Raw genomic sequence first — 62,064 nt, 5'->3', positions numbered from 1 at the left:
TGCTTCATAAGTTGATATCTGTCTGAAATCATGTTCAAATAAAAGGTAATGACCGTTATTGTTCACTGCTTAAACTTTACGTCGAGTGCTACCGGATTGGGAAAATAACACAACTTAAGACCGGCGTTAGAAAAGTTGGAGAGAAATCACTCAGCGATTTATTGCATTCAGTTCAGTAAAGCTGAATAATCCTAGCCACTCTCCGGTCACCTCCAAAAATTTTTAGGTTGTATCAGTTTACTGACTACGTGACAGGCGATTGATGACCGGTTGATGCAAAGAGAATTGTTCAGGAGCAGAAATCAAGTGACAGCCGAGATATAACTGCTGCGCTGTAACTGATCTATAATAAAAACTTTAACCTCCCTCCTTGTTTCCCAGACTCTCGAAATTTAATGAGAAGATCTGTGGTTTGGTAACTGACTTGTTTGGACCACCTGTGTTGTTCATCTTCCACTAGGGGTTTGCATTCGACAGTTGTTTTCAAACGTTACTTCCGATGATTTTTGGAAATATAGGAAATCTGGTTCTCACGTTTCGGGTATCTATATTAAATGTTATGTCCCACTTTTGTCTGAATTCTACAATTGGATTTTCTCGGTATATTTTACACTCAATAAGTCAGATCAGCTGTATATTTTTCGCTAGACCAAAGCTGCTCTTAAAACAATTATGCGCGTAACAGGATCGAAATACTCAGATGAACAATGTCAACTTGATTTCATGACAACAACATCAAATGGGGTGAAATTTGCCGGTCAAATGTTTTGTAAGATACGTTACAAGAATCCCTTCTGTCTATTTTCCTTTTTGGCTGAGAGAGAAGTTTAAACAGACCTTTCATTTTTATCCCTTCTCGGAAACTAAGTTGGTGTTCCTACGTGATCTGTTATTTTTGAGGAATTGCTGTTTAATTAACAAATATAGAGAAGCCTTGACTGTGCTCTGTTCCGTTGTAAAGCACGCAGGAAGCGGCTAGAGTGCGAAAGAAGTGTAGGGAGAAACACGAGACGTAGTGTGGTAACACCAGCTCTTCTCTTTTTCAAGCATACCGTAATCTAGTATGCAGGAATGTGATTTCTGGGTTGCATTTTAAAATTCCACTCTAGATGCCGTGGGACAAAGAAGCAACTGCTATCAAAATATCGCGAGTTCAACCAATGTTAAGTGCCACTCTCGCTAAGAGCGGTCCTCTCGACTTCCCGTCGGAAAAAAGTTTTCTTTTATTTTTTGCCCATGAAAAGGGTTTAGGACACATGTTTCAAAAAAAGTTTAATTGTTCTCCAATTCTCTTTTTTTGCTTCGCCACAAGCCAAAAATCATTTTTGGCCAGACCACCCCTGTGAACAGCGATCGAAAGTGTCAATTTCAAAAATTTCGTCCAGCGCGCAGCGACTGCAACAATGTAGCTCAAGGAATTCTATCTTGCTACAAGTTACAAGGTGTATTCAGTTAGTTCACAGACAAAATATGGAAACTTCAGCTGAAATATTTTTCATACCGGCGTGATCAGAGGAGACTCTGCTCTTCGACCTTTATTTGCATATCAAAATTTCACTACTTTGTACGAAAGAATTCTCAAAATGCAGGCGTTAATCGGGCTGAAAAACCATATCAGTGCATAGTTTATACACCAATGAGGTCACGGATTGCCTCAAACCCGCGGGTATATCTCTAGCTTCCATCCACCAACTTCTTAAAAACAACGCAAATCCATGTGTTTGCTCAATTGCGCTCGTGTCAAAGATCATTTGCATGATTCTTGGAATTGACCAAGATCTCCTTTTGACAGTTCAAACTTCGTTCGTTTATCTTCTACGTTGAGGATTTTAGGTCTTCACAGCAAGTGAATGGAGATTAGATGCCGAGTTGTCCTAAAACGTTGCGTAAACGTGATCGGTAGTAACGCTTGCGCGCTTGCGTGACTTACAAAGTAGACAAAGGTGATCGGAAGGCGCCTTCTCGATAATTTACGTTGAAATATCAGGTCATGAATTATGCACAGTGTGGAGAAAATCAAAATTAAAGAATAAAATTTGGCACTCTGGTCATAACAGACATATCGCGTTGCTTGAAAGGACACAAAAACAAGTTAAAATAGGTTGCAGTGTTCATATTTACAAAACAACACACATACACTCTGAAATAATTCTTGCAGTTTCTCCCGAGATTTAGTATACGGAACCCGATGAACTAACCCTCCTTTCTGCAAATTTGTTTCCATCACTAATGATGTTACGCTCTTATGGACCACAACGGTTTTGAGCGACAAACTCGACATTTCCCTGCGACCATCAAAATCAATTGGACAAACTCAGCTTGATATATTGCGTGACGTGATTGTGCAAATTTTTCCCCTTGCCATATGGCCTGTTTCGCGGGTTCTACAAATTGAAACCAAAATTAGTTAGTGTAACAAATTAGAATCGAAAGTTATTAAAATGGACTGAAGAATTTTACATTTTAACGAGAATTTTATCGTTTAAATGTTTACTTGATTCACGGAAAGCAAAGATTGGAGTGGCTTTGGGTATTTCAGCCCTGATTTGGAAAAAATAAAACAGTTAGTGGTATGTAGGAAATGTCTCGCACTAGAAGTAGTTCTGCAAGAATTTCAGGGAACACACTCAGACCAGCTTTAGCCGGTCTTTAGCTTTTGCTTGATTTGAGGGCACCATCTACATTTGTCACACAAGGGTAGCCTTGTTCGCGATGAAATCTTCGCAAAAAAAAAACTATCAAACTCGATACCTTTCCGGTGAGATGTCTAAAGGACACCTCGTGGAAGGTAGCAACTGATGAAATAACATATTTACTTCAATCTCATCTGCAATTTCTTGGGATGAATTTCCTCTGAGTCCTGATCGATATTATTTTAAATTAAACCGAAAGCTCACTTTTGAATAGGCTTTTGTAAGGCCGTCTTACTCGACAGTTTTTTAGGGGAAATTACAGTTTTATGAAAAATCTGAAAGCCAAAACACGGCAAAAGATAGGCCCTGCAAGGTTTGCTTTGAGACATACACGGTCTGCAGCGCACAGGTAGGTTTAGTTTTTAAGTGAAAATCTTTTAGTGAGAATTTTTTAGTGAAAATTTTTTAATAAAGAATGTCTTGTAGAGGACATCATAGTAATGCAGAAATTACCTTGAAAAACACTTACTGTGCATTTTGTTGCCCATGTCAGTGCTGAATTTTTTCTTTCTTTTGCTTTATTGAGGGGAGACGATAAAGACCAAATCAAAACTTGGCCGTTCCTTTTCCATTTCCTTAACATTTGTACTTGAATTTTTTTTTTTTTGCGATTTTTACGCAAATTGTGCCGTGAAACACAAAGTGTGACGCCACGACCGTGTGTCGTACCTCCATCTGAACACATTAATCGACCGATAAGAGAGCCCGCTTTATCGCTTCACGGGTTTTTCAGAACCAACATAGTGACCAGCTTCCAGTTGGCTTGCTAGCTCAACTGGTAGAGCACTGCACTGGTATTGCAGAGGTCCTGGATTCAAATCCCGTACAGGCCTGAGTTTTTTCTGGCCTTATTTTCATTACTGCTCAAGTAGTTATCATTCTGCGAAGATCGCTTTCATATTCACGTCTTCATCCGCAGTTCACATATATGACATATATGATTTTCATGTATTCACAGATATTTAAAATGTTTTATAAAGCAAAATAAGTTTTCCACTGTTGGATGAAAATTGCTTTTACTAAATGATCTTTCCCTGTAATTTAACTGTTCTGATAACTCATCATAAATGCGCGTGCTACGATGGCTTCGTGATACTTACTGATCATGAACAATGCACGAACCGCACGCAGCGTTAGCTCCCTTAAATCACGGATGCACAGCCTTAGTTAAATCAATCTTTTCTTTTAGGAGGAAGTTGCGGCTAGCTAAAATTTATTGCTCTTGAAATGAACAAACAAATGATTCACAGTCTCGCAAAAACGAGATAACTATTTGAATACATATTTATCATTACTTTTGAGTAAATGTAATAATATGTATGTAGAAATTTTAGCATACTCATCGTCTGACTGGAGATAAATTAGTCCTAAGTCGCATTGTAAAGGTAGAAACTCAGTGGAAAAGCTTTAAAGTTAGCTGATTATTTTCACTATTAATCAATTCATTTCTCGAAAAGTTTACTCTTGCTTCCATATTCCTAATTGCACTTGATTGATTATCCTCTTAAAACTGAAGCAGTGTACTTCCTCAGTCAAGGAAGATCACGTAGGAACGTGCACAAAGTTCCTGACATGTTGAAATATGCCAAGTCTCAGAACTTTGCCATACAAATCCTTAGAAGCTTCGGACATTTTTAAAGGGCATTAGGAAAACTCTGCGCATGCTTGGCCGCCATGATGTCCTTCATTTCTGCCCATGACTCCGACTTTCACATGTAAAGGAAGTTGAACTGAAGGGAATCTCGCAAAGAATCTTAGTAATAATTCCACGGGCACGTTTTATGCGATGTAGTCACGTTTTCGCTAAATGTTTATCAGTATATATTTATCTCCCGTAACGCTCGTTGTTTTCACAGCAGCAAAGGTCAACTGAAAATGATACACGTGAGCTAACTTTAATCTTATCGACTTCACATAGTACTACGAAATGTACCAAGAAAATCTGGGGGTCAAATGTACAACATTATCAATTGAAGAAAGTTTCGATTGAGGAAATATTCAAGATTGGTAGAACTATATTCATTCAATTCCGCATCAGAAACTTGCTAACCGTGATTGACAACTCATTTGCAAGTCGAGAAGAAAACGCACTGTTACATGCATGCTCAAGAAACAAGTAATTAAATAATTATAGTACACCGACTTTGGTGATAATTGGAAAGCTTGAATGAAATTTTTCATGACCGTACCATGAACTGTGCTTCATAAGTTGATATCTGTCTGAAATCATGGTCAAATAAGAGATCGTTTTGTCCTCTGCCTTAACCTCGCGTCAAGATTGCTTCCGAGTTAGGAAAGTAACACAACTTGAGACCGAATTTAGAAAAGTTGGAGGGAAGTTAATCAGCGATTCATTTGCATTCAGTTTAGGAGAGTCGATCAATGTTAGCCACTCACCCGTCAGCTCCGAGATATTTTAGTTTGGATCAGTTCACTGACTGCGTGACAGACGATCAGTGAACGGTTGAGCTGTAAATCACAATCAGGTGCGTATTTCACCGCAATAGGATCGTGCATTTCAAAAATTAGACATAACACTGCGTTAAATAATGCTTGATATCCCTTCGGCTGACTAATCGTCTCTTCAACTTAATATATGGCTCGAAAGAATTATATCAACACTCACATAGAGGTGCTAGGAAAATTGTTCAGGAACTGAAATCAAGTGACAGCCGAGGTATGACTGCTGCGCTGTAGCTAATCCATGTTACAAAACTTTAATTCCCTCCTCGTTCCTTTATCTTCGTTCCATGTGTCAGACTCTCGTTATTTAATGAGAAGATCTGTAAGTTCGATAACTAACCCTTTTGGACTACCTGTGTTGTTAATCTCCCACTAGTGGTTTGCATTCGACCGTTGTTTAAAAACGTTACTTCCAATGATTTTTGGAAATATGAGGAAATCTGGGTCTCACGTTCTGGGAATCTATATTCAATGTTATGTCCCACTTTTGTCTTCATTCCACAATTGGATTTTCTCAGCACATTTTACGCACTTATAAAGATTTGAAGTCAGATCAGCTGTGTATTTTTCGTTTGACCCAAGCTGCTCCTAAAACAATTATGCGCGTAACAGGACATGGAATCGAAATAGACAGATGAACAATGTAAACTTGATGTCATAACAAAAACATCAAATGGGGTGAAATTTGCAGGTCAAATGTTTTGTAAGATACGTTACAAGAATCCCTTCTGTCTATTTTCCTTTTTGGCTGAGAGGGAAGTTTAAACAGACCTTTTATTCTTACACCTGCTCAAAAACTGAGTTCGTGTTCCTAAGTGATCTAGTATTGTTCGAGGAAATGCTGTTTTAGGAAATGCTGTTTTAGTATTTATAGACTCCATAGAGTGTGATGACATCGTCAATGCAGAACGAGTTACTTACGAAGAGAGAATAATTCAAATATACTGTCTGATGTCTCCGAAAAAATGGTAATACCAGCTATTCTCCGTTTCAAGCAAACCGTAATCTAGTATGCTGGAAAATGAATTCTGGGTTGAATTTAAAAATTCCACTTTATATGCCGTGGGACAAAGAAGCAAATGCTATCAAAATATCGCGAGCTCAACCAATGTTAAGTGATGTTTGGTAAGGGCGTTGTAAAAACGAGGTAGCTCTTGCTATATATATTTATCATTACTGTAGAATAAATGTGATAATAATTTTAACAAACTTGTCGTCCGACTGGCGGTCAATTAGTCCTAAAATAGACAGAGGGCAAGCTCACGCTCAATGGAGATCAGAGCTATTGGCAGCGAACGAAAATCATCTTCCCTCTCAGTTTACCTATGTTTTTCCCCTTCTCACCTCGCCTTTTTTCTCGCCCCACTAATTGAGATCTTAGAGGAGCTACTGCTGCTAGAGAGCAGGCTTTAATTAGCAATACAGCAAAAGCAGCGAGGCCCACAAGATTCGAGTCGGTGATCGAATTGCCAGAAGTCTGAGAGGGGTCCGTGCCAGATTCCTCGAAAAAGTCTCGTTGAGTCGGACCAAGTTGAAATGTAAAAGCAGAAACTCAGCGGAAAACTTTAAGATGAACTGTATATTTTCACTAGTAATCGATTGACTTCTCGAAAAGTTTACTCTTGCTTCCTTAATCCTAACGCCTGCACTTGACTGATCATCCTCTCAAAACTGAAGCAGAATATTTCCTCAGTCACTGAAGGTCACGTAGGAACGTGCACAAAGTTCCTGACATGTTGAGGTATGCCATTCTTTCTCATCTATACCAAGTTGCAAAATCTCGCAGAGAAGGAACAATTCGCAATGTAAAAGCGGAAACTCAGCGGAAAACTGTAAGGTTAACTTTATATTTTCACGAGTAATCGATTGATTTCTCGAAAAATTGACTCTTGCTTCATCTGTTCTTAACTGCACTTGAAAGATAATCCTCTTAATACTGAAACAGTATACTTCCTCAATCATTGAAGGTCACGTAAGAACGTGCGCAAAGTTCTTGTCATGTTGAAATATGTTGTAAGTCTACTCCGACTTTCATATGTAAAGGAAAGTGAACTGAACGGAATCTTGCAACAGCGGAATATTAGCAATAATTCCACGTGCAAGTTTTATGATGTATTGACGATTTCGCTGAATGTTTATCGGTGTCAAAGTAATACTTTCCGTTTACACTTTTCTTTCCGGTTGAGGGGATAGTACAAACGAACGTACACTTACTCAGAAACACAGAACACAAAATGCAGTACGTTAAACATTTCCATTTTAATTACTTTTCAAATCGATGTTGTGGATAGCCGAAATTGGACACCTGAAATCAAAGAAAATCGTGCACAAAACAGCATACTAAAATTCTCCGCGCTACAGTTCGCTTTCCTTTAAGGCTAAAGGCAAAGTAACAGTTAATTTTAGATTGCCTAACGTCATTGGGAATGCAGTACGTGCTTGAACTATCGAGGAAGAACTTCTTGATTATTTAAAGCCTCCAGGAGTTTTCAAAACTACAGTTGAATCGAACTACTAAGAAAGGAAACTTCGATCACTTGCCTGGTGCAGAAAGTTTTGAGAAAATTAACCTAGAAATCATGGTAACTTGATGAGTGTTGATGCACCGTTAAATTTTAGATGCCTTTATTCTGATCCGTTTGGTTAATTTTTCTTATTTTTCAGGCCTTTCGTTATCTTTTAGTATTAGTACTTGCTGTTTTCACTATCCTGAATATTGAGGAAGCTCAAGGTAAGTCAATTTTCAACGAGTAAAGCTATTTTTTTTTTCTTTTTTTTTTCTCAGTGATTTGATTTAATAATTCAGAAACTCAAGGTGTAAATTCATTTTTATGACAAAAGATTTCATGTTGGTGTTTATAATTTAGAATATAGTTATGCATTGTGTGACTTGGACCGAAGCTAAGCTTGCAATCAATGTTTTGAAAGCTGTCTTAGGTGAACACATAGAGTCATGATTGTGAATGTTTCGCGATTTAATTTTAGGTAACTGCTATAAAACATGGAGCAGGTGCTCGGGATGGAGTAGCTGGGGCACTGGAAGATTGTGGAAGTCCTGCAATGATAGGTAAATATTGATTCACGAATTCTTCGTTTGTAACTTGATGTCATTGTGAGCAGGCTTGACTAGACCTGGCCGGAAATATAAACAACAAGCTATTCAGAAAAAGAAAATTAGCCACAAGTATTGAAAAGTAAAATCATGATCCGAGGAAATGGTCAAAGCTGAACAAATAAAACTAAATATATAGACAACTTGAAGCCAGGTTCAACTACGCGAGGATACAAAAAGGTGTAATAAACCAAGTCTAGTCATACAGAGCACAGCTAGCTGGTGTAACTGAGCTATTCGGGCGGTGTGCATTTCCAATTGACGTAGTCCTAAAATTAGGTTGTATTACAAGATTTAAGATTGTCACGAAGGGTTTCATTTTAATCCGCAGATGCAGAGAGCTGGGTTACTCTGGTGGAAGTTGTCAGCTCTGTCCCAGCACTTGTTGGATGAGCGACAAAGCTTACCAGTGCAGGTGTTTTGGAACCGGATCCTGTTGAAAACGCATCATGGTTGTTTGGAAAAACAACGACATGAATTTCAAAATATTGCAGCTTTTATAAAACAAGATAGATGATTATTTTTTCCTGTTTAATTTATAAAGCTCTGATTACGTAGAGTGGAGCATAGTGTATGCATAGCCATGTGAATCTTGTTTATGAATAAAATGCTTTATCATATCGCTGGTTCAGTGTTACTCATGATTTGTTCCTAATTCCTCACGGAATAACGTGTTACAGCCTGACACCGGTATTGAATTTCTCCATACTGTTCTCTGTACTTTCGTATGGTTCTTACAAGGAGAATTTCTCCATACTGTTCTCTGTACTTTCGTATGGTTCTTACGAGGAGAATTTCTCTAACAATGAATATCTTCTTTCGTTCTCGAGAATTTCCTTTATTCTAATGATCCTAATGGGAGAGTAATACTGTGGGGAGAAATTAGATGCTTATCACTCTTAGAGGCTAAGGGGTCCAGTTGCATTCCTTGGCGTTCTTTCCAGTCTTTCTTTTCATGTAGTTATTTGAATTTTATTCTGGATTCCCGAAAGGAAACACGATCGTCAGCAAGCGATCTAAGATTTTAGGGCTCAGTTACCTTTTGTAATTGAGCGTAGCTTTAAGCAACGTAAGGGCTTTTCTTTGATACATTTCCTAAACCATGTATGAAAACTCTAAGAACGGGTGCTGTTAATTTTATCGTGAATTAATTCATCAATAAATTAAACTTTCTTCATGTTGAAGTTTATCAAAATGAAACAACACGAAGGTTACCTGCTATATTATTCAGTGTTATTTGTTGTCGTTGTCGTTTTAACCGTGATTAAGTGGTGTTCTGCGAATTGAAGTCAGAGATAAAAAAATTTGAGAATAGCTCGGGTTTGCACTTTTTTATGTCTTTAGTTTTTGATCAGCGCCGGTGAAAACTAAGACAAGAAAGTCATCTACGAAAGAAAATAACAATCAACTTGATTTGGGTACGGCTTTCTAAATCTATTAATTTGATTCAGTCTTGAACGACGTTATTCGTTAAAAAAATTAAATTAAAGAAAAACAAAATAAAACAAGAACAAAGTCTGATTCCTCAGTCTAACCGTTTCGTTGGTGACTAGTTTGAGTGCATTTCATTGGTTCATGGTTAAATGGGAACTCATTGTAAACAACTCCATCGTTGGGTCGCTTGATCTCTACATGTTTTCGCTATAACTCCTGATAACTCCGTTCAAAATGCATTGCAACTCTAAGAAGGTGCTTAAAAGAGGTGTACTGTCATGAATGAGAAAAATATTCAGTAAACAAGGGAAAAAACGGCGACGATTTCAATTCCAAATTATACTTTACAAAATTATGAAGAAAAACGAGTAGTGCTGACATCTAGAAGCACGAAACGAAATGACAGCGATAAAAATCATCGAAAAAAAATATTTAGTGGGCTTCAAAATTTAATAGATGAATCTGCAGACTCGAGACTTAACTGGAATGGAATAATTTCAAAGCTTAATCGCCCATGTGGATTCATATTAACAACTCACTTGTAGTAAACTATCCTCGGTTTGTGCTTGTTACACTCTCAAAGAGGATAATTTCGTTGTCCTTCCAGTGGTCTATGAAACCGAAAATTCAAAGCTGATAATGATCCTAAAGAGCCAAGGTTAGGATATTCAAGAACAAATATAACGTGGACGGTTCGTTGAAAGGACTGCTAAGTCACTTCTCAACACAACGCGACAGCGTTCTCGACCCAGTTTTTTCTCGGCATTTTTGCCGCGCGCGCCGTTCTGAAATGACGTTCCCGTCCTCCTGCTAAACCACTCTAATGCACCAACAGCACGCAGTGTTAGCTCCCTTAAATCACGAATGCACAGCCTTAGTTAAATCAATCTTTTCTTTTAGGAGGAAGTTGTGGCTAGCTAAAATTTATCGCTCTTGAAATGAACAAACAAATGATTCACAGTCTTGCAAAAACGAGATAACTATTTGAATACATATTTATCATTACTTTTGAATAAATGTGATGATATGCATATAGAAAATTTAGCATACTCGTCGTCTGACTGGAGATCAATTAGTCCTAAAGAGCCATTGTGCAAGCTCACGCTCAATAGAGACCAGAGCTATTGGCAGCGAGCCAAAATCATCTGCCTCCTCAGTTCACCTATGGTTTTCCCCTGCTTGCCCCGTTTTTTTTTTTTTTTTTTTCGCCCCACTAACTCAGTTCTGAGAAGAAGCTACTCCTGCTAAAGAGCAGGTTTTCATTAGCGCTGTACCAAAAGCAGCAAGGCCCGCGAGATTCGAGTCGGTGATCGAATTGCGAGAAGTTTGTGGGGGGTTCGTGCGAGTCTCCTCGACTGGGAAAAATTTCGCTGAGTCGGACAAAGTCGCATTGTAAAGGCAGAAACTTAGTGGAAAAGCTTTAATTTTCTCAGCACATTTTACGCACTTATAAAGAGTTGAATTCAGATAAGCTGTATATTTTTCGTTTGACCCAAGCTGCTCCTGAAACAATTATGCGCGTAACAGGACACGGAATCGAAATACACAGATGAACAATGTAAACTTGATGTCATAACAAAAACATCAAATGGGGTGAAATTTGCAGGTCAAATGTTTTGTAAGATACGTTACAAGAATCCCTTCTGTCTATTTTCCTTTCTGGCTGAGAGGGAAGTTTAAACAGACCTTTTATTTTTACACCTTCTCAGAAACTGAGCTCGTGTTCCTACGTGATCTGGTATTGTTCGAGGAAGTGCATAATTTTCTCTTTAACCTTTGAATTTTCTTCGCAGGTTTTCCGCCTTGGATGTTACCTACTTCTTCTCCTCCTTCCTCATTTTAACGCCCTGGGATTATCAGTTGTTGAAGGTAATGTTTGCATCGTAGTAAATGTACCATCAACATTCAAAGATATTATATGCTGCTGTCAAAATGCAGCGTAAAACCAACATGATTTAAGTGACACTCTCGCTAAGAGCGGTCCTCTCGAGTTCCCGTCAGAAAAAAAGTTTTCTTTTCTTTTTTGCCCATGGAAAGGATTTAGGACACATGTTTCAAAAATAGTTTAGTTGTTCTCCAATTCTATTTTTTTGCGTCGCCACAAGCCAAAAAATGATTTTTGGCCAGACCACCCCTGTGAACAGCGATCGAAAGTGTGAATTTCAAAGATTTTTTCCAGTGCACAGCGACTGCAACAATGTAGCTCTTTCTTTGTACGAAAGAATTCTCAAAATGCAGGCGTTAATCGGGCTGAAAAAGCATATCTGTGCATAGTTTATACACCAATGAGGTCACGGATTGCCTCAAACCCGCGGGTATATCTCCAGCTTCCATCCACCAACTTCTTAAAAACAACGCAAACCATGTGTTTGCTCAATTGCACTCGTGTCAAAGATAATTTGCAAGATTCTTGGAATAGACCAAGATCTCCTTTTGACATTTCAAACTTCGTTCGTTTATCTTCTACGTTGAGAATTTTAGGTTTTCGCAGCAACTGAGTGGAGATTAGATGCCGAGTTGTCCTGAAACGTTGCGTAAACGTGATCTGTCGTAACGCTTGCGCGCTTGCGTGACTTACAAAGTAGACAAATGTGATCGGAAGGCGCCTTCTCGATAATTTACGTTGAAATATCAGGTCATGAACTATGCACAGTGTTGAGAAGATCAAAATTAAAAGATAACATTTGGCACTCTAGTCATAACAGACATATCGCGCTGCTTAAAAGGACACAAAAACAAGTTAAAATAGGTTGCTGTGTTTATATTTACAAAACAACACGCATACACTCCGAAACAATTCTTGCAGTTTCTCCCGAGATTTAGTATACGGAACCTGATGAACTAACCCTCCTTTCTGCAAATTTGTTTCCGTCATTAATGATGTTACGCTCTCATGGACCACAACGGTTTTGAGCGACAAACTCGACATTTCCCTGCAACCATCAAAATCAACTGGACAAACCCAGCTTGATGTATTGCGTGACGTAATTGTGCAAACTTTTCTCTTTCTCATAGGACCTGTTTTGCAGGTTCTACGAGTTGGAATCAAAAATAGTTAATGTAACGAATTAAAATCGAGAGTTGTTCAAATGGACTGAAGAATTTTACATTGTAATGACAATTTTTTCGTTCAAATGTTTACTTGATTCACGGAAAGCAAAGATTGGAGTAGCTTTGGGTATTTCAGCCCTGATTTGGAAAAAATAAAACAGTTAGTGGTATGTTCTAAACACCAGAACACCTGAAAGGACGCTGGAAATGTAGTAAAAGTATTTTTTAGCATCAAGAGCAAAAAGAAGAATGTGAGGCAGTGAAAGGAGACTGAGTTTTCAACGCCATTTGTCGTAAAAGCTGCCACCAGCTTGTTATTGAACTCACTAGAATTTACCTGGAAGGCATTAACTTTCTTTTGTCGCGAAACTCGTGGATTTTAAATCTTTGAAACGACGTCCGATGAATCCTGAAACTGGAGTTTGAGTCCATTGGTAAACTATGCTAGCTGGTCTCATGAGCAGATCAAGCTCTAACGAAATTTGACAGTTTTGAAGTTTTAAGCGGATGCAAAAATCGAGACAAAAATTCGTCACAACACAATTTGTCCTTTGATTTTGTCAAGAGAATTCTGGTTTTGTCTGCTATTGCATATAGCCCAGATAGGCACTTACGAACCAATTTTTAGTTAAATAATAGCCTTCACTCTCGAGAAATTGCAAATATATTACCCATGTGATCCGACTACAACTTAAATTCCGAAAACTTCAAAAACATCTCCAGTCAGTCTGGCTTTCTTTTATTGCCTCACATTTTCCCTTGTGCTGTGGCTAGACAAGTACCTCCACCACATTTCTAATGTTCCTTAAAGTGTTCAGATGTTTCGGAACATACCAATAACTGTTACATTTTTTTTCCATATCGTGCCGGTCAAACTGACCGGAACGAAACAAAATTAACTTGTAATCGAGGATTTCGCTGGATAGCTGATAGTACTTCAAATAACTCGATACGTCGTCCCGGGGTGTCCAAGCGGATTTGGACCCCCCTAGATTTGGACCCCCCGGTCCAAATCTGCTAGGGGATATGGACTCCCCCGGTCCAAATCCGCTAGCGGATTTGGACCCCCAAACAAAACTGAGTGAAAACATCATCCTTAACGTTCTAGTAAAAATGGATGATAATTTACGTTCCAGTGCTTACTAAAGTATATTTTTAATTCAAAACATGCGTATCGTTAATCCATACGAACTGGCATCCCGTCGGATGTTTCTTTTGACCAAGGGAAAATGGGCAAGAATTTAGTTTAATGTCTGGAGAGAGGTCGTTTTTGAACCTTTTCCGCGCTAGTCGAACACTGCTAGATTCAATAAGAGACAAACTTGTGACACTAATTTTATTTTGTCATTGTTCAATGCCCGAGTGTTGGGACGACATGGTACAGTGCGAGTTGTGAGAGGAAAGGTTACACATGAGCTGCGAGGGATTTAGGACTGCCCCGGAGGGCGAGTGGCTCTGCATTGTCTGCAGATTGCCCGACTCTAGACGTCTTCGTAATTGTTAAGGTGTTATTTTGGACAACAGTTAATAATTGTTAAAATTAGAAAATAAGATTGAGTTCGATGTAATTGTCTCCACTTTTGTTAAGACGTTGACATTAATGTTGATTTGCATCTGAAAATAAGCTGAGAGTTCCAATAGTTCAGAATAGAAACATCTTTACTTATCATAGGCTTTACGAACGACTTGTAATACGAGTAGTTTCTTCGTTCTTGTTCAAAAACTGTTTAATGTTATTATTTTAGAAAATCAGACTGAGTTATTTTTGTGACTGGACGCAATAGACTCCACTATTGTTATGACGTTTCGTACCAATGTTGATTCGCATCAGAAGAAGCAAAGATTTATTGTAACAATTTCAATAGTTCGAATGCAGTAGTTTGTTCACATCTAATTCTTGCGTATACTGTACGACTCGCTATAATGAATGCGGTAGAATTGCAACGAAATGGCTGGTCTTTTTAACTCGTGAATTGCGCGCATGCTTAAGAGCGAGTTGTAGATATGATGTGGAGAATGGCACTCGCTCGCTCGCTCGTTCGATTGTTTGATTCCTGTAAACTTTTTTTCGGTTTTAGGCTTTTGAGTGCATTTGATAGTTTTTGGCGAGCAATAAACAAACGAAATGGCGACCTTTGTTGCTAAGAATAGTGGTGGGATGAAAAAGAAGCCAATGATAATCTTAAAAGAGTTTTTTTTTCGTTTTAGTTTCAACAAGCGGCGCCAGCGACTAGCATGCATGCAAGGATTCACACTGAAATAACAGAACAACCTTCGTTTTTCATAAAATTATAATTTACAATTCTTGAACTTGAAAACAATCCGAAGATTCATTGAAAATATCACTTACTGCGAAGTGCTCGGAGTTTACAGATGTTCAAAAGCTTTTTCTGTTATGGCGTGAGATTGAGGACAAAATCGATCATTACGTTTCATATCGTGTGTTTTTCCTGTGTGAGGCAACAAAAGATGCCGGCGACTGACGAAATTACAAGTAAACACGAAAATCAAATAACCCCTAAACAAACAATTTTAGCTACCGATTTCAGTGAATTTTTAGAGAACTGTAAGTGCCCCTAAGGCACGGGTTTATCCCTTGTTTTGATTTAGTAATCGTTTAATTAATAATCTGTAAAAGTCACACTAGGTGCCTCGTCACGCGTTCCGTAAGTGGTATCGCATTTCCAAACAGAACGGATCTATTGTGCAATTCAATAATTCGATCGATTTCGCAAGCACTCGTGGTTTAATAGAAAGAAATTGTCTGTCGTTTTTATCGAAGGAAGGAAAGGTCCTTTTTGTGTCAACTCTCGCCAGATCCGGCAACAATGTAAGTTTAATTTACCTCGAGTGTTTCTATAGCTAATTTCTTGTCCCTAATTTTGTGAATCAATTATTTTTAGCTTCACGGTCAAATACGACATTTAATAAAGGAGGCGTTCCATGAAAGAAATTGGGGCGATATTTGTTGTGTCGATCAGTGAGATTCGTACGGTCCAGCTAGCGGCGATCAAGCGTCGCTATAAGAACAATTTTCTTTTAAGTTTCAAGACAATTTGGAGTTTCAAAATAAATATTACGTACTAAAATGCGAAAGTTATACACCACAAAATTGATAAATAAGCCTCAAATGAAATTCTATCTTGTTCTTGATTACACGTTGCCTAGCACGTGACTAAAATCTACCCAGGCGGAGATCCAGGATGACGGTAGCAGTCTTGGCTTAGTTATATCACTCAAAACTCGTTCCCGTTTGTCTCGTTTGATAAAGAGGGAATCGTTAATGTTTTCATTAAGACAGTATTGCCTTGATTTTCTAATATTTACAATGATAGACAGTAAATTTCACTTTTCACCCACATTTACTTCCAACCTTTTCTTTTGAACCCGAAACAAAAATGATACACGTTTAAAACACATGACATCATCTACCCTTGTCAAATGTAATAGCATGATCATTTCAATTGTAATGCCTTCTTATCTCAACGTTACTTTGTCTCTTTGCTACATTAGCGAACACTGAACTACTGCTCGTACTCTAGATATGACAATCAACCACAAAATTCCCTAAACCAGATAACATTAAACATAATCCAAAAAATCATGTGTCAATTCACGAGTTTGCTCAAAGAGCACTTTGATTTTTTTACCTTTATTGAAGAAATGTTGTGTTGTGATTGAAAAGAACATCGATAAAAAAGCTTGCAAATAGAATTAGTTACCAAATATGATACAAAGGATGCTTAGGGGTCCAAGTAGGGGGGTCCAAATCTGCGAAGTGGGGTCCATATCCGCTAGCAGATTTGGACCGGAGGTCCGAATCCGCTGTGACACCGGCATTCCAGGAGAGAAATCAGGGCTGAAATACCCAAAGTCATTCCAATCTTTGCTTCCCATGAATGAAGTAAACCTTTTTAAAAGTTAAAATTCTCATTAAAATGTAATTCAGTCCGTTTTAATAACTTTCGATTCTAATTCGTTACATTAACTAATTTTGGTTTCAATTGTAGAACCCGCGAAACAGGCCATATAGCAAGGGGAAAATTTGCACAATCACGTCACGCAATATATCAAACTGGGTTTGTCGAGTTTGTCGCCCAAAACCGTTGTGGTCCATGAGAGCGTAACATCATAAGCGATGGAAACAAATCTGCGGAAAGGAGGGTTAGTTCATCGGGTTCCGTATACTAAATCTCGGGAGAACTGCAAGAATTATTTCAGAGTGTATGCGTGTTGTTTTGTAAATATAAACACAGCAACCTATTTTAACTTGTTTTTGTGTCCTTTTAAGCAGCGCGATATGTCTGTTATGACCAGAGTGCCAAATTTTATTTTTTAATTTTGATTTTCTCCACACTGTGCATAGTTCATGACCTGATATTTCAACGTAAATTATCGAGAAGGCGCCTTCCGATCACCTTTGTCTACTTCGTAAGTCACGCAAGCGCGCAAGCGTTACGACCGATCACGTTTACGCAACGTTTTAGGATAACTCGGCATCTAATCTCCACTCAGTTTCTGTGAAAACCTAAAATCCTCAACGTAGAAGATAAACGAACGAAGTTTGAACTGTCAAAAGGGGATCTTGGTCTATTCCAAGAATCATGCAAATGATCTTTGACACGAGCGCAATTGAGCAGACACACGGATTTGCGTTGTTTTTAAGAAGTTGGTGGATGGAAGCTAGAGATATACCCGCGGGTTTGAGGCAATCCGTGACCTCATTGGTGTATAAACTATGCACAGATATGCTTTTTCAGCCCGATTAACGCCTGCATTTTGAGAATTCTTTCGTACAAAGTAGTGAATTTTTGATATGCAAATTAAGGTCGAAGAGAAGGGTCTCCTATGATCGCGCTGGTATGAAAAATATTTCAGCTGAAGTTTCCATATTTTGTCTGTGAACTAACTGAATACACCTTGTAACTTGTAGCAAGATAGAATTCCGTGAGCTACATTGTTGCAGTCGCTGTGCGCTGGACAAAATCTTTGAAACTCACACTTTCGATCGCTGTTCACAGGGGTGGTCTGGCCAAAAATCATTTTTGGCTTGTGGCGACGCAAAAAAAGAGAATTGGAGAACAACTAAACTATTTTTGAAACATGTGTCCTAAACCCTTTTCATGGGCAAAAAATGAAAGAAAACGTTTTTCCGACGGGAAGTCGAGAGGACCGCTCTTAGCGAGAGTGGCACTTAACTGTTCTAAATCAGCAAAAACGAAAGCAAATTACCCCAATTTTAGGAATTCATTTCCTTAAGGTTCAAACAACTACTGGACAAAATAAGATTAAAATCCATGAAATTCTATTAGCGTGAGAGATATTTGTCGGAAGTGCATTTTTCGAGCTAATTTCAGCCTTTTAGCCTAGGGACTTGCTGTGGGGGCTCTAATACCCCAAGGATAAGCCGGGAGCCCAAACTACTCAGGATTCTTGAATAACTTAATGACCCCAATGAACTGTGATAAACTATGAAGGTTTGAAAGAAATCGGTGAGATGGCATGTATCACGCCTGTCCGGTCCTCTCGTGGACAGACTCTTAAATATATTTTGAGGGCTAAATTGTCGTGGAAGCCTTCTGAGATTATCAGTTATTTATTCTGGGTAGCTATGTAGTGGTTTTTCGAAATTTTCTTTGGGCTTAAAGCGACGGAGCAGACTAAATATTTCAACCTGTAGAATGACAGGAAGGATAGTCCTAGCATCAGAGATCTAACTAATAGCCAATTTGCAGAGATTTTTCTGCATCAAAGCGTCGACAAGCTTCGTGCAGGATACATATCACATGAGGCAAGTGACCAGTTAAAACTTGAAGTATTGACGAGCCTGCGTGACACTCCTGGCATCCGCAAGCGATTTTAAACTTCTCTCTTCATAGATTAGTATGTTAACAAAAACAGAACTGTGGTTGGCAAGGATTCTTTGAGATGCTTCATCAAAATCATTCCTCAAATATTTAAGGTTTTGTCAACTAAATCTTATAAAAGCCTTTAAAAAAATCAAACCAGATTTTAGTGGTTCGTCTTATACCTAACTAATTTACTGATTTCGTTTATATAAAAGCCTTACGTACCCTAATTTGGGATAGCTCTTTTTTTTAACTTCAATGAAATACCGGATAGAGTATTGTCTCTACTTGTTTCTATTTAATTCATCCATCTAAAAGTCTTTTAGCTCTGTTTCCTTCGAGTAACTCTTATTATTTACTCTGTCGGGGTCTGTTTTCCTGTAAAAAAACGAAAAACAACAATTTATTATTAACTCGATTAATATTAAGGATATAAAGCAAATACAACTGGACCAAGCACAATATGTAAAACTAGATGGCTAACACTTGTATCTGATTGGCAGTCTATAGTAACTTTTCGAAAAAAAAAAATATATATATATAAGTGAAAGAATCAAAGAGGACGCATCGATTCTCTGTTACTCAGAGTTTCGCGCCTAAACGCTCGTCAGATACAACTATATATATATATATATATCGTCTTATACCTAACTAATTTACTGATTTCGCTTTATATAAAAGCCTTACGTATGCATGCTCACTAGTTTATCTAGTTTGAGCACTCTGGCATGGCTTAGATGATACCACACGTGTGAGATCACTTGGGGTGGCTATATAGCCTTACCTCCATCCTAGCATCAGCACTGCACTGATGAGGCCCAGAAGGCCGAAACAGTACTGTCTGCAGTTAGTTAAATATATATATATATATATATATATATATGTTTGACTAGTCAAGGTAACAAAGGATCCCCGCCGGGACAGTCGGCGACCAGTAAGTCATAGCCACCTTTACATCTAACTTAACTTTAATTTATGAAATACCTGTTCTCACCGAGTCTTACCTCTGTTTGTGAACTCGAGCCTAACATCATCTCCAATCAGCGTAAACGAAGCCCACTCAGACACTTTGGTCAAGCCGTTTTTTCTCATCCACTTCAAGGCCTGATGAAGGGATTCACTGGCACTTTCTCCTTTAACAAGGTGTTCGTAGAACCGACTCATCAGCTTCTCTGTTGCTGAGTCTGAAATGGCCCACAGCGCAACCAACACCGAGCGAGCACCGGATCCTAAGAACGCACGGGCAATTCCTATAACTCCTTCGGCTGTTATCTCTCCACTTCCACTGTGACAGCAGCTAAGTACCACCAGTTTGGCTTTGACTTTCACTCGTGAGACATCAGCCATCGTCAACATGTAAGCTTCCTTAGGTAGGATAGCGTTTCGACTGTTGGCAGAAGGAATGGGGGAGAGGGCAATTTCTCCCCTTTCGGCGTTACCATGGGCAGCAAAATGTATTAGGCTCACTGAACTTATCCGCTCTATTACTGCCTGCTTCGTTGCTTCCTCTTCAACCAGGGGGGGAACGCCCAGCAGTCTTCCGACCATCTCCGCTTCCTTTCTTGCACCTGGCAATGGCGACAGCCCATCAACCGTGGGATTGCCTATTATCAAGGCACCAGTGTTGCTGTGATAGTCCTCTGGACTATCTTGAATCATCTTGAGTGTTGTCAAAGAAGGAATGATACGGATCCTACGAGTCTCTGACAGGTATTCGGCTCCCTCCTTTTCACTCAGGGCAGCAAAGGGAACTTTGTACAAACTGCGGTCAGGAACAATAATCACTTCAGGCTCCTCAAGCAAATCATAAACAGGGGCAATAAACATTTTGTAACACAAGGATAGATTTGAAATGACTTCCTCGTCCTCGCTCTCCTCCACGAGTCGCAACCTTGCTGAGCTTTTTTGTTCGGGAGAGAGAGGTTGCGATTCAACCACATTTAAAGACCGATCTTCACAATCTTCAATGGGCAAAATACCAAGACTCCGGAAATTTTTAGCCAAAAATTTACTCAGAGGCAAGTCTTTGGGCAACCCGGCCTGAACTAGATTCTCTTCAGGTGATATTCTTCTATAATGAAGGACTCCACTTGTTTTCAAGATCCACAAATGCAGATGATTGTGAAAATAAGAAATGTACAGACAAGTACAGTTGTTTTTCTTTCTAAAAATGTTTTCAATGCCAAACCAAGATTGTGGATTAGCAGAGATGTGCGTATCAACCGAGTACTTCTCTGCCATCAAGTCTGATAGGCCTCTAGCTCGACCCAACTCCTCAACATAAAGAGCATCACGAGTTTTTCCGGTGTCACAAAGCAGAGTGCAAAGCAGCTTGTAGGGGAATATACCTGAGTGCTCCAGAAATGATGTTTTGAACTGATCATTGGCGCCCAAGAAAGATCTCAGCTCCTCATACTTTTCAATACAAAGTTGAAGACACGAAAGGGAGTCTTCGACTTTATTTTGAAATAAATACAAAATGGCGTATTCTTGAAGAATTTGGAACACTGTTCTTCTATCTCCAATATCTCTGGATATGGATAAAGCTTTCTCCAAGCATACTTCCGAAGCTTCATAATCTCCAACAGTTCTGGACATATTTCCAAGATTTGCAAGATCTACTGCCTCCCCTCCCTTATCACCGATTTCAGTTCTGATATTAAGCGCCTTTTGGAGATACTTTCTAGCCTTGCCGTATTGCCCGAGTAAATGAAACACAGTACCTAGGTTTCCGTAGTCAGTTGCTTCTCCTTTTCTGTCGCCAATCTCAGTTCTGATGACAAGCGCCTTTTGGAGATACTTTATAGCCTTGCCGTATTGCCCGAGTAAATGAAACACAGTACCTAGGTTTCCGTAGTCAGTTGCTTCTCCTTCTCTGTCGCCAATCTCAGTTCTGATGACAAGAGCTTTTTTATGATACTCTTTAGCCTTGTCGTATCGCCCGAGCGAATGAAACACAGTACCTAGGTTTCCGTAGTCAGCTGCTACTCCTTTTCTGTCGCCAATCTCAGTTCTGATGACAAGGGCTTTTTGAAGATACTCTTTAGCCTTGTCGTATTGCCCGAGCGAATGAAACACAATACCTAGGTTTCCGTAGTCAGGTGCTACTCCTTTTCTGTCGCCAATCTCAATTCTGATGACAAGCGCTTTTTGATGATACTCTTTAGCCTTGTCGTATTGCCCGAGCGAATGAAACACAATACCTAGGTTTCCGTAGTCAGCTGCTACTCCTTGTCTGTCGCCAATCTCAATTCTGATGACAAGCGCTTTTTGATGATACTCTTTAGCCTTGTCGTATTGCCCGAGCGAATGAAACACAGTGCCTAGGTTTCCGTAGGCAGCTGCTTCTCCTTCTCTGTCGCCAATCTCAGTTCTGATGACAAGCGCTTTTTGATGATACTCTTTAGCCTTGTCGTATTGCCCGAGCGAATGAAACACAGTGCCTAGGTTTCCGTAGTCAGTTGCTACTCTTTCTCTGTCGCCAATCTCAGTTCTGATGACAAGCGCTTTTTGATGATACTCTTTAGCCTTGTGGTATTGCCCGAGCGAATGAAACACAGTGCCTAGGTTTCCGTAGTCAGTTGCTACTCCTTCTCTGTCGCCAATCTCAGTTCTGATGACAAGCGCTTTTTGATGATACTCTTTAGCCTTGTCGTATTGTCCGAGCGAATGAAACACAGTGCCTAGGTTTCCGTAGGTAGTTGCTACTCCTTTTCTGTCGCCAATCTCAGTTCTGATGACAAGCGCTTTTTGATGATACTCTTTAGCCTTCTCGTATTGCCCGAGCGAATGAAACACAGTACCTAGGTTTCCGTAGCATGATGCCTCTCCTTTTCGGTCGCCAATGTCAGTTCTAATGACAAGCGCTTTTTGGAGATACTCTTCAGCCTTGTCGTATTGCCCGAGCGAATGAAACACAGTGCCTAGGTTTCCGTAGGCAGCTGCTATTCCTTTTCTGTCGCCAATCTCAGTTCCGATGACAAGCGCTTTTTGATGATACTCTTTAGCCTTGTCGTATTGCCCGAGCGAATGAAACACAGTACCTAGGTTTCCGTAGTCAGCTGCTACTCCTTTTCTGTCGCCAATCTCAGTTCTGATGACAAGCGCTTTTTGATGATACTCTTTAGCCTTGTCGTATTGCCCGAGCGAATGAAACACAGTACCTAGGTTTCCGTAGACAGTTGCTTCTCCTTCTCTGTCGCCAATCTCAGTTCTGATGACAAGCGCTTTTTTATGATACTCTTTAGCCTTGTCGTTTCGCCCGAGCGAATGAAAAACAATACCTAGGTTTCCGTAGTCAGCTGCTACTCCTTTTCTGTCGCCAATCTCAGTTCTGATGACAAGCGCTTTTTGATGATACTCTTTAGCCTTGTCGTATTGCCCGAGCGAATGAAACACAGTACCAAGGTTTCCGTAGTCAGCTGCTACTCCTTTTCTGTCGCCAATCTCAGTTCTGATGACAAGCGCTTTTTGAAGATACTCTTTAGCCTTGTGGTATTGCCCAAGCGAATGAAACACAGTGCCTAGGTTTCCGTAGTCAGTTGCTACTCCTTCTCTGTCGCCAATCTCAGTTCTGATGACAAGCGCTTTTTGATGATACTCTTTAGCCTTGTCGTATTGCCCGAGCGAATGAAACACAGTGCCTAGGTTTCCGTAGTCAGCTGCTACTCCTTTTCTGTCGCCAATCTCAGTTCTGATGACAAGCGCTTTTTGAAGATACTCTTTAGCCTTGTCGTATTGCCCGAGCGAATGAAACACAGTACCTAGGTTTCCGTAGTCAGTTGCTACTCTTTCTCTGTCGCCAATCTCAGTTCTGATGACAAGCGCTTTTTGAAGATACTCTTTAGCCTTGTCGCATTGCCCGAGCGAATGAAACACAGTGCCTAGGCTTCCGTAGGCAGCTGCTACTCCTTCTCTGTCGCCAATCTCAGTTCTGATGACAAGCGCTTTTTGATGATACTCTTTAGCCTTGTCGTATTGTCCGAGCGAATGAAACACAGTGCCTAGGTTTCCGTAGGTAGCTGCTACTCCTTTTCTGTCGCCAATCTCAATTCTGATGACAAGCGCTTTTTGATGATACTCTTTAGCCTTGTCGTATTGCCTGAGCGAATGAAACACAGTACCTAGGTTTCCGTAGCATGATGCCTCTCCTTTTCGGTCGCCAATGTCAGTTCTAATGACAAGCGCTTTTTGGAGATACTCTTCAGCCTTGTCGTATTGCCCGAGCGAATGAAACACAGTGCCTAGGTTTCCGTAGGCAGCTGCTACTCCTTTTCTGTCGCCAATCTCAGTTCCGATGACAAGCGCTTTTTGATGATACTCTTTAGCCTTGTCGTATTGCCCGAGCGAATGAAACACAGTACCTAGGTTTCCGTAGTCAGCTGCTACTCCTTTTCTGTCGCCAATCTCAGTTCTGATGACAAGCGCTTTTTGAAGATACTCTTTAGCCTTGTCGTATTGCCCGAGCGAATTAAACACAGTGCCTAGGTTTCCGTAGGCAGCTGCTACTCCTTCTCTGTCGCCAATCTCAGATCTGATGACAAGCGCTTTTTTAAGATACTCTTTAGCCTTGTGGTATTGCCCGAGCGAATGAAAAACAATACCTAGGTTTCCGTAGTCAGCTGCTACTCCTTTTCTGTCGCCAATCTCAGTTCTGATGACAAGCGCTTTTTGATGATACTCTTTAGCCTTGTCGTATTGCCCGAGCGAATGAAACACAGTACCAAGGTTTCCGTAGTCAGCTGCTACTCCTTTTCTGCCGCCAATCTCAGTTCTGATGACAAGCGCTTTTTGAAGATACTCTTTAGCCTTGTGGTATTGCCCGAGCGAATGAAACACAGTGCCTAGGTTTCCGTAGTCAGTTGCTACTCCTTCTCTGTCGCCAATCTCAGTTCTGATGACAAGCGCTTTTTGATAATACTCTTTAGCCTTGTCGTATTGCCCGAGCGAATGAAACACAGTGCCTAGGTTTCCGTAGTCAGCTGCTACTCCTTTTCTGTCGCCAATCTCAGTTCTGATGACAAGCGCTTTTTGAAGATACTCTTTAGCCTTGTCGTATTGCCCGAGCGAATGAAACACAGTACCTAGGTTTCCGTAGTCAGCTGCTACTCCTTTTCTGTCGCCAATCTCAGTTCTGATGACAAGCGCTTTTTCAAGATACTCTTTAGCCTTGTCGCATTGCCCGAGCGAATGAAACACAGTGCCTAGGCTTCCGTAGGCAGCTGCTACTCCTTCTCTGTCGCCAATCTCAGATCTGATGACAAGCGCTTTTTTAAGATACTCTTTAGCCTTGTGGTATTGCCCGAGCGAATGAAACACAATACCTAGGTTTCCGTAGTCAGCTGCTACTCCTTTTCTGTCGCCAATCTCAATTCTGATGACAAGCGCTTTTTGATGATACTCTTTAGCCTTGTCGTATTGCCTGAGCGAATGAAACACAGTACCTAGGTTTCCGTAGTCAGCTGCTACTCCTTTTCTGTCGCCAATCTCAGTTCTGATGACAAGCGCTTTTTGAAGATACTCTTTAGCCTTGTCGCATTGCCCGAGCGAATGAAACACAGTAGCTAGGCTTCCGTAGTCAGCTGCTACTCCTTTTCTGTCGCCAATCTCAGTTCTGATGACAAGCGCTTTTTGATGATACTCTTTAGCCTTGTCGTATTGCCCGAGCGAATGAAACACAGTACCTAGGTTTCCGTAGCATAATGCCTCTCCTTTTCGGTCGCCAATCTCAGTTCTAATGACAAGCGCTTTTTGGAGATACTCTTTAGCCTTGTCGTAATGCCCGAGCGACTGAAGCACTGCTCCTAGGTTTCCGTGACAGGATGCTTCTCCTCTTTTGTCGCCAATTTCGGTTGTTATGGCAAGGGCCCTCTGAAGATACTTCTTCGCTTTAAGGTTGTCGCCAAGTTTATGAAACATATTTCCGAGTCTTATGCAGGCACTTGCTTCTCCATTTTTTTCACCCGTTTGTCTCTTTATATTAACTGCTTTTTCATAAAGCTTTTTGGCATCTGTAAACCTGTTTTGACTCTCAATTATCTCTGCTAGAGCTATGCTTACATCTCCTTCTGTTACTAAGTCACCAGTCTCGCTGAGTAAGACAAGCAGTTTCATGCCGTATCTTTCCGCACTGATGTAGTCAGAGATACTACGATAAGCGCCGAAAAGAGCAGAATAAATGGCCTTGTATATTAGTGGGAGTCGTGAAATGAATTGGTCTTTGCTGTTTTGATCGGTGTTATTTAGCAAAATCAAACATTCGTTCCATATCTCAATGGCTTTCTGAATGCGATCTGAGTTGAGCAGGAACAGGCCAACTACTAAGGCGATGTACATGAAAGCTATCATGGCTTCCGTCTGCTGTTTGGTTTCCATTGCGATCCTCTCCTGTTATTAAGGAAACATTACCTTTAGTAACACAAGTTAACCAAGTGATTCGCTAATCTGGATTCATAATGAGTCACTACAAACAGGGACCCACATGTGAAGTTACAAAAACGGGCTGAGTCGATTACAACTGGAAACTTCTTGTAACGAGCTGAAAGTGTTAGAATTCAAAATATCGACTTAACACAAAAATATTAGTGAAGAAGAGGCGTGGATAAGTACAACTGAAGTACATCAACGGATCACATTCGGTAAAACTTGTCAAATCAGTTTGACCTGCACAGTTTTTTTTAAAACGGACTGTGTGACTGTCACACTGTGAGAGTCAACTTTTATCCGAGTGATTTTTGATCTAGCTGTTTTGCTTGTTCATCTTATCAAGTAAAAAAAATAAAAGACGCGCGCTTGAGTTGACTAATGATCGTGCGTCGAGGGCTCGCGCGATCAATTAGGAGCTTTTTAAAGGTCGCGGGTTTCTTAAAAAGAGAAAGGGTATCACGACCATGACACGCTTGTGTACATAGAGATTACTTCAAAAAAAATGCGCGTGTACGATTTTTATTCACGAGTTGTGCAGTATCAGAAAACGAACGAGTGAGCGCAGCGAACGAGTGAGTTTTCTTATACGTATCAACGAGTGAATGAAAACCGTACAAAGCATTTTTCATGCTGTAATGTGTTTATTTCATAGGTGCTGAGATTTTTTCGTGTTGTCTTTGGTAGACAAATAGCACAAATGGGGCGATGAAAAGCGTAAAAAGTAGTCTAAAAATTTCTCAACAACAAGTTAATAAAAGTGCATAAAGTTCATAACACTTAAGCTTTCCTGTGTTCATCAGATATCAATCAAGTTCAATGTCTATTAATATTATAATAAAGGAAGCCATGCCAACAAACTACTTAGTGTCATGTAAAGAAAGTCAATATTCAGTTATCATCAGAGTCACTTTCCAGTTCTCGTACTCGTTGCCATCTTTAGTGCGTACGGAGATAATAAATTCGCTAATGAATTCATTCAACTCAGCCGCTGGAATATCTTCAATTTTCCTGTCTTCGTCCTTCGTTTTCAAAAATCTTTCAAGCAATCTTACATCTCTTTCAGTTTTTTGAGCGGTATTTTTGTTTTCGTGTTCTAAAATGAATTCTTTAACTGAGTAAACAGAAGCGAACCTTCCCTCGGCCATTTTTCAAAGCGCGCGGGTTTTGTGCAACGGCTCTCGCATGACGTTCTCTTCAGTACGTTCATTCATCATAAGTGAAATTTCGTCGTTCGCGTTGCTGATTGGACGAACGATAATTTTTCACGGTGAAATTTTGTCGTTCGTACTCCTGATTGGCTACATTTAGAATCAGTACGAATTTTGTTCACTACGATTTTTGTGGGTAAATCTCAGTACCTATATAATAAAAGTCGAATCTGCCGCGATCTCTGAATCGTTCGTTGATCTCATAAAATCAAGTCAAATTAAAAGCTAATGCAGGTCAAAGCCACTGGCAAACCACGTAATGAACCACCACGGATTTCCATCAGCGAGGAACAGTCCACAACATAGATAGATGTCTGATTTTATTTTTATAATCATCAATTTCTCAAATTGAACGATACTCAATAACCTTAGTTAACGAGGATAAATTATACGGTATAAGCCACAGAGATTTGAAAAAGTCGCCGTAGAACGAGTCTATTTCATTGTGGCGGCGATTTAATTGCGCCATTAACCGCTTTAACGAAGGGCTAACGCTCGAAACGGGTCAACTACATATTGCAAACACAAGGATCCAAAAAGCATTTACTGGGCTTTGCCATAAGAGCCTTACCTCTCTACAGCTACTAAATAACGATAGCTGATAAAAAGCAAGTGACTAGAAAAGATTTCCAATCGCACTTACCAAGATGTTGACAACGTGGCTGATGCTTTGAAAATGAACCAACAAAAATAACGAATTACAGTCGGGACTTTTCTCAACCTTCCAAACTTCTGCTGTCGCAGTGTTTTGGGTATCCAGATCACTTGTGTTTTAGGTTATTCCCTTCCCCCCTCTAGGCTAATCGAAATAAAAAGGAAAGTTTTAATTGTATAATTTTTTTGTGTGTTCCTATACCTATTTATTGCGTCCTATTTTGGTTGAAATTTTCAGCAGATAGTGCTCATATGATAAAGTGCTTATTGATGTGAATTTGGTTTAACTCTCGTTCATGAAGCAAGGACCTCGCTGCGCTTGGTCCGTAGGTTAGGACCCCGAGCCAAATATTAGTTCCTGTCCGACCCTACCACTCAAGCAATGAGTACACAATATTTGGGTTTTGTACGTCACACTATTATCACTAATGATGTAATTGAACATGAGAAATGAAAAGTGTTATTCTTTTTTATTCTTTTTTAATAGGGAGTGTGAGGCTTTAGTGTGGGCCTCTTTGAAAGGTTTGATTTTCATCACAAGATCGACCACAGTACAACCTAAGTTTCTTTCTTTAAACGGTTAATTATTTGTGCGTGACAATCGACTCCTGGTCTTCGTAAACTTTTCACTTTCTAACGAGTGTGATTTGCATGATCGAAGCCAGAAATGCTAAAAAAACTACGTGACTGTATTTCGGTTTGGCACGTTACACTTTTATAACTAAGGATGAGAAATGAAACATTTTACCCTGTTTATGATGGGAAACGTCAGGCTTCAGTGTTTATCCCTTTAGGAACGGTTGGATTTGCATCACGAGATCGATCAGATCGAGAGTACAAATTAAGTTTCTGCCTTCAAACTGTAGGCTATCTGTGCGTGAAAACTGACCCGTTGTACTCATGAACTTTTCATTTTCTTGCGAGTGTGATTTGCATGATCGAAGACAAAAATAGTAACTTTTGTAATACATAAAAAAACGGACGGAATGGATCGGTAATTTGCTCGAAAATAACTTCATCACTTGTCTTAACTTTGAAGGTATTTAATACAGTGACTGAAATATGGCAACAAGCAAAAACCAAATGACAGAGAAAGGAGGTAGCTTGACTTTCAGTGATAAACAATAGTTATAGTTAATAGTTTAACATATTTCTTTTAGGAAGAGGAGAGACGTGGAGAAAATGGACTGGACCACAGTTAAGTTGTAGGATCCGCGCATCCGGAAGGCACTCTCTTGAAAACTCCCAGCGGAATTTCGCGCTACTTTAACCTTTTTATTCCCTCTTTTCCTCAGACAATTGCAAGAAACTTGCAACTAGAGGGCACTAACACCGAGCGATTATTTGAATGATAAAAATTATATATGGCTTGGGTTCTTCCCTGTCTTCGAAAAATAACAAACAATTGCAAGCTTGACAGGCTTGCTTCCCGTTTAATTTTAGTATTGATGTCAACATTACCTGATTTCTCCAAATACGGGGAAACTTCGTGTTCCAAGGCTACACGGTCAAAGCCAAACAAGCCACATTTGAGAATTATGGGCTCACTGTAGTAGAGGGAGGGTCTCAATGGGGTGATGGCTTATACGGCTGAAGGTTCCAACTCAAACGAATGAATTTCGGTTTCGTACGTCACGCTTTTATAACCAATGATGGAATTGAAAATGTAAAAATAACTTATTTCATTAATTTTTAACGGGGAACGTTCAAACGTCAAAACAAAGCCATGAGGATTATTCTGGGGGCCAACAGAACCACCTGCACACAATATGCGAGGAACAGTCTAGGGCTGTTAACCACCTGCACACAATATTATTGTATAGTTATTAACACTATACAAAAGAGACGATTCCTCAGATTTGTTTTTATTTTTAGGATTGTACACGACTAAAACTTCCCCAAGCAACAAGAGGTTTACCTAACCAGTGGGGCTGAGCTCCAAAACAGAAATCTACGGAACCAAGGCACTCTCGACGTACTACAATCTAAGACTTCTTCAGGAAGAAAGACTTTTCCAAATTGCTGGTGCAAGTGACTGGAACTCACTTCCCTCAGAACTTAGGAAAACAACTAGTATAGACTCTTTTTAAATTAAAATTGATGCATCTTTGAATTTATGTGTCACGCTTGTCATGCAAATGATATAATACAATTGAGAGGATTTTAAAACTGGAACTCAAATCTGGCCAGAAAGTGATAGAGCATAACGCGATCATCGAAACAGCTCATGAAATCATAAATAAACAAGGTAAGAGTGTTTTGTTAGATTTTTTTACGAAATTGTACTGATTTATGCCAGTAAATAAATATTTCTTTGCCAGCTTCAATAATGACAGAGGATTAAGTTTAGATGATAAAACAACGGATTAGGTTGACAGAAATACCGGAGGTCAAGTATATTCGCTACATGAGGTCACACAACTCGGGTAATGTTCACGGTGAAAATTTACATATTTGAGCGGTCGAACGAAAAAAAAATTTCTCGAAAACTGAAATATATTTTCACAAAAAAACTACACCACAATTATTAGGACATATTGGGCTACAAAATATGAAAGTGGGGGTGAAAGCAAATTTTGGGTGACTTCCCCCTGTTTGTCTGATGCTTGCTGACATTAGCTCTTAAAGCGGCCGGGAAGCCCCAGTTAATGGGCAGTCAATTATCTACAGGCTGCCCTCTATACTCTGTAGGCAATAACGGATTTCCCCACCGTTCCCCCTGAAAACCATGAGATTTACCCCAAACTTCCAGTTGAACTAAAATAAATTTCCATGCTGTTTATGAAGAATAGCAAATTATTTTAGACATCGTAAGAAGGTCAAAGGATTAATTTTTAATAGCCCAGCCTCACTTCCATGCTCATTTAGTCACGTGAGTTACCGTATGAGCGTTTAAGACATCAACGAGAACATAGATTTACATGAGGGTCTTATATCTTTGGTTCTATTTTGGTGCTATTTTCCTATAATAAACGAAGTTACAAGATGTTTTATTTAGTAGCCTTGTTTTCATACACGGTCTACAGGGGCATTTCTAAAAGCGTTTGAGCATGTTTTATTACCTTAAGCCTTTACACCCTAACATCAGTATGCATATTCTCTACACTGATCTCTAGACATTTCCTAAGGTGTTGACAAGAAGAATTTGTCTGACAACCAAGAGCTTCTTTGGAAGGTGATCAGTTTCTTTATTCTGCTGACTTCAATGTTTGATTCAGGGGGATATGGTGAGGAGAAAATAGATATAAGTCACCCACAGGGGACAAAGGGTTAAACACCTACTAAGTTTATGTTAATGTTTTAAAATCCCATGAAGGCGCTGAAAATGGAAAAAAAATTTCTTATTGGGGAAACGGAAGAGGTCACGTAAATAAAGGTGCAATCGCGTGACAATTGATCCTGGGACACCTCTTGGACGTTTTTAAGTAAATGTACATCACACACTGAATTGAGTTATTTTTTCATCAACTAAGAGATCTTTCGATAAGAGTTGTTTAGACAATGTTGTGACGAAAAGTAAATACAGACTAATGAATTCACGTTGTCCTCTCTTACATAGTCTCAGTCTGCACGGATTCTTTTACCGGAGGAGTTCGACTTATGTTTTTTAAGTTCAACTTGTTTCGGCTATCACGAACAGAGGCTTTAAGAATGTCTTTCCAATTGTCGTGTTCGTTCGCATCATATTCCGACGCAAGGTGCGATATATCAGCGAGGTATTCAGGAGGAAATGAATTTTTTACCTTGTCTTCCTGTGAGAAAGACGTAAAATCTGACCTGCGACAGCTGAAGGTGCCTCAGACATCTGTTCGGTCAGAAAAGGAACTTATTTCGGCCGGGGCAGGATTATTCGATCGGGACGAGGCTGTTGTAACCGTTTGTCCAAAGCATAGTGCAGCGCTAGGTGCTTAGTGGAGTACAAATCTGAAACGCCACCATCCGTTGCACGGAAGTGAACGAAGAAAACCGGAGAGAGGAGCGGATGTCCAGAGAAGTAATGGTAAAAAGGAATGTACTTGTTCCCGTCGGTGGAGGTATGTTTTTAATCTATTATCTGATTTTGTTCTTGCATTTGCTTGTTCTTCGCCTTCTGATGCATTACATTTCCAGTCAAGAAAAATAACGTAAACTTTGTTTTCTATAATTAGTCGAAGATGACACCAGACCAATAGAATTATTTCGCTAATCTGGCTGGTTAATGTATGACGCTATCTGAATCTGAATATTTTTGTGACGGAAAAGTTGCCCGATGGCGAATTTTGGAATGGGCTGAAAAAGCAATTGGATACGGACAAACGAAACTTGTAGACTGGCCAGTCACATCGTAGGAAGGTCAAAGGAATATTTTTTAATAGCCCAGCCTCACTTCCATACTCATTTAGTCGCGTGACTAATCTTATGACGCCCAGTTACTAAATGAGCGTTTAAGACATCAACGAGAACATAGATTTACATGAGGGTCTTATATCTTTGGTTCTATTTTGGTGCTATCTTCCTATAATAAACGAAGTTACAAGATGATGTAGTAGCCTCGTTTTCATACACGGTCTACAGGGACATTTCTAAAAGCGTTTGAGCATGTTTTATTACCTTAAGCCTTTACACCCTAACATCAGTATGCATATTCTCTACACTGATCTCTAGACATTTCCTAAGGTGTTGACAAGGAGAATTTGTCTGACAACCAAGAGCTTCTTTGGAAGGTGATCAGTTTCTTTATTCTGCTGACTTCAATGTTTGATTCAGGGGGATATGGTGAGGAGAAAATAGATATAAGTCACCTACAGGGGATAAAGGGTTAAACACCTATTAACTTTATGTTAATGTTTTAAAAAACCCATGAAGGCGCTTAAAAATGGCAAAAAAATTTCTTTCACGGGAAACGGAAGAGGTCACGTGAACTCACTAAAATTTACCTGGAAGGGGGTGGTCTGCCCAAAAATCATTTTTGGCTTGTGGCGACGCAAAAAGAGAGAATTGGAGAACAACTAAACTCTTTTTGAAACATGTGTCCTACACCCTTTTTATGGGCAAAAAATAAAAGAAAACGTTTTTCCGACGGGAAGTCGAGAGGACCGCTCTTAGAGGGAGTGGCACTTAATAGCTGAAGTCACATTCCCTTTGCTTTTCTCCTAATCCAGTTTTAAGATAGAGGAATTGTTACTTTACGTTTCTCTTCTCTCGACTGTTTTGTTTTAATAATTTTGACAAGACGCTTACTATGCTTACACATGGGAAATAATAGATTTAGCGCTGACTCTTCAAAGTACAGGAATGAAATCTAAATATTAAGGCAAGAAGCACCGGACTAATTTTCATATATGACTACGACGACACTCAAGTGAATTTTTAATAAGGTCTACCACACATTTGGTTCGGTGCTGATCTGCAATCAGGATCACCTTACTTTCCGCAGTCGATCGGCGATGCATCAGTGGCCCAATCCCCCGAGATGAATTCTATATATTTACCTTTTATCTTTTTTGAAAAATAATTACACAACTAAATACCCCTCAATTGGGAACAGAAATTCCATAACTAATGAAATGAGAGTTGATATTTCAAAAGTAAAATTATCTTCGCCTGTAATAGACACTTAGATTTTGCTTAAGTGTATCATTTCAAATATAGAACCAGCAGGCAAGTTCCCGTTACGGGCGAAGAGGCATGTGTTGCAGTTTGGCAGTATGATCAGATGTGAAACTGGCAGATCAGCTCTTAATTATCTTTTTTATGGTTGTTACTGCGGTTTGGGTGGAAAAGGAACACCTGTAGACGGGGTTGACAGGTAAGTTAACTTTCGATATGTAAAAAGCTGATAAAGTAGAAACTTTCTTGGCAGCTCTCGTGAGTGGTTAGCTACACTAATAACCTCCTTTGCAATGCCTGTCGGAACTGCCATATTACCTACTAACTGCACATTTCCTTAAGCTGTTGCAGACACTTTTTTAGTTACGATCTAGAACTTTCCTTTCTCTTTAAGCCCCTGTAAGAAGAAGCCCTAAAGCAAGTCCCTTCATTTTCTCGCGCTTACTTAATTCCAAGGAACATGATCAATTTCCGAACTTTATTGATTCTTAGTGTTGTTAACTTCTATGAAGTCCAACAAATAAACATAGTGAGATACAAGGGTAGAAAAGTGTTTGAGATCAATGTTTGTAAAAAAAATTTCTCTCTTGCAGGTGCTGTAAGGAGCATGATGAATGTTACGATCGCGTTAAAGACTCCGGAATCTGTTTTTTTAGCTTTGATGTTTACATCGATGTTTACAGAAGGGTCGGATGCAGCGGATGTGGTATGGAATAATACATTTTGCTTTCTTTCCTTCTTTCTATGCCAATTGTATTGCCAGAGTTAAAAGATTTAGTCATGATATGAGTCTTGGCTGCCTGTAAAGTCATTCTAGTTTGGCAACATATGAATCGTTGCTATTGTTGTCAATAATCATTGATATAAATTTTTTTCCAATGTTTCAGCCAGTAGACCAAGCAATAATGCATGTGAACTTGCCATCTGCAAATGTGACAGTGTTGCAGCTAAATGTTTGGGCAAGAACACATTCGATTCGCGGTACAAGTATTATCCCAATTTCCTATGTTAAGAAAAAATTATGGAAAAGAGTGACAACCTCTCACTCAAACACTTGTAAATGTTAATGTTATTAAGGCAAATAAAAAGTGACTTTAGATGTGCAAATATACTTTCAGTCATTGGCGCACAAAAGTCTTTTTTTGATTTTCCTCACTTGAACGATCAAACCACAAGATCAACGGCTATTCTCGGCTTCAAACAATTCACAGTCGAAAACTTGTGTCCTCAAAATTATTTTTTGAATTTTGTTGTTATAAAACGAATAAAATCTTTCCATGTTTCATTCCAGAGCCATAATGTATAATACAAAAACGTGCTGGGTTCACAAGCCACCCAGTAATTTTTAGCGGGTTGGGACATCTCTTTATTCCCAGGCTTTCTCTGAACGATTTCCGCAACGGATCTTATATATAATCAAATACCACGCACCCTGCTCTAGGCTTCTCTACTTCGTAAGAAACGGATTACCTTCAATAACTTAAGCTTTCAAAATGGTGATGGTGGCAACAACAATCGAAACAAGAAAATACCATCCACAAAAAGCCTATAGAAAAATAAATATAATATGACGAGTTAATGGACAAAACTTTGGATCTATTAAAGCTTACTGTTCCTGCTATTCATTAGTGCTGTAACTGATTCCCTTCTCAAATTGGAGGCAATTCTTCTCGAAAACTCTTGCAGGAATTACTCTCGTGGAGGACATCATAAGAATCCAAAATTACCTTGAAAAACGCTTACTGCGCATTTTGTTGCCCATTTCGTCGTCCTTGCCTGAGTTCCCTCGACGAGATCATCCTTTCTTTTGCTTTTTTTGACGGTGGGGAGGGGGGGAGGGCGATGATAAAAACCAAATCAAAATTTGGCTACTCTTCTCCATTTCCTTAACATTTATACTTGAATTTTTTTGCGATCGTTGCAAAAGCCTTGAAATATTTTCAAATTGTGCTGTAAAACAAAAATTGTGACGTTACAAACCATGTTTCATACTTCCATCTAAACACATTAATCGAGCAATGAGCGCGCCCGCTCTATCTAGATATTTTATAAAGCTACACAACTTTCCACTGTTGGATGAAAACTGCTTTTACTAAATGATCTTTCCCTCTAACTTAACTGTTCTGAAAGGTCATCGTAAATGCGCGTGCTATAATGGCTTAGTGATAACTGCTGATCATGAACAATGCACCAATCACACGCAGCGCTAACTCCCTTAAAGCGCGGCCGGCACACCCTCAATTTAATCAATGTTTTTAATTAAGGAGGAAGTAGTGACTGGTTAAATTTCATCAGTTTGTCAGAAATGAACGAACAAATGATTATTGGTAAGGGCGTTGTAAAACGAGGTAACTCTTTCTATATATATTTATCATTACTTTAGAGTAAATGTGATAATAATTTTAACATACTTGTCGTCCGACTGGCGGTCAGTTAGTCCTAAAATAGACAGTGGGCAAGCTCACGCTCAATGGAGATCACAGCTATTGGCAGCGAGCGAAAATCATCTGCCCTCTTAGTTTACCAATGTTTTTCCTCTGCTCACCCCGCCTGTTTTCTCGCCCCACTAACCGAGATCTTAGAGGAGCTACTGCTGCTATAGAGCAGGATTTAATTAGCAATACAGCAAAAGCAGCGAGGCAAGATTCGAGTCGATGATCGAATTGCGAGAAGTCTGAGAGGGGTCCGTGCGAGACTCCTCGAAAAACTCTCGCTGAGTCGGACCGAGTTGAAATGTAAAAGCAGAAACTCAGCGGAAAACTTTAAGATGAACTGTATATTTTCGCAAGTAATCAATTGATTTCTCGAGAAGTTTACTCTTGCTTCCATATTCCTAACGGCTGCACTTGACTGATCATCCTCTCAAAACTGAAGCAGAATATTTCCTCAGTCACTGAAGGTCACGTAGGAATATGCACAAAGTTCCTGACATGTTGAAGTATACCATTCTTTCTCATCTATACCAAGTTGCAAAATCTCGCTGAGAAGGAACAACTCGCAATGTGAAAGCGGAAACTCAGCGGAAAACTGTAAGGTTAACTTTATATTTTCACGAGTAATCGATTGATTTCTCGAAAAATTGCCTCTTGCTTCATCTGTTCTCAACTGCACTTGAAAGATAATCCTCTTAATACTGAAACAGTATACTTCCTCAATCATTGAAGGTCACGTAAGAACGTGCGCAAAGTTCTTGTCATGTTGAAATATGTTATAAGTCTACTCCGACTTTCATATGTAAAGGAAGGTGAACTGAAGGGAATCTTGCAACGGTGGAATCTTAGTAATAATTCCACGTGCAAGTTTTATGATGTATTGACAATTTCGCTGAATGTTTATCGGTGTCAAAGTAATACTTTCTGTTTACACTTTTCTTTCCGGTTGAGGGGATAGTATAAACAAACGTACACTTACTCAGAAACTCAGAGCACAAAATGTAGTAAGTTAAACATTTTACATTTTTAATTATTTTTCAAATCGATGTTGTGGATAACCGAAAGTGGACACCTAAAATTAAAGAAAATCGTGCACGAAACGGCATACTAAAATTCTCCGCGCTGCAGCTCACTTTCTTTTAAGGCTGAAGGCAAAGTAACAGCTAATCATAGATTACCTAACGTTCTTGGGAAAGCAGTACGTGCTTGAACTATCGAGGAAGAACTTGATTGATACTGTTCTTTGTACTTTCGTATGGTACTAACTCTAACAATGAAGATTTTCTTTCGTTCTCGAGAATTTCCTTTATTCTAATGATCCTAATGGGAGAGTAATACTGTGGGGAGAAATTAGATGCTTATCACTCTTAGAGGCTAAGGGGTCCAGTTGCATTCCTTGGCGTCCTTTCCAGTCTTTTTTTTCATGTAGTTATTTGAATTTTGGTTTGGAGGAGATGTTTATTGCACAGCCTTGCAGATATCGGGATACGAATGAGTGTGTTGTGTATTTGATCATTTTGAGAGTTGTATGGTCAAACCACTTTTTAATACTGTTTTGAATATGAAAACTTTTAAAGCGAGCTTACGAAACAAAATTGCCAACAATTACAGGACGTAACTAATAGAGTTCTTCCGTTTTTCAAAAATTAAGACTAATAAATTTAACACTAATTGAGACCACTAATTATTTACCCTTCGCTGTCACTTACTTTTTTCCAAAGAAAATGGAGTCTCATCGGTTATTGTGAAATCATGATACTTGATCTGCAATCAGCATGAAGAGAGCTCACTGAGAGATTTCGTGAAATCCGTTATTTCTCATCCACTTCATGGCCTGTGGTTGGTGGATTTGGCTGAGTGGACTTAGTATGATTGGCTGCTTCCCTGAATTGTCCGATTACAGCCAACTGTCCGATTACAACTGTACGGAATGATCAATGAAAAATAAAACAGCTTATGCACCAATGATAAGTGAATTTGGAAAAGCAACGAGAAGTAAGTCGTTTCATGTAAGGTATACGTGGTTCAACGATCAAACAATCATGAGAAAGTTTTATTGCTATTAACTTTTTTATTGTGCGTTGAAAACTCGTTTTTACAAAATTTTCTATTTTTCAATTTTATTTTCTACTTTGTTTTCTATTATGTTAAGTTTTCCATTTGTCAACTTCATGTTTTTGTTTTTCTGCTACTGACTCGTACGTCATTTGCACAAAGGTAAAGTTTGCCCTATAGAGAAGTATCAGTCTTCCTAGATGACATTGTCGGATTAATGACCAATGATGTACTTCGAAAGGATCGTGCGAGTTGAGGGCAAATGAGTGTTTCCACCTTAGATATTACACTCCTTGCCATTCATTTCCTAAATAAATATTTCATCCTCTGCTGGAAGATCTCTTGCTTTTCTGTTTCAGGTTAGAGAAACTCACCTGAAAGAAGACGCAGGAAAAGGAGAAAAGAAACTTTCTATAAAGAGTAAAATTTCGTAAATAGTGAGACAGCCCACTTTTAGGCCAAGTAAGAAGACTAAGAATAACTATAGCGATGAAAAACAGGTTTATGAAACTGTGGGAATTTTTTGTTGTTTTAAATAGTTAATTTCGGAAAAAAGGATCGATAAATGGCCAATTTTACTTGATAGTCACTTACAAATCGCTTCAAACATCTTTGAAAAATTTGTTTAAGAATTTCGACTTCACAATTACTGATGACATTCCATTTTCTTAGGCAAAAAGTAATTGGCAGCGGAGGGTAAATAATTAGTGTTTAATCAATTAGTTTTAACTTTTTGAAAAACGAGAGAACTCTGCTGTCTGCTGGTTGAATCCTGTAATTGTCCGCAATTTTATTTCATATGCTCGCTTACAAACTTTTCATACTCAAAATTTTATTTAAAAGTGATTTGACTATAGCGCTCTTAAAAACAGTGTGGATAACTTGAAGTCAGGTTGTAAAGAGTTAGGAACCTCGTGACGTATCCCAGATTTTGTCATTTCAATCACGTTATTCCGTGAGGGATTAGAAAGAAATCATGAGTAACCGCTGAACCAGCGATGTAACAAAGCATTTTATTCATTCGTGTTATAAAATTCAAAGTCAAGTGGAAAGTTATTGTGCCGCTGAAGTGAAACGATTTCAGCTCTGAATCCTCGTAAATTTGATAGAAAAATACCGAATTATCTTTACATCAAGAAGAGAACTTCAAGAGGAGAAGTTAATTTACAGTTCGGGCCATGGACAGTTTTGTCTATACCATTTCCTTTGATATGATTCGCCCAGACAAAACTAAAACAAACTGATGTGACCGAGAGAGGATTGGAACGATACTTTTTCTTGCTATCTCCCTCTTGGAGGGCGTATTGTAATGCGAAGGAGACGGCAGAACAGATTTTAAAATTTTAAGAGACATCATTGACTCATTTTTTCTGTATTACTGTACTACAAATCTTATTTTCGATAGACATGTCATCTCTATTCTTGCCCCCCGTTATGTGTTGCACGTAAACGTATGAGCTCTCCGCAAAAAAAAATTATCAAATTTGATATGGATCCTTTCCGGTGAGATGTCATAGTGACATCCGTAGAAGTAGCGACTGATGAAACAACATGTTAGAGGAAATGTCTCGCACTAGAGGTAGTTCTGCAAGAATTTCAGGGAACACACTCAGACCAGCTTTAGCCGGTCTTTGGCTTTTGCTTGATTTGAGGGCGCCATCCATATTTTTTACACAAGAGTAGTCTTTTTCGCGATGAAATCTTCGCAACAAAAAAAAAAACTATCAAACTCGATACCTTTCCGGTGAGATGTCTAAAGGACACCTCGTGGAAGGTAGCAACTGATGAAATAACATATTTACTTCAATCTCATCTGCAATTTCTTGGGATGAATTTCCTCAGAGTCCTGATCGATATTATTTTAAATTAAACCGACAGCTCACTTTTGAATAAGCTTTTGTAAGGCCGTCTTACTCGACAGTTTTTTAGGGGAAATTACAGTTTTATGAAAAATCTGAAAGCCAAAACATGGCAAAGGATCGGCCTTGCAAGGTTTGCTTTGAGACATACACGGTCTGCAGCGCATGGTTAGGTTTAATTTTTTTTTTGAAAAATTTTTAGTGAAAATTTTTTAATAAAGAAAGTCTTGTAGAGGAAATCATAGCAATGCAGAAATTACCTTGAAAAACACTTACTGCGCATTTTGTTGCGCAGGCAAAGTGCTGAACTTTTTCTTTCTTTTGCTTTATTGAGGGGAGACGATAGAGACCAGATTAAAATTTGGCTGTTCTTTCTCCATTTCCTTAACATTTGTACTTGAAACTTTTTGCGATTTTTGCGCAAATTGTGCGTGTGTCGTACCTCCATCTGAACAAATTAATCGACCGATAAGAACGCCCGCTTTAACGCTTCACGGATTTTTCGGAACCAACATAGTTACCAGCTTCCAGTTGGCTTGTTAGCTCAATTGGTAGAGCACTGCACCGGTATTGCAGAGGTCATGGATTCAAATCTCGTACAGGCCTGAATTTTTTTTCTGGCCTTATTTTCACAACTGCTCGAGTAGTGTTCATTACTGCGAAGATCGCTTTCATATTCACGTCTTCATCCGCAGTTCACATATAAGATTTTCATGTATTCACAGGTGTTTAAAATATTTTATAAAGCAAAATACGTTTTCCACTGTTGGATGGAAATTGTTTTTAACTAAATGATCTTTCCGTGTAATTTAACTGTTCTGATAGCTCATCGTAAATGCGCGTGCTACAATGGCTTAGTGATACATACTGATCATGAACAATAGAGTGGTTTAGCAAGAGGACGGGAACGTCATTTCAGAACGGGGAAGTGCGCGGATAATCTGGACACGACTCTATTTCGACTCCCGGTGTTAGCGTTGCCGTTCTCCACATCAAGTTCAGGACGTCATTTCGCTGGTTTTCCCGTCGTGATCAAAACGCCTAGGATTTGCGTTAATTGTGCACTTATAAACGAGATAATGCTGTTTGGAATGATTTCAGGACTCATTTCCAGGATAACCAGGTTCCTTTCTTTGTTTTATTCGGTGAGTTTGTGAAAATTAACCGCTACATTTATTCTGGATTCCCGAAAGGAAACACGATCGTCAACAAGCGATCTAAGATTTTAGGGCTCAGTTACCTTTTGTAATTGAGCGTAGCTTTAAGCAACGTAAGGGCTTTTCTTTGCTACATTTCTAAACCATGTATGAAAACTCTAAGAACGGGTGCTGTTAATTTTATCGTGAATTAATTCATCAATAAATTAAACTGTCTTCATGTTGAAGTTTATCAAAATGAAACAACACGAAGGTTACCTGCTATATTATTCAGTGTTATTTGTTGTCGTTGTAGTTTTAACCGTGATTAAGAAGTGTTCTGCGAATTGAACTCAGAGATAAAAAAAAATTTGAGAATAGCTCGGGTTTGCACAGACAAGAAAGTCATCTACGAAAGAAAATAACAATCAACTTGATCTGGGCACGGCTTTCTAAATCTATTAATTTGATTCAGTATTGAACGACGTTATTCGTTAAAAAAATTAAATTAAACAAAAACAAAATAAAGCAGGAACGAAGTCTGGTTCCTCAGTCTAACCGTTTCGTTGGTGACTAGTTTGAGTGCATTTCATTCGTTCAAGGTTAAATGGGAACTCATTGTAAACAACTCCATCGTTGGGTCGCTTGATCTCTACATGTTTTCGCTATAACTCCTGATAACTCCGTTCAAAATGCATTGTAACTCTAAGAAGGTGCTTAAAAGAGGTGTACTGTCATGAATGAGAAAAATATTCAGTAAACAAGGGAAAAACGGCGACGGTTTTAATTCCAAATTATACTTTACAAAATTATGAAGAAAAACGAGTAGTGCTGAAATCTAGAAGCACGAAACGAAATGACAGCAATAAAAATCATCGAAAAAAAATATTTAGTGTGGGTCTCAAAATTTGATAGATGAATCTGCAGACTCGAGACTAAACTGAATGGAATAATTTCAAAGCTTAATCGCCCATGTGGATTCATATTAACAACTCACTTGTAGTAAACTATCCTCGGTTTGTGCTTGTTACACTCTCAAAGAGGATAATTTCGTTGTCCTTCCAGTAGTCTATGAAACCGAAAATTCAAAGCTGATAATTATCTTAAAGAGCCAAGTTTAGGATATTCAAGAACAAATATAACGTGGACGGTTCGTTGAAACGACTGCTAAGTCACTTTTCAACACAACGCGACGGCGTTCTCGACTCAGTTTTTCTCGGCATTTTTGCCGCGCGCGCCGTCTTGAAATGACGTTCCCGTCCTCTTGCCAAACCACTCTAATGCACCAACAGCACGCAGCGTTAGCTCCCTTAAATCCATTGTGGAAGGTTTCGATTGAGGAAATATTCAAGATTGGTAGAACTATATGTGTCCTAAACCCTTTTCATGGGCAAAAAATAAAAGAAAACTTTTTTCCGACGGGAAGTCGAGAGGACCGCTCTTAGCGAGAGTGGCACTTAACTGTTCTAAATCAGCAAAAACGAAAGCAAATTACCCCAATTTTAGGAATTCATTTCTTTAAGGCTCAAACAACTATTGGACAAAATAAGATTAAAATACATGGAATTCTATTAGCGTGAGAGATATTTGTCGTAAGTGCATTTTTCGAGCTAATTTCAGCCTTTTAGCCCAGGGACTTGCTGTGGGGGCTCTAATACCCCAGGGATAAGCCGGGAGCCCGAACTACTCAGGATTCTTGAATAACTTAATGACCCCAATGAACTGTGATAAACTATGAAGGTTTGAAAGAAATCGGTGAGATGGCATGTATCACGCCTGTCCGGTCCTCTCGTGGACAGACTCTTAAATATATTTTGAGGTCTAAATTGTAGTGGAGGCCTTCTGAAATTATCAGTTATTTATTCTGGGTAGCTGTGTAGTGGTTTTCGAAATTTTCTATGGGCTTAAAGCCACGGAGCAGTCTAAATATTACAACCTGTAGAATGACAGGAAGGATAGTCCTAGCATCAGAGATCTAACTAATAGCCAATTTGCAGAGATTTTTCTGCATCAAAGCGTCGACAAGCTTCGTGCAGGATACATATCACATGAGGCAAGTGACCAGTTAAAACTTGAAGTATTGACGAGCCTGCGTGACACTCCCGGCATCCGCAAGCGATTTTAAACTTCTCTCTTCATAGATTAGTATGTTAACAAAAACAGAACTGTAATTGGCAAGGATTGTTTGAGATGCTTCATCAAAATCATTCCTCAAATATTTAAGGTTTTGTCAACTAAATCTTATAAAAGCCTTTAAAAAAATCAAACCAGATTTTAGTGGTTCGTCTTATACCTAACTAATTTACTGATTTCGCTTTATATAAAAGCCTTACGTACCCTAATTTGGGATAGCTCTTTTTTTTAACTTCAATGAAATACCGGATAGAGTATTGTCTCTACTTGTTTCTATTTAATTTATTCATCTAAAAGTCTTTTAGCTCTGTTTCCTTCGAGTAACTCTTATTATTTACTCTGTCGGGGTCTGTTTTCCTGTAAAAAAACGAAAAACAACAATTTATTATTAACTCGATTAATATAAAGGATATAAAGAAAATAAAAGTGGACCAAGCACAATATGTAAAATGTAGATAGCTGACACTTGTATCTGATTGGCAGTCTATAGTAACTTTTCGAAAAAAAAAATATATATGTCTATATGTATAAGTGAAAGAATCATAGAGGACGCATCGCTTCTCTGTTACTCAGAGTTTCGCGCCTAAACGCTCGTCAGATAGAACTATATATATATATATATATATATATATATAGGAAGTCTGCAAGTCGATTTTCACGTGGAACAGTGCTCAATACGTTGAAGCAGAGCAGAATAAATATTATGAGAGGAAAAAACGACGCAACTACATTTCCCGACAAGCCTGTTTCGTGAATCGCTTCACTCTTCAGGGGTTTAAAGAGTGAAGCGATTCACGAAACAGGCTTGTCGGGAAATGTAGTTGCGTCGTTTTTTCCTCTCATAATATTTATATATATATATATATATATATATATATATATATATATGTTTGACTAGTCAAGGTAACAAAGGATCCCCGCCGGGACAGTCAGCGACCAGTAAACCGTAGCCACCTTCACATCTAACTTAACTTTAATTTATGAAATACCTGTTCTCACCGAGTCTTACCTCTGTTTGTGAACTCGAGCCTAACATCATCTCCAATCAGCGTAAACGAAGCCCACTCAGACACTTTGGTCAAGCCGTTTTTTCTCATCCACTTCATGGCCTGATGAAGGGATTCACTGGCACTTTCTCCTTCAACAAGGTGTTCGTAGAACCGACTCATCAGCTTCTCTGTTGCTGAGTCTGAAATGGCCCACAGCGCAACCAACACCGAGCGAGCACCGGATCCTAAGAACGCACGGGCAAATCCAATAACTCCCTCGGCTGTTATCTCTCCACTTCCACTGTGACAGCAGCTAAGTACCACCAGTTTAGCTTTGACTTTCACTCGTGAGACATCAGCCATCGTCAACATGTAAGCTTCCTTAGGTAGGATAGCGTTTCGACTGTTGACAGAAGGAATGGGGGAGAGGGCAATTTCTCCCCTTTCGGCGTTACCATGGGCAGCAAAATGTATTAGGCTCACTGAACTTATCCGCTCTAATACTGCCTGCTTCGTTGCTTCCTCTTCAACCAGGGGGGGAACGCCCACCAGTCGTCCGACCATTTCCGCTTCCTTTCTTGCACCTGGCAATGGCAACAGCCCATCAACCGTGGGATTGCCTATTATCAAGGCACCAGTGTTGCTGTGATAGTCCTCTGGACTATCTTGAATCATCTTGAGTGTCGTTAAAGAAGGAATGACACGGATCCTACGAGTCTCTGACAGGTATTCGGCTCCCTCCTTTTCACTCAGGGCAGCAAAGGGAACTTTGTACAAACTGCGGTCAGGAACAATAATCACTTCAGGCTCCTCAAGCAAATCATAAACGGGGGCAATAAACATTTTGTAACACAAGGATAGACTTGAAATGACTTCCTCGTCCTCGCTCTCCTCCACGAGTCGCAACCTTGCTGAGCTTTTTTGTTCGGGGGAGAGAGGTTGCGATTCAACCACATTTAAAGACCGATCTTCACAATCTTCAATGGGCAAAATACCAAGACTCCGGAAATTTTTAGCCAAAAATTTACTCAAAGGGAAGTCTTTGGGCAACCCGGCCTGAACCAGATTCTCTTCAGGTGATATTCTTCTATAGTGAAGGACTCCACTTGTTTTCAAGATCCACAAATGCAGATGATTTTGAAAATAAGAAATGTACAGACAAGTACAGTTGTTTTTCTTTCTAAAAATGTTTTCAATGCCAAACCAAGATTGTGGATTAGCAGAGATGTGCGTTTCAACCGAGTACTTCTCTGCCATCAAGTCTGATAGGCCTCTAGCTCGACCCAACTCCTCAACATAAAGAGCATCACGAGTTTTTCCGGTGTCACAAAGCAGAGTGCAAAGCAGCTTGTAGGGGAATATTCCTGAGTGCTCCAGAAATGATGTTTTGAACTGATCATTGGCGCCCAAGAAAGATCTCAGCTCCTCATACTTTTCAATACAAAGTTGAAGACACGAAAGGGAGTCTTCGACTTTATTTTGAAATAAATACAAAATGGCGTATTCTTGAAGAATTCGGAACACTGTTCTTCTATCTCCAATATCTCTGGATATGGATAAAGCTTTCTCCAAGCATACTTCCGAAGCTTCATAATCTCCTAAAGTTCTGGACATATTTCCAAGATTTGCAAGATCTGCTGCCTCTCCTCCCTTATCACCGATTTCAGTTCTGATATTAAGCGCTTTTTGGAGATACTCTTTAGCCTTGCCGTATTGCCCGAGTGAATTAAACACAGTACCTAGGTTTCCGTAGTCAGCTGCTAATCCTTCTCTGTCGCCAATCTCAGTTCTGATGACAAGTGCTTTTTGATGATACTCTTTAGCCTTGTCGTATTGCCCGAGCGAATGAAACACAGTACCTAGGTTTCCGTAGTCAACTGCTAATCCTTCTCTGTCGCCAATCTCAGTTCTGATGACAAGCGCTTTTTGATGATACTCTTTAGCCTTGTCGTATTGCCCGAGCGAATAAAACACAGTACCTAGGTTTCCGTAGTCCGCAGCTACTCCTTGTCTGTCGCCAATCTCAGTTCTGATGACAAGCGCTTTTTGATGATACTCTTTAGCCTTGTCGTATTGCCCGAGCGAATGAAACACACTACCTAGGTTTCCGTAGTCAGCTGCTATTCCTTTTCTGTCGCCAATCTCAGTTCTGATGACAAGCGCTTTTTGAAGATACTCTTTAGCCTTGTCGTATTGCCCGAGCGAATGAAACACAGTACCTAGGTTTCCGTAGCATGATGCCTCTCCTTTTCGGTCGCCAATCTCAGTTCTGATGACAAGCGCTTTTTGATGATACTCTTTAGCCTTGTCGTATTGCCCGAGCAAATGACACACAGTACCTAGGTTTCTGTAGTCAGCTGCTACTCCTTGTCTGTCGCCAATCTCAATTCTGATGACAAGCGCTTTTTGAAGATACTCTTTAGCCTTGTCGCATTGCCCGAGCGAATGAAACATAGTACCTAGGTTTCCGTAGTCAGCTGCTACTCCTTGTCTGTCGCCAATCTCAATTCTGATGACAAGCGCTTTTTGATGATACTCTTTAGCCTTGTCGTATTGCCCGAGCGAATGAAACACACTACCTAGGTTTCCGTAGTCAGCTGCCACTCCTTCTCTGTCGCCAATCTCAGTTCTGATGACAAGTGCTTTTTGATGATACTCTTTAGCCTTGTCGTACTGCCCAAGCGAATGAAACACAGTACCTAGGTTTCCGTAGCATGATGCCTCTCCTTTTCGGTCGCCAATCTCAGTTCTAATGACAAGCGCTTTTTGGAGATACTCTTTAGCCTTGTCGTATTGCCTGAGCGAATGAAACACACCACCTAGGTTTCCGTAGTCAGCTGCTACTCCTTCTCTGTCGCCAATCTCAGTTCTGATGACAAGCGCTTTTTGGAGATACTCTTTAGCCTTGTCGTATTGCCCGAGCGAATGAACACAGTACCTAGGTTTCCGTAGTCAGCTGCTACTCCTTGTCTGTCGCCAATCTCAATTCTGATGACAAGCGCTTTTTGATGATACTCTTTAGCCTTGTCGTATTGCCCGAGCGAATAAAACACAGTACCTAGGTTTCCGTAGTCCGCAGCTACTCCTTGTCTGTCGCCAATCTCAGTTCTGATGACAAGCGCTTTTTGATGATACTCTTTAGCCTTGTCGTATTGCCCGAGCGAATGAAACACAGTACCTAGGTTCTGTAGTCAGCTGCTACTCCTTTTCTGTCGCCAATCTCAGTTCTGATGACAAGCGCTTTTTGAAGATACTCTTTAGCCTTGTCGTATTGCCCGAGCGAATGAAACACAGTACCTAGGTTTCCGTAGCATGATGCCTCTCCTTTTCGGTCGCCAATCTCAGTTCTGATGACAAGCGCTTTTTGATGATACTCTTTAGCCTTGTCGTATTGCCCGAGCAAATGACACACAGTACCTAGGTTTCTGTAGTCAGCTGCTACTCCTTGTCTGTCGCCAATCTCAATTCTGATGACAAGCGCTTTTTGAAGATACTCTTTAGCCTTGTCGCATTGCCCGAGCGAATGAAACACAGTACCTAGGTTTCCGTAGTCAGCTGCTACTTCTTGTCTGTCGCCAATCTCAATTCTGATGACAAGCGCTTTTTGAAGATATTCTTTAGCCTTGTCGCATTGCCCGAGCGAATGAAACACAGTACCTAGGTTTCCGTAGTCAGCTGCTACTCCTTCTCTGTCGCCAATCTCAGTTCTGATGACAAGTGCTTTTTGATGATACTCTTTAGCCTTGTCGTACTGCCCAAGCGAATGAAACACAGTACCTAGGTTTCCGTAGCATGATGCCTCTCCTTTTCGGTCGCCAATCTCAGTTCTAATGACAAGCGCTTTTTGGAGATACTCTTTAGCCTTGTCGTATTGCCTGAGCGAATGAAACACACCACCTAGGTTTCCGTAGTCAGCTGCTACTCCTTCTCTGTCGCCAATCTCAGTTCTGATGACAAGTGCTTTTTGATGATACTCTTTAGCCTTGTCGTACTGCCCAAGCGAGTGAAACACAGTACCTAGGTTTCCGTAGCATGATGCCTCTCCTTTTCGGTCGCCAATCTCAATTCTGATGACAAGCGCTTTTTGAAGATACTCTTTAGCCTTGTCGTATTGCCCGAGCGAATGAAACACAGTACCTAGGTTTCCGTAGTCAACTGCTACTCCTTCTCTGTCGCCGATCTCAGTTCTGATGACAAGCGCTTTTTGATGATACTCTTTAGCCTTGTCGTATTGCCCGAGCGAACGAAACACACCACCTAGGTTTCCGTAGTCAGCTGCTACTCCTTCTCTGTCGCCAATCTCAGTTCTGATGACAAGCGCTTTTTGGAGATACTCTTTAGCCTTGTCGTATTGCCCGAGCGAATGAAACACAGTACCTAGGTTTCCGTAGTCAGCTGCTACTCCTTGTCTGTCGCCAATCTCAATTCTGATGACAAGCGCTTTTTGAAGATACTCTTTAGCCTTGTCGTATTGCCCGAGCGAATGAAACACAGTACCTAGGTTTCCGTAGTCAACTGCTACTCCTTCTCTGTCGCCGATCTCAGTTCTGATGACAAGCGCTTTTTGATGATACTCTTTAGCCTTGTCGCATTGCCCGAGCGAATGAAACACAGTACCTAGGTTTCCGTAGTCAACTGCTACTCCTTCTCTGTCGCCGATCTCAGTTCTGATGACAAGCGCTTTTTGATGATACTCTTTAGCCTTGTCGTATTGCCCGAGCGAACGAAACACACCACCTAGGTTTCCGTAGTCAGCTGCTACTCCTTTTCTGTCGCCAATCTCAGTTCTGATGACAAGCGCTTTTTGATGATACTCTTTAGCCTTGTCGCATTGCCCGAGCGAATGAAACACAGTACCTAGGTTTCCGTAGTCAACTGCTACTCCTTCTCTGTCGCCGATCTCAAGCGCTTTTTGAAGATACTCTTTAGCCTTGTCGTATTGCCCGAGCGAATGAAACACACTACCTAGGTTTCCGTAGTCAGCTGCTACTCCTTCTCTGTCGCCAATCTCAGTTCTGATGACAAGTGCTTTTTGATGATACTCTTTAGCCTTGTCGTACTGCCCAAGCGAATGAAACACAGTACCTAGGTTTCCGTAGCATTATGCCTCTCCTTTTCGGTCGCCAATCTCAGTTCTTATGACAAGCGCTTTTTGGAGATACTCTTTAGCCTTGTCGTATTGCCTGAGCGAATGAAACACACCACCTAGGTTTCCGTAGTCAGCTGCTACTCCTTCTCTGTCGCCAATCTCAGTTCTGATGACAAGCGCTTTTTGGAGATACTCTTTAGCCTTGTCGTATTGCCCGAGCGAATGAAACACAGTACCTAGGTTTCCGTAGTCAGCTGCTACTCCTTGTCTGTCGCCAATCTCAATTCTGATGACAAGCGCTTTTTGAAGATACTCTTTAGCCTTGTCGTATTGCCCGAGCGAATGAAACACAGTACCTAGGTTTCCGTAGTCAGCTGCTACTCCTTGTCTGTCGCCAATCTCAATTCTGATGACAAGCGCTTTTTGATGATACTCTTTAGCCTTGTCGTATTGCCCGAGCGAATGAAACACAGTACCTAGGTTTCCGTAGTCAACTGCTACTCCTTCTCTGTCGCCGATCTCAGTTCTGATGACAAGCGCTTTTTGGAGATACTCTTTAGCCTTGTCGTATTGCCCGAGCGAATGAAACACAGTACCTAGGTTTCCGTAGGATAATGCCTCTTCTTTTCGGTCGCCAATCTCAGTTCTAATGACAAGCGCTTTTTGGAGATACTCTTTAGCCTTGTCGTATTGCCCGAGCGACTGAAGCAACGCTCCTAGGTTTCCGTGACAGGATGCTTCTCCTTTTTTGTCGCCAATTTCGGTTGTTATGGCAAGGGCCCTCTGAAGATACTTCTTCGCTTTAAAGTTTTCGCCAAGTTTATGAAACATATTTCCGAGTCTTATGCAGGCGCTTGCTTCTCCATTTTTCTCACCAGTTTGTCTCTTTATATTAACTGCTTTTTCATAAAGCTTTTTGGCATCTGTAAACCTGTTTTGACTCTCAATTATCTCTGCTAGAGCTATGTTTACATCTCCTTCTCTTACTAAGTCACCAGTCTCGCTGAGTAAGACAAGCAGTTTCATGCCGTATGTTTCCGCACTGATGTAGTCAGAGATACTACGATAAGCGCCGAAAAGAGCAGAATAAATGGCCTTGTATATTAGTGGGAGTCGTGAAATGAATTGGTCTTTGCTGTTTTGATCGGTGTTATTTGGCAAAATCAAACATTCGTTCCATATCTCAATGGCTTTCTGAATGCGGTCTGAGTTGAGCAGGAACAGGCCAACTACTAAGGCGATGTACATGAAAGCTATCATGGCTTCCGTCTGCTGTTTGGTTTCCATTGCCATCCTCTCCTGTTATTAAGGAAACATTACTTTTAGTAACACAAGTTAACCAAGTGATTCGCTAATCTGGATTCATAATGAGTCACTACAAACAGGGACCCACATGTGAAGTTACAAAAACGGGCTGAGTCGATTACACCTGGAAACTTCTTGTAACGAGCTGAAAGTGTTAGAATTCAAAATATCGACTTAACACAAAAAAATAAGTGAAGAAGAGGCGTGGATAAGTACAACTGAAGTACATCAACGGATCACATTCGGTAAAACTTGTCAAATCAGTTTGACCTGCACAGTTTTTTTTTTCAACGAACTGTGTGACTGTCACACTGTGAGAGTCAACTTTTATCCGAGTAAGATTTCCAATCGCACTTACCAAGATGTTGACAACGTGGCTGATGCTTTGAAAATGAACCAACAAAAATAACGAATTACAGTCGGGACTTTTCTCAACCTTCCAAACTTCTGCTGTCGCAGTGTTTTGGGTATCCAGATTACTTGTGTTTTAGGTTATTCCCTTCCCCCCTCTAGGCTAATCAAAATAAAAAGGAAAGTTTTAATTGTATAATTTTTTTTGTGCTCCTATACCTATTTATTGCGTCCTATTTTGATGAAAATTTTCAGCAGATAGTGGTCATATGATAAAGTGCTTATTGATGTGAATTTGGTTTAACTCTCGTTCATGAAGCAAGGACCTCGCTGCGCTTGGTCCGTAGGTTAGGACCCCGAGCCAAATATTAGTTCCTGTCCGACCCTACCACTCAAGCAATGAGTACATAATATTTGGGTTTTGTACGTCACACTATTATCACTAATGATGTAATTGAACATGAAATATGAAAAGTGTTATTCTTTTTTATTCTTTTTTAATAGGGAGCGTCAGGCTTTAGTGTGGGCCTCTTTGAAAGGTTTGATTTTCATCACAAGATCGACCACAGTACAACCTAAGTTTCTTTCTTTAAACGGTTAACTATTTGTGCGTGACAATCGACTCCTGGTCTTCGTAAACTTTTCACTTTCTAGCGAGTGTGATTTGCATGATCGAAGCCAGAAATGCTAAAAAAAAACTAAGTGACTGTATTTCGGTTTGGCACGTTACACTTTTATAACTAAGGATGAGAAATGAAACATTTTACCCTGTTTATGATGGGAAACGTCAGGCTTCAGTGTTCATCCCTTTAGGAACGGTTGGATTTGCATCACGAGATCGATCAGATCGAGAGTACAAATTAAGTTTCTGCCTTCAAACGGTAGGCTATCTGTGCGTGAAAACTGACCCGTTGTACTCATGAACTTTTCATTTTCTTGCGAGTGTGATTTGCATGATCGAACACAAAAATAGTAACTTTTGTAAAACATAAAAAAACGGACGGAATGGATCGGTAATTTGCTCGAAAATAACTTCATCACTTGTCTTAACTTTGAAGGTATTTTAATACAGTGACTGAAATATGGCAACAAGCAAAAACAAAATGACAGAGAAAGGAGGTAGCTTGACTTTCAGTGATAAACAATAGTTATAGTAAATAGTTTAACATATTTCTTTTAGGAAGAGGAGAGACGTGGAGAAAATGGACTGGACCACAGTTAAGTTGTAGGGTCCGCGCATCCGGAAGGCACTCTCTTGAAAACTCCTAGCGGAATTTCTCGCTGCTTTAACCTTTTTATTCCCTCTTTTCCTCAGACAATTGCAAGAAACTTGCAACTAGAGGGCACTAACACCGAGCGATTATTTGAATGATAAAAATTATATATGGCTTGGATTCTTCCCTGTCTTCGAAAAATAAGAAACAATTGCAAGCTTGACAGGCTTGCTTCCCGTTTAATTTAGTATTGATGTCAACATTACCTGATTTCTCCAAATTCGGGGAAACTTCGTGTTCCAAGGCTACACGGTTAAAGCCAAACAAGTCACATTTGAGAATTATGGGCTCACTGTAGTAGAGGGAGGATCTCAATGGGGTGATGGCTTTTACGGCTGAAGGTTCCAACTCAAGCGAATGAATTTCGGTTTCTTACGTCACGCTTTTATAACCAATGATGGAATTGAAAATGTAAAAATAACTTATTTCATTAATTTTTAACAGGGAACGTTCAAACGTCAAAACAAAGCAATGAGGATTATTCTGGGGGCCAACAGAACCACCTGCACACAATATGTGAGGAACAGTCTAGGGCTGTTAACCACCTGCACACAATATTATTGTATAGTTATTAACACTATACAATAAGAGATGATTCCTCAGATTTGTTTTTATTTTTAGGATTGTACACGACTAAAACTTCCCCAAGCAACAAGAGGTTTACCTAACCAGTGGGGCTGAGCTCCAAAACAGAAATCTACGGAACCAAGGCACTCTCGACGTACTACAATCTAAGACTTCTTCAGGAAGAAAGACTTTTCCAAATTGCTGGTGCAAGTGACTGGAACTCACTTCCCTCAGAACTTAGGAAAACAACTAGTATAGGCTCTTTTTAAATTAAAATTGATGCATCTTTGAATTTATGTGTCACGCTTGTCATGCAACTGATATAATACGATTGAGAGGATTTTAAAACTGGAACTCAAATCTGGCCAGAAAGTGACAGAGCATAACGTGATCATCGAAACAGCTCATAAAATCATAAATAAACAAGGTAAGAGTGTTTTGTTAGATTTTTTTACAAATTGTACTGATTTATGCCAGTAAACGGTGGCGACAAATAAATATTTCTTTGCCAGCTTCAATAATGACAGAGGATTAAGTTTGGATGATAAAACAACGGATTAGGTTGACAGAAATACCGGAGGTCAAGTATATTCGCTACATGAGGTCACACAACTCGGGTAATGTTCACGGTGAAAATTTGCATATTTAAGCGGTCGAACGAAAAAAATAATTTCTCGAAAACTGAAATATATTTTCGCAAAAAAACTACACCACAGCTATTAGGACATATTGGGCTACAAAATGTAAAAGTGGGGGTGAAAGCAAATTTTGGGTGACTTGCCGCTGTTTGTCTGATGCTTGCTGACATTAGCTCTTAAAGCGGCCGGGAAGCCCCAGTTAATGGGCAGTCAATTATCTACAGGCTGCCCTCTATACTCTGTAGGCAATAACGGATTTCCCCACCGTTCCCCCTGAAAACCATGAGATTTACCCCAAACTTTCAGTTGAACTGAAATAAATTTCCATGCTGTTTATGAAGAATAATGGTATTTCTGACGAATGAGTCTGCGAATAAGGCAGAAATAGATATTTTGTCGGCACGAGATACGACAAGGCCTGGGCCTTAGGCCCGAGCATCATGGGTAATGATGCAGTGGTATATAAGGGAAAGTATAGCACGTGGTGTCCATCTAGGCCTCAGAACCAACCGTTCACCTCTGGCTGATGACAAATTCAGTGGCCTCTTGGAGCAGACCGTTTCTCAGATCAAACGGTCGAACGAAGAATCGGTGGAAAGTCAGATGAAGGAGACCAAGCGCCTCAAATTCAACGAGTCTCTTAAGAAAAACAAAGTGACTAGAGGACCGCTACAACTCAGGTGTAGTTCTTTCCTTTGTTAATATCGAAGCTAGTAGTTTGCCTTCGCAATCGGAATTAGGCAGTGCCATTGACTCGGATCCTAGCGTTGCCGCTTGTGCTGATTCTTTCCTGTTAGATTCCTTCGGATTCAGGCTCTCTTGCAGTTGATTTGACCTATTCTTCTGTGCGTGGAGGGCTTAGAAAATTTCTGGATTTTTGACGTACTTTGGAAGTTTCGCAATTTGTCATAAATGTTATTATGCAGGGTTACAAAATTCCCTTCCTCCAACTTCCAACACCTTTTGCTAAGAGAAACAATACTTCTGCTCGTGAGAATAGTGATTTTGTTTCGCAAGCTGTCAGCGATTTACTTCGTTTGGACCTAATTGCATAACTTGCTTGTAAGCTCGATATCATTAACCCACTTTCAGTTTCTACCCGTAGTTCGGGAAAGCAAAGGCTCGTTTTGAATCTTCCACAAGTCAACCAGTTAATATACGAGCAGATGTTCAAATGTGAAGATCTGGGTGTCGTTACGCAGTTGTTTTGATCGTAATTATAACTTGTTTAAATTTGACCTTCAGTCTGGTTATCACCACATTGAAATTTTCCCAGACCACAGAAAATTTCTCGCTTTTGCTTGGGATTTTGGGAACGGGGTTTCAAGATATTTTCAGTTCTGAAAATTTTCGGAGCTGATAGAGCCTCTGTGCTTCCTTTCGGGTTTTCTTCAGCCCCGTATGTTTTCACATCGATTTTTAAGCCATTACAGAAATCGTGGAGGAGCCAGGGCATCCCTATAGCTATTTTCCTCGACGACGGTTTAGGAGGGGGAAGAGATTTTGTTTCTGCTAAAGTTAACAGTTTAGTCGTCCATTCAGATTTGCTCAAGTCTGGATTTGTTCCTAATGAGGAAAAGACCCTTTGGGAGCCTCTCCAAGTTATCACTTGGTTGGGTGTGATTCTCGACACTATTGATGGGACTATACAAGCAACCGACGAACGTATTGAAAAGTTAAACGCTGGCCTTGATGAGCTGCTGTCTTGTCAACCTCCCCGGAAAGTGCACGTGAAGGGAGTCGCCATTGTAACGGGTCAAATAATTTCCCTTTCTCCCTGTGTGGGTTCCGTCGCCCGTATTATGACTAGATTTCTTTCCTTGGTCGTGAAATCGGCGCGCTCTTCGGAAAGCGAAGTTTTTCTCTCAGACGACTCTCTTTTAGAAATCAGTTTCTGGAAGAACAACTTGGTATTCTTCAATAGCAAGGTTTGTTGGTCGGTCCAGTCCCTTCCGGTCAGGGTCACCTTTTCAGATGCCCCCAATTCGGCTTGTGGTGCTTTCGTAAAAGACTCAAATTTAGTATTTTATCAGAACTGGTCTTCTGTAGTGCGTGCCTAAAGTTCTACATGGAGAGAACTCAAAGCTGTTTGCCTCGCCTTGGAAGCTTTCACGAGTCATTTTTCTGGTGTTAAGAACGTCGAATCTATTCTTCAAAACGGTAGTAGGGTAGCTGACATGCACCAATTGGCCCTCCTAGTTATCCAAATATGTCTTGAGTTTCACATATCACTGGAGGTTAAGTGGATCCCTTGGGAGCTTAACGCTAAGGCTGATGCAATAAGCAATTTAACCGATTATGATGACTATACCATTAACGAAGCTATCTTTCAAAGAATTAACCTATTTTGGGGGTCCCACACCGTTGACAGATTTGCTTGTTCGTATAACGCTAAGGTACCAAGATTTAACACTGAAATTTTTTCAGACTGGCTGTGTAGTAGTAGATGCCTTCTCCCAAGATTGGGGGCACGATAATGATTGGATTTGTCCTCCAGTGTGCCTATTAATTAGAGTGGTAAAGCACATGGAATTGTGTAAGGCGAGAGGAGCGGTTATCCTCCCCTTGTGGAAGTCCTCTTGCTTATGGACTTAATTTTGTAGAGACGGTGTGCAATGGAACAGTTTCGTAATTGACTGGGTGTTTTTACCCAAGTTCCCAGGTCTCTTTATCAGAGGGAAAGCCCGAAACTCGCTTTTCGGTTCCAGACCCCTGGACTTTGATGCTATAGCCCTTCGAATTGATTTCGCCGCCCCAGATCTCCCCGTGCTTGCGTAGGCTTCTGTACGAAGTTTAGTAAAGACTGTGATCGTTGTAATTAGCCCGGCGGGCTTTTGTATTCACCGTGGAAGTTTTCTCTTCTGGGTGCAAACGTGATTTTGTTTCAGTCAATCCCAGCGTAATTGCACTAAGTCCTTTGCACTTAGCTTATGGGTTGTTTGGCACTTACTCAGGCTTGAAGTGACTTAAATCATAGAATTGCTCGTCAATATTGCGTATTGCGTTATGACACGAGTTTGTGTCAAGAATTTATTCAGCATTGTTTAAAATTAAAGGGACCCATTTGTGGTCCACTTTACAGATTCCAGTTGTCTATGTATTCTCTGTTGGAGTTTGATTATTCCCGGTTATTCTATTTTTATTTATCTATTTCTTTAGTTATTTCTTGTTGGATTGTACTCCTCACTTTGCCTTATTATATCTCTCGTTTAGATATTTTTCATTCGGGATTTAGGGCATTCCGGGACGGACTGCTTGACAACTTGCTTGAGGAACTGAAAGATTGACTGAAGACGACTGTACTCTCTTCCAAAGCAAATGGGACTGTTATGGTATACAACCGAGCTTTCCGCGAATGGAATCAGTTTGCAAACGATAAGTTAAACGGGAAAGCCTTTCCCGCTAGCCCTTTTCATGTGGCTTTGTATTTACAACATCTTCTAGAGGAAACCCACTCCCCTAGTGTCTACTAGTGGAAACCCACTCCCCTAACGCGGTCGATTCTGCTTTCTATGGCTTAAAATGGGCCTGTGACTTGGCAGGAATCCCCTCCCCAACTGATGACCCAATTGCTGAAGCCGTGAGGACGACGTCCAAAAGAGTTCTTGGCACCAGTGTCCTTAGTCGTAAAGAACCTATTTCGGCCCTTTTAATCCACGACATTATTAACAAATCAGACTTAGATAACCTTGTAAAGTTGCGTAATGTTACCATGTATGTTTTATCTTTTGCCGATTTCTTTAGGTTTAACGAAGTGTCTAGAATAAGAAGTGATATTTCCCTTAGAGAAGGCTTCATGATTATTAAGGTTTTGAAAAGCAAGAATGTCCAGCTCCGTAAAGGCGACGAAGTCGTTATCTTATAATTGTCTAGTTCTGTATGCCCCGTTGAGTTGCTTAAGAGATGTTTAGTTATGTTTAAGATACACCCTGATTCCAAAGATTTTATTTCAAGCCTATTTCTAAAGGGAAGGGCTCTTGCAAGCTTGTTGCCCCTGATAAGCCCATTAGTTACTCTACAATTAGAGGGGCTTTTCGCTGGGACTTGCTTGAAGTCTAAGTGCATTCTCTAAGATCTGGGGGAGCCATTACGATAGCAAATAATGGAGTAAACGACAGAGTTTTCCAACGACATGGTTGTTGGAAATCGGTACAAGCCAAAGACACATATGTAGACGATAATTTTGAACAATGACTCGAAGTATCGCGTTTTCTTGGGCTCTGAAGGCGTTTTCGTGTTCTTTTTGGTGGTATTATATCACCTAGCCTCGTGCGTCTTGCCCAATTCTTTGTCAGTCTATATATGCCTCGGGTTGGTTCTCGGCAGGCTTCCCGAAATAAACTTATTTGGTGTACACTACTGTGTTATTTGTTGTGTAGTGGAGACAAAGTATGGTATTTCTGACGAATGAGTCTGCGAATAAGGCAGAAATAGATAATTTGTCGGCACGAGATACGACAAGGCCTGGGCCTTAGGCCCGAGCATCATGGGTAATGATGCAGTGGTATATAAGGGAAAGTATAGCACGTGGTGTCCATCTAGGCCTCAGAACCAACCGTTCACCTCTGGCTGATGACAAATTTATTTTAGTTTGAAAACATATTTTCTTTAGCTGTGAAGCCTCGTAGGATGGGCTGCCAACTGCTCTGAGTTTGGGCCATGGTTCCTACCCAGATTTCCTGTCATGTTTTTGCCCAAAGGGGTTTTTTCTGGCAGGTTTTTTCTGGCCTCTGTATAACCGTAGTTATGTCCTTGTAAGCGGTTGCCCATCTCTGTTAATCCAGACTTGGTGAAGTTTACATGTTAGTAATGTATACCTTTTTTTTTAATGTGTAAGGAATTGACTGTATATCAGGATTGTATATGGTATATCAGTTGTGAATATATGTATGTATGCATTCCCCGGACTATATATGCCTCGGGTTGGTTCTCGGCAGGCTTCCCTAAATAAACTTATTTGGTGTACACTACTGTGTTATTTGTTGTGTAGTGGAGACAAAATGCAAATTATTTTAGACATCGTAAGAAGGTCAAAGGATTAATTTTTAATAGCCCAGCCTCACTTCCATGCTCATTTAGTCACGTGAGTTACTAAATGAGCGTTTAAGACATCAACGAGAACATAGATTTACATGAGTCTTATATCTTTGGTTCTATTTTGATGCTATTTTCCTATAATAAACGAAGTTACAAGATGTTTTATTTAGTAGCCTCGTTTTCATACACGGTCTACAGGGGCATTTCTAAAAGCGTTTGAGCATGTTTTATTACCTTAAGCCTTTACATCCTAACATCAGTATGTATATTCTCTACACTGATCTCTAAACATTTCCTAAGGTGTTGACAAGGAGAATTTGTCTGACAACCAAGAGCTTCTTTGGAAGGTGATCAGTTTCTTTATTCTCCTGACTTCAATGTTTGATTCAGGGGGATATGGTGAGGAGAAAATAGATATAAGTCACCCACAGGGGACATGCGTATCGTTAATCCATACGAACTGGCATCCCGTCGGATGTTTCTTTTGACCAAGGGAAAATGGGCAAGAATTTTTGTTTAATGTCTGGGGAGAGGTCGTATTCAATAAGAGACAAACTTGTGACACTAACTTATTTTGTCATTGTTAAATGCCTGAGTGTTGGGACGACATGGTACAGTGCGAGTTGTGCGAGGAAAGGTTACACATGAGCTGCGAGGGATTTAGGACTGCCCCGGAGGGCGAGTGGCTCTGCATTGTCTGCAGATTTCCCGACTCCAGACGTCTTCGTAATTGTTTAGGTGTTATTTCGGATCCCTCAACATTTAATAATCGTTAAAATTAGAAAATAAGATTGAGTTCGATGCAATAGTCTCCACTTTTGTTAAGACGTTGACATTAATGTTGATTTGCATCTGAAAATAAGTTGAGAGATCCAATAGTTCAGAATAGAAACATCTTTACTTATCATAGGCTTTACAAACGACTTGTAATACGAGTAGTTTCTTCTTTCTTGTTTAAAAAACTGTTTAATGTTATTATTTTAGAAAATCAGACTGAGTTATTTTTGTGACTGGACGCAATAGTCTCCACTATTGTTATAACGTTTCGTACCAATGTTGATTCGCATCAGAAGAAGCAAAGATTTATTGTAACAATTTCAATAGTTCGAAAGCAGTAGTTTGTTCACATCTAATTCTTGCGTATACTGTACGACTCGCTATAATGAATGCGGTAGAATTGCAACGAAATTGCTGGTCTTTTTTTTTTTGCGAGCATGCGCAAGAGCGAGTTGTAAATATGATATGGAAAATGGCACTCACTCGCTCGTTCGCGCGTTCGCTCGTCCGCTCGATTGTTTGATTCCTGTAAACTTTTTTTCGGTTTTAGGCTTAAAAGAGTTTTTTTTTCGTTTTAGTTTCAACAAGCGGCGCCAGCGACTGGCAGGCATGCAAGGATTCACACTGAAATAACAGAACAACCTTCGTTTTTCATTGTAATTTACAATTCTTGAACTTGAAATTATCCGAAGATTCATTGAAAATATCACTTACGGCGAAGTGCTCGGAGTTTACAGATATTCAAAAGCTTTTTCTGTTATGGCGTGAGATTGAGGACAAAATCGATCATTACGTTTCGTATCGTGTGTTTTTCCTGTGTGATGCAACGAAAGATGCCGGCGACTGACGAAATTACAAGTTAACACGAAAATCAAACAACACCTAAACAAACAATTTTAGCCACCGATTTTCAGTGAATTTTTAACGAACAATTTTCTTTTAAGTTTCAAGACAATTTGGAGATTCAAGATAAATATTACGCACTAAAATGCGAAAGTTATACACCACAAAATTGATAAATAGGCCTCAAATGAAATTCTATCTTGTTCTTGATTACACGTTGCCTAGCACGTGACTAAAATCTACCCAGGCGGCGATCCAAAATGACGGTGGCAGTCTTGGCTAAGTTATATCACTCAAAACTCGTTCCCGTTTGTCTCATTTGATAAAGAGGGAATCGTAAATGTTTTCATTGAGACAGTATTGCCTTGATTTTCTAATATTTACAATGATGGACAGTAAATTTCACTTTTCACCCACATTTACTTTCAACCTTTTCTTTTGAACCAGAAACAAAAATGATACACGTTTAAAACACATGACATCATCTACCCTTGTCAAATGTAATAGCATGATCATTTCAATCGTAATGCCTTCTTATTCCAACGTTACTTCGTTTTTTTGCTACATTAGCGAACACTGAACTACTGCTCGTATTTTAGATATGACAATCAACCACAAAATTCCCTAAACCAGATAACATTAAACATAATCCAAAAAATCATGTGTCAATTCACGAGTTTGCTCACAGAGCACTTTGATTTTTTTACCTTTATTGAAGAAATGTTGTGTTGTGATTGAAAAGAACATCGATAAAAAAGCTTGCAAATAGAATTAGTTACCAAATATGATACAAAGGATGCTTAAAAGGAAAGTTTGGTAGGGGGGTCCAAATCTGCGAAGGGGGTCCATATCCGCGAGGGGTCCAAATCCGCTGTGACACCGGCATTCCAGGAGAGAAAGCCATTCCAATCTTTGCTTCCCATGAATCAAGTAAACCTTTTTAAAAGTTAAAATTCTCATTAAAATGTAATTCAGTCCGTTTTAATAACTTTCGATTCTAATTCGTTACACTAACTAATTTTGGTTTCAATTTGTAGAACCCGCGAAACAGGCCATATGGCAAGGGGAAAAATTTGCACAATCACGTCACGCAATATATCAAGCTGGGTTTGTCCAGTTGATTTTGATGGTCGCAGGCTAAGGAAATGTCGAGTTTGTCGCTAAAAACCGTTGTGGTCCATGAGAACGTAACATCATGACTGATGGAAACAAATCTGCGGAAAGGAGGGTTAGTTCATCGGGTTCCGTACACTAAATCTCGGGAGAAACTGCAAGAATTATTTCAGAGTGTTTGCGTGTTGTTTTGTAAATATAAACACTGCAACCTATTTTAACTTGTTTTTGTGTCCTTTTAAGCAGCGCGATATGTCTGTTATGACCAGAGTGCCAAATTTTATTTTTGAATTTTGATCTTCTCCACACTGTGCATAGTTCATGACCTGATATTTCAACGTAAATTATCGAGAAGGCGCCTTCCTATCACCTTTGTCTACTTTGTAAGTCACGCAAACGCGCAAGTGTTACGACCGATCACGTTTACGCAACGTTTTAGGACAACTCGGCATCTAATCTCCACTCAGTTGTTGTGAAAACCTAAAATCCTCAACGTAGAAGATAAACGAACGAAGTTTGAACTGTCAAAAAGAGATCTTGATCTAATCCAAGAATCATGCAAATGATCTTTGACACGAGCGCAATTGAGCAAACACATAGATTTGCGTTGTTTTTAAGAAGTTGGTGGATGGAAGCTAGACATATACCCGCGGGTTTGAGGCAATCCGTGACCTCATTGGTGTATAAACTATGCACATATATCCTTTTTTAGCCCGATTAACGCCTGCATTTTGAGAATTCTTTCGTACAAAGTAGTGAATTTTTGATATGCAAATTAAGGTCGAAGAGAAGGGTCCCCTCTGATCACGCTGGTATGAAAAATATTTCAGCTGAAGTTTCCGTATTTGTCTGTGAACTAACTGAATACACCTTGTAACTTGTAGTAAGATAGAATTCCGTGAGCTACATTGTTGCAGTCGTTGCGCGCTGGACAAAATCTTTGAAATTCACACTTTCGATTGCTGTTCACAGGGGTGGTCTGGCCAAA

The 62,064-nt window shown here is 39.9% G+C and overlaps 5 protein-coding genes across 5 annotated transcripts; 2 read left to right on the top strand and 3 right to left on the bottom strand.

Moving 5' to 3' along the window:
- Positions 1-7,673: 7,673 nt before the first annotated feature.
- LOC131792650 (neuromacin-like protein) lies at positions 7,674-8,888 on the top strand. The gene is made up of 4 exons (XM_066169098.1): positions 7,674-7,738; positions 7,821-7,887; positions 8,142-8,223; positions 8,600-8,888. The coding sequence occupies exons 1-4, from the start codon at positions 7,736-7,738 to the stop codon at positions 8,706-8,708; spliced, it is 261 nt and encodes an 86-aa protein (XP_066025195.1). The 5' UTR covers positions 7,674-7,735; the 3' UTR covers positions 8,709-8,888.
- Positions 8,889-18,957: 10,069 nt separating this feature from the next.
- On the bottom strand, positions 18,958-22,364 carry LOC136281911 (tetratricopeptide repeat protein 28-like; the record flags this gene model as incomplete). Its single annotated transcript, XM_066168950.1, has 3 exons — positions 18,958-18,980; positions 19,607-21,130; positions 21,365-22,364. Coding segments are annotated over 3 exons (2,547 nt in total), but the record flags the coding sequence as incomplete, so codon positions are not given.
- Positions 22,365-23,026: 662 nt separating this feature from the next.
- On the bottom strand, positions 23,027-27,172 carry LOC131784602 (tetratricopeptide repeat protein 28-like). Its single transcript, XM_066168949.1, has 3 exons — positions 26,936-27,172; positions 23,443-25,988; positions 23,027-23,090 (listed from the first exon to the last, which is right to left on the bottom strand). Exons 1-3 carry the CDS (start codon positions 27,170-27,172, stop codon positions 23,027-23,029), a joined length of 2,847 nt encoding a protein of 948 aa, XP_066025046.1.
- A 4,714-nt stretch (positions 27,173-31,886) lies between these two features.
- Positions 31,887-34,490, top strand: LOC131784604 (basic phospholipase A2 Ceg-N6-like). Its single transcript, XM_066168948.1, has 4 exons — positions 31,887-31,923; positions 33,521-33,677; positions 34,072-34,184; positions 34,366-34,490. Exons 1-4 carry the CDS (start codon positions 31,887-31,889, stop codon positions 34,488-34,490), a joined length of 432 nt encoding a protein of 143 aa, XP_066025045.1.
- Positions 34,491-43,368: 8,878 nt separating this feature from the next.
- LOC136282000 (tetratricopeptide repeat protein 28-like) lies at positions 43,369-52,417 on the bottom strand. The gene is made up of 7 exons (XM_066169049.1): positions 52,308-52,417; positions 50,018-50,470; positions 49,288-49,657; positions 47,705-48,459; positions 45,896-46,866; positions 44,103-45,655; positions 43,369-43,450 (listed from the first exon to the last, which is right to left on the bottom strand). The coding sequence occupies exons 2-7, from the start codon at positions 50,462-50,464 to the stop codon at positions 43,428-43,430; spliced, it is 4,119 nt and encodes a 1,372-aa protein (XP_066025146.1). The 5' UTR covers positions 50,465-50,470; positions 52,308-52,417; the 3' UTR covers positions 43,369-43,427.
- Between the last annotated feature and the right edge of the window lie 9,647 nt (positions 52,418-62,064).

The sequence above is a fragment of the Pocillopora verrucosa genome, chromosome 6, assembly GCF_036669915.1.
Source record: "Pocillopora verrucosa isolate sample1 chromosome 6, ASM3666991v2, whole genome shotgun sequence".
Lineage (NCBI taxonomy): Eukaryota > Metazoa > Cnidaria > Anthozoa > Scleractinia > Pocilloporidae > Pocillopora > Pocillopora verrucosa.
Note: the sequence above shows the minus strand (reverse complement) of the source record. Positions and strands in the feature narration are given on the sequence as shown.

Excerpts from the sequence above, each read along its gene's own strand:
- LOC131792650 (XM_066169098.1), top strand. Across the intron at positions 7,888-8,141 it reads GAATATTGAGGAAGCTCAAG|GTAACTGCTATAAAACATGG; the intron begins GTAAGTCAATTT and ends ATTTAATTTTAG. Across the intron at positions 8,224-8,599 it reads TGGAAGTCCTGCAATGATAG|ATGCAGAGAGCTGGGTTACT; the intron begins GTAAATATTGAT and ends TTTAATCCGCAG.
- LOC131784602 (XM_066168949.1), bottom strand. The coding sequence starts at position 27,172 with ATGGCCGAGGGAAGGTTCGCTTCTGTTTACTCAGTTAAAGAATTCATT. Across the intron at positions 25,989-26,935 it reads ACGAGTACGAGAACTGGAAA|GAGAGGATCGCAATGGAAAC; the intron begins GTGACTCTGATG and ends CCTTAATAACAG. Across the intron at positions 23,091-23,442 it reads CAATGCGACAAGGCTAAAGA|GCTAAAGAGTATCTTCAAAA; the intron begins GTATCTTCAAAA and ends CAATACCACAAG.
- LOC131784604 (XM_066168948.1), top strand. The coding sequence starts at position 31,887 with ATGGTAAAAAGGAATGTACTTGTTCCCGTCGGTGGAG. Across the intron at positions 31,924-33,520 it reads ACTTGTTCCCGTCGGTGGAG|AACCAGCAGGCAAGTTCCCG; the intron begins GTATGTTTTTAA and ends TTTCAAATATAG. Across the intron at positions 33,678-34,071 it reads CCTGTAGACGGGGTTGACAG|GTGCTGTAAGGAGCATGATG; the intron begins GTAAGTTAACTT and ends TCTCTCTTGCAG.
- LOC136282000 (XM_066169049.1), bottom strand. The coding sequence starts at position 50,464 with ATGGCAATGGAAACCAAACAGCAGACGGAAGCCATGATAGCTTTCATG. Across the intron at positions 49,658-50,017 it reads ATGGAGAAGCAAGCGCCTGC|GGAAACCTAGGTACTGTGTT; the intron begins ATAAGACTCGGA and ends GCAGTTGACTAC. Across the intron at positions 46,867-47,704 it reads CGCTCGGGCAATGCGACAAG|GCTAAAGAGTATCTCCAAAA; the intron begins GCTAAAGAATAT and ends CAATACGACAAG.